The sequence below is a fragment of the Schistocerca americana genome, unplaced genomic scaffold (genome assembly GCF_021461395.2).
Source record: "Schistocerca americana isolate TAMUIC-IGC-003095 unplaced genomic scaffold, iqSchAmer2.1 HiC_scaffold_36, whole genome shotgun sequence".
In the NCBI taxonomy this organism is placed as follows: domain Eukaryota; kingdom Metazoa; phylum Arthropoda; class Insecta; order Orthoptera; family Acrididae; genus Schistocerca; species Schistocerca americana.
In genome coordinates, this window is record NW_025726082.1 from 1577860 (window position 1) to 1649948 (window position 72089).

Consider the following 72089-nt stretch of genomic DNA (forward strand, 5'->3'; position numbering starts at 1 on the left):
TCGACCATCCCTTGCCTTTTTATATTGTGAAACGCTTTCTCTACGTCGATAAATTCTTTGAGCGTGTCTTGATTTTTCTTCATTCTTATCGCCATTATTAAGAACAACGTTGGAACTACCTCTCTAGTCCCTTTCCCTTTCGTAAAGCCAAACTGGTGGTAATCTACCAGATCCTCAACTTCAGTTTCCGTTCTTCTGTACATTATTCTCGTCAGCAAATTGAATCGACAGCTGTTGAGCTTATTGTTTGAGATTTCTCGCAGTTTTCTGCCCTTGCCAACTTCGGAATTGTGTGGATGTAATTTTTTTGAATGCCCGATGTTCCGTTGCCAGATATTCAGTTGAAATGTTATCTATCCCTTCTGTCTTATTTGGTCTCAGGTCTTCTTGATCTCTTTGAGCTCTTCAAATTCTGACTCTAGTACTGGATCCGCTAAGGTTTCCATATCGATTACAATTTCTTCTTCTATCATTTCATCAGACATTTCCTTCCTATCATAAAGGACTTCATCTTACTCCGTTAACCTACACGCTCTCTCCTCTGCGTTTAACATAGAAATTCACATTTCGCTCTTAATGTTACCACTCTTTAATTTCATCGAAGGTTCTTGTCACATTTCTGTATGCCGAGTAAGTCATCCCGACGATAATTTATTTTTTGATTTCTACACCTCTATCCTGCAGCCATTTCACCTTGGCTGGCCCGCACTTCGTATTTATTTTATTGCTAAGGGATTTATATTATTGTATTCCTGTCATTCCCTGAATATTACTCACTTCCTATTTTCGTTGAGCAACTGCATTTCTTTTGTTGACCATTGTAACGGAACAATTATACTCAAACACATTAAAAATATTTCTCTTTAAAATCGCTTTCGATACAGCTATTGATTAATCTTGAGACAATGTGTGGAGGTTCGCAATAGATGCATCTTTGGATTCTTGTAAAGTGTATTAATTTTTACATGTGCTTTTATTTAAAATGATGAAAAGATGTAACATCTATTCTCTAATTGTAAGCGACGGCCTTACTCCAAAGATTTAGACACCAAGTTAATTAAAAGTAAAATTAATACCGCAAAATTGAAGGAATCGGATTGGACGATAGGCTTGGTGTGTACCGTTGTGACAAGCACAATTGGAGAGGTAAGGCAGACAGTTACGAAACCTTGAGTAGTGAAGGCGCTTTGTGGCTGCCGCGTATGTAAAATTGTTGTGGTGCTACATAGTGCGTCTAACCTTCATCTAAGTGGTGTGACTTTTCACTTACACTCTGTGAAGACGACTCTGAAATCATAAAGTCGTGGATAGAATAATTTCCGGACTTATGACGCTGTGAAAACCTGTGAGCCATGGCGGCTGCTGCAACAATGGCTCTGGGAAGTGTCATGTAGCTTGGCATGTTTTAATTTATCAGACACGTGAAGAGTTCATAGATCGCTACCGTTCTGATGACGCAACCACCATCACACATATTACGACGTAAGCTATCACAAGGCAAGATTTTCATTTTTTTCAAATGTCTCAGAGCACTATGGGACTTATCTTCTGAGGTCATCAGTCCCCCAGAACGTAGAACCACCTAAACCTAAGTAACCTGCCCGAGGCAGGAGTCGAACCTGCAACTGTAGCGGTCGCGCGGTTCCAGACTGTAGCACCTAGAACCGCTAGGCCACTCCGGTCGCCTCATTTTTTTCAGTAAAGTAAAATTCTCAATGTACAGGGTTATTACAAATGATTGAAGCGATTTCACAGCTCTACAACAACTTTATTATTTGAGATATTTTCACAATGCTTTGCACACACATACAAAAACTCAAAAAGTTTTTTTAGGCATTGACAAATGTTCGATATGTGCCCCTTTAGTGATTCGGCAGACATCAAGCCGATAATCAAGTTCCTCCCACACTCGGCGCAGCATGTCCCCATCAATGAGTTCGAAAGCATCGTTGATACGAGCTCACAGTTCTGGCACGTCTCTTGGTAGAGGAGGTTTAAACACTGAATCTTTCACATAACCCCACAGAAAGAAATCGCATGGGGTTAAGTCGGGAGAGCGTGGAGGCCATGACATGAATTGTTGATCATGATCACCACCACGACCAATCCATCGGTTTTCCAATCTCCTGTTTAAGAAATGCTTCTGCTTTAGCCTTTTCCGTAAGATTTTCCAAACCGTCGGCTGTGGTACGTTTAGCTCCCTGCTTGCTTTATTCGTCGACTTCCGCGGGCTACGCATGAAACTTGCCCGCACGCGTTCAACCGTTTCTTCGCTCACTGCAGGCCGACCCGTTGATTTCCCCTTACAGAGGCATCCAGAAGCTTTAAACTGCGCGTACCATCGCCGAATGGAGTTAGCAGTTGGTGGATCTTTGTTGAACTTCGTCCTGAAGTGTCGTTGCACTGTTATGACTGACTGATGTGAGTGCATTTCAAGCACGACATACGCTTTTTCGGCTAGTGTCGCCATTTTGTCTCACTGCGCTCTCGAGCGCTCTGGCGGCAGAAACCTGAAGTGCGGCTTCAGCCGAACAAAACTTTATGAGTTTTTCTACGTATCTGTAGTGTGTCGTGACCATATGTCAATGAATGGAGCTACAGTGAATTTATGAAATCGCTTCAATCATTTGTAATAACCCTGTAGTAACACTCAAGAAAGGGCAAAGTGAAATAACAGAAATTAATTGTACATTTCAGTTTACTAGCAAGAGTGATCATACTTTTAGTTGATCATTACATCACTATTCTACACCAAAAACTGTGTGACTTACAGCAAATAATTACTTGTATAAAAATTACGATCTTTAGAATCGTAATCATGTTTCCAGAACATTGTACTTCAGAATGCAAATGCAGAACATTTAAACATGAAAAATTTAAACTCTACGCTTTCTTCGCCTTCAGTTTTATATTTGTTGTCGAAAGTTTGCTAATTGAGAGTTGACAATTCAATTAAGAATTTCGGTAGTTCATTACGTAAAACAGTTCAAAGATGGCTGCCACAACGTGGTATTAGGATTAATACGTTTTATTTCCATCTTAGAGTTTTGAGGACAAATCACAGTAAATAGATTAGCTTTTAAATTCACAGTAAATTTCAAAGTTAATTATAACTAAAGTAGAGCCTTCAGAGTTTGGCGACCATGAGACTCTAGACATAATATTTCTTTACTAAGGTGAGACACAGTCATCTCTTTCTCTGCGGTTGCGGCATAAGTTGTTCAATAGATTGATGTATTTACAGAACCAAAACGATACTGAAGGTTGGCAGTGCTATGTTTAAGGTAGGGGCTTTATAATAGTAGGTGAATTTTACGATCAAGTCCCTACGTCCATCAGTTCCTTCGGAAATGGTAGTCAATCCTCTTAATTGTTGAATAACAATCCATTTAGTGAGCACACGGTTCGGTTCATAAAGAAAAGTTTTATTAATTTTGTTATTTGTACAAATAAATAGAAGTCAAATACTCTAGTGAGTGATAGGGCGAATCATTTGCGTACAGTGATCACTTTTGCGAAGGCCAAAAATTACAATCTGTGCTACAGTCAAGGTCACTGACCACGGCTGTGTAGACGACACCTAGTGTCCGACTGCGCGTACAGCAGCCGATGTCGCAGTAGAATAATTTCCGTAATCCAGTGTAAAAGTTTTAACCACACATGTTGAATTTAAACGATATTAATATATCCGACACACATTTATAAGATTAACTGTTACCAGAAACATGAGTTTTTTTGAAAGTGTCAAATGAGAAACGTGAAGCGATTTTAAGCAGTTAGTTGGCACGTAAAAGCACAAAGTGACTTTACGTAAAATCTCACGGGTTCCCTCACACATAGCTCTCTCATGGCAGGACTTACAAGAAACTCTGTGTCGTAAACTGTGACGTAATAAAGAAAAAGTCCAGTTGCGCGATTTGCCCGTGACAGGACTTCCCTAATTTTTAATTGCATGAACAGACTATGTTTCGAAAACTTCCAGTCACGTAGCCTGACGTAACGGAAAATTTCGATGCAAACCATCCGCACAAATAGGCGTGTATTTAAACAACATAAAATGTTTATGCTAGATTTCGATGAAGTATAAGGACGTGAAGCTACAAAACAGTGACGGAAAATTATTCCAAAACGTAGCGGAAAAATTTATTGGAGTGCATTCACGCAACAGCACGCAGGAAAGAGAGTAACGAAACAGGATGCTAAACCGTGACAAAGACGTACGAAGTCAGAACCATGCATTCCACGTCCAGTGGATATGCAAACGGAACCTGAAACTCGCGAACCAAAAAACAGTTTACTAGACCAGAGCGTAATAGAGGGGCAACAACCTTTCAAGACCAAAATAAGGGAAATGTTTAGGCACCTGAGGGGTAATATAGGTGTGTTAAACAGTAATTTGCGTGGTTTACATAATTATTTCACAACAAACTTAATAGAAAATAACAAGGAAATGAAGGCTAATCTGAAAGAATTGTAAACTGATTCTTCTAGTTAGTTTGAAGAAAATAATAAGAAACTGGAAGACAAACTGAAGACGAAATTACCTATTTTGCCACAACAAAGCAATCACTTTATAGAGCTTGATAAATCTATGAATTCTACGAAAATGTAATACACTGGCGGAAAACAATTAGTACACCCTCTTAAAGATTTCCAGTTCACTCAAGATTTATTGTTGCAACAGTGTATATGGAGTACATGAAATGATAGCGTATACAGACCGATACCACAATCTGTTCTTGAGTAGCAGGTGTGGGCCTGTGTGGTAACAACCACATTAGTGCGTGGTGTAGCCTTGACAGGCGGCAATACAGGCCCTGAATCTGGTATCGGGTCGATCGTACGGACGGCAAATGCTGTCCTGCGATACGTTATGCTACGCCTGCTCCACATCACATGCTGACGTAGTTCTGTAAGAGTCACTGTTTGACGAGTCGCAGAAATCGCTTCTCAATCTATCACATCCCACAAGTGCTTGACTGAAGACAACTCCGGAGATCGTGCTTGCCAGGGAAGTTGCGCCACATCTTGCACAGCACGTTCAGTTTCACGGGGATAGTCCTACTGCTAATAACCGGTTCGCAAACAGTTCGTGTTGACACGTCTGGCCTGACAAGCCATCGTAACTGTTCTCTGGTAGGTACACGATCTGCCACTGCTGCCCCTACAATACGACAATCCTGGCGGGCGTCTGTACTGCGTGGACATCCAGAACTTTGTCTACCGGTGTGAGAAAGTTCACGTGACCACTGATACCAGCATCGTTGCACTATTGACTATTGACTGGGTGACAGTTCTCCGAAAGGTTAATCCCGCCACGCGGAAGACTACAGTTTCACCCCCTTCAAACGTAGGAAGCACGAGTGCGATTCCGTAACATAGCTACCTGCTTGTTTTACACGTTTGCACTAAACTGAGTCTTCTGGCTGTGAGCATTCCCTATTATAGGGTAGACACCGATGGTGCTCTGGTAGATATGCCACTACGCTATCTGTTGGCGGACGACGTTGAAACCATTATCAGTACATCTACCATTCCCCGGTGATACATACCACCATCGGATCAAACTCGGAGTCTTATTTCCAGGTGTACTTTCCGGCAGCACATCAGGTGTTCAGATGCAGGTTACTGACATCGCAGCTAGATCTGATTCCGAAATATGGCGAATCAAAGAGAGGGTTGAGCCGATGATAGATGGAAAGATGCAGATATTAGTTCCGGTATTAAAAAAAGAAATTTCTGCAAAAATAAATGTGGGTATTTCATCAATAAGAAGCGCAGTTTCGACTGTTCAGATATACTACCAGAGATATTTGCAATGAAGTGGAATCGTTGCAACAACAGTTACAGAATAAGACGAGCAGAATTCCACTAGTAGTACAAAAACCTAAACTACAGAGCACAGAAGGGAAGTATGACACACTGAAGAAACAGGGGGTTGAACCCCTTAGGTTTTATAAAGAACTATGAACGAATACTACCAAATGATGTGACTAGTAGGTAATGCAAGGAAATGGAGCTTCTAGTCTACCGCTACCAATATGGCATTTACACAACTCAAGGAAAATGTTTTGGAAGAATTCTGGACTATTCAAAAACAAGACAAATCGCGCCCCCAATTTGTCGTCACACGAATGCCAAACAATCATGGTAACGTTTCCATGAAATAATGAGTTCGAAAACCCCCATTTCTGAAAGACAGAACGTCTAAGTCTGAGATAGTAATACGACTCAGAACGTTACGTCGGGAGTAAACGTAAAAAAATCGACGAATTTTTGGAAAACAAGATAATGAGGATCACTGGCATGAAACTCTGGGCAACGAAATTTCCGGCAAGTGAATGTGTCTGACGGGGGTGGCCGAAATGGATAACAAATTAATACAGTATGAGTACGCAGTAGAAGTAGCTTCGCTAATCATGGAAGAGGTAACTTCCGTAGTAACAGAATGCACAGCGATGAGGAAAACTAACTTGCATGCAGGCCGAGGGCGTGGTGGGTGGTGATTAAAGTAGTTCGCCCAAACATGACAGGAAACTTACAATAAGGTGACAAAAGTCACAAAAGTGGCCATTAAGGAGCCACCACCAGCTGGTACAGTGGGGCTTCCTGGGGTCTGCGCCACACTCGAACCCTACCATCAGCTCTTCTCAACTGAAATCGGGACTTCTTTGTCAAGACCAGGGTTTTCCTGTCATATAGCGTCCAGCAGTTATGGTCACGAGCCCAGGAGAGGCGCTGTAGACGATGTCGTGCTGTCAGCAAAGGCACTCGCGTCGGGCGTCTGTATCCTGAACCCATTATCGCCCAAATTCCGCTAACTGTCCTAACGGATACGTTCGTCGTGCGTCCCACCTGGATTTCTGCGGTAATTGCACTCAGTGTTACTTGTCTGTTAGCACTGACAGATCTATGCAAACGTCGCTGCTTTCTGTCGTCACGTGAAAGGTTCCCGGCCACTGCGTTGTCCGTGGTGAGCGATAATGCGTGAAATTTGGTATTCTCGGCACAATCTTGACATTGTGGATGTCAGAATATTGAATGACCCAACGATTTCCGAAACGGAACGTCCAATGCACCGAGCTCCTGGTACCGTACCGCGTTTAAAGTCTATGAACTCCTGTCGTGTGGTCATAATACATCGGAAACCTTTTCACATGAATCACCAACTCGATCAGATATATGACGTGTTTCAAAAATGGGCAAACGAAGAAGATAGTAAGATGAAGGAGGCTCTTCTGGCATTATAAGAAGGTAATGACGGAGAGGGGCATAGCGCAGAGACAGTGGCAAAAATGACGTACACAAAATAATCCCATTCGCAGATTCTGCATCTGCATGACTACTCTACAATTCAAACTTAAGTACCTGGCAAAGGAATCTTCAAATCATCTTCAGACTATTCCTCTACTGTGCTACTCACTCACAGTAAGTGGGAACAACGAACACCTAAATTATACTGAACGAGCTCTGATTCTTCTTGTTTTGTTATAATGATCATATGATGGCGACAATAAAATATTTTTACATTCAGGGCAGAAAGTTTGTGATGTAAATTATGTGAAAAGATCTCGCCGCAACGTAAAACAAATTTGCCCTAATGATGCCATCCCAACTCACTTATCATATTCGTTTCACTGTCTCCCCTATTTCGCGATAGTACAAAACGAATTCCCCTTCTCTGAACATTTTCGATGTCCTCCGTCAATCATATCCGGCAATTATCCCTTTCAGCACAGCAGTACTGTAGCAGACGACGAACAAGCGTAGTGTAGGCAGTATCATTACCTTTCCCGCCAATAAAACTTAGTCTTTGGTTTGCATTCCCCACAACTTTTTCTATATGTTCATTTCATCTTACGTTGTTCGTAATTAAAATCATATGTATATAGCCAAACTAGCAGCTTTTCAGTTTGTGTAATTTATAGTGTAATCGATCATTAACGGATACCGTTTTGTACTCATGTGAATGACATCACACATTTTCTTATTGAGAGACAATTTCCACTTTTCCCACCATTCAGATATCGTGTCTGAGTTGTTTTGCAATTAGTTTTGATCTTCTTATGACTTTAATAGACGGTAAACGCCAGCACCATCTGTAAACGATCTAAGAGGGCTGCTCAGATTATCTCATAAATCTTTTATCTAGATTAGGTACAGGAGAGGCCCTATAACGTTGCTTGGGGAATGCTGGATAACTCTTCTGCTTTACTCAATGACTTTTTATCCGTCACTACGTATTGAGACCTTTCCGAGAAGAGATCTCAGATCCAGTCACACAACTGAGACGGTATTCCATAGACACGCAATTTTATTAGACGGCTCCTGTGAAGCACAACGTCAAAACCCTTCTGGAACTCTAGAATTGTGTAATAAATTTGAGCTCCGCTGTCGATACCAATCATTACTTCGTGAGAATAAAGAGCTAGTTGTGTTTCACAAGAACGGTACTTTTTGAATCCGTGCTGGTCCGAATCCTGGTCCACTACAAAAATATTCATAATTTCATTTCAAGCCCTATCACGTGCACACCGGCCTGCTAGTGAAAATTAGCGTCCATTTTTAATGTCTGTTCATGTGTTGCAAACAATCGCAATAGGTGTCGGCATTTCTGGTCAAACACACACACACATCTTACTGTTGGTGAGTAAGCAATTGTTATTTAAGTTTTATTCATGGATGGTAAAGAAGGACGGTAGGGGTGCAGTTCGATTGTCGCTCAGAAACACAAGAATTTGTGTCCTTATTTTAGATTCAAACAACTAGGAGCTGGTAAGAAAAACCGATATGTAACATTTGATTTTACTTAGTTAACAATCCGATTACGTGTTGGGTTCGTATCTCCGTCACAGAACTTAACATCATGCGCTTCATCTTTAAATGCATGCACACTTTGTTATTTCTGAATGGAGGTACAACAGACATCTTTCGTGGTTAGTTAACAGGGACGAAAGGGTCTTGGCAGGAGTCCTGGTTTATTACAAAAACTGTCGTCTTTTATTTTCCAGTTTACATTTGGTTGCTGATATTGGCGAAAATTTCGGTAATTCATGACTCTTCATGGCTAGTCAGCAATATGATATGATTAGATTAGATTAGATTTGATTAGATTAATACTTGCTCCATAGATCATGAATACGACATTTCGCAATGATGTGGAATGTGTCATTTTAATGAAAGATTTCTTTACATACCATGATTCAATTTCTGTACAACAATTTTTTACTCTCTCTCTCATTCTTTTTTATTTTTATCTCTCTCGCTCTCTCTCTCTCTCTCTCTCTCTCTCTCTCTCTCTCTCTCTCACACACACACACACACACACACACACATTCTTTTCACACACATTCTTTTTTTATTTTTATTTGGTTGTTGTGCTTGACTATCGGCGAGGCACGAAAACGTCCGTGAATGAGTTTCTTAGTTTTGAGTACACTTACGAAAGAAATATAAAAGCAACTATGAGAGTTCTGATTTATGATACTTACTTTGCAGTCAGTTCTCAGTATTATTAGGAACTACGTTCCAGTCCCTAAACCTAGTTACAGTAATGCGAATCAGAAGCTGTACCTCCCGCTGTAGGATCGCATCGGTTCGTCTTCTTCCATCTGGTACTGTATCTGAGATTTGGCAACAAGGCCAGGTATGTTTGGCAACTCTGTGATCGACAAGTTACTTCCTGGCGTGCACGGAATTAAGCCTCAAGTTTCATTTGATTTTTCCTGTAATTTCCATTGAATAATCTGAGTTATTATCGCTTGAGGTGTAACAAAAAATTCTAAATTTACGGTTTTCAGCCCAGAAAAGTCGTTGCACGTGGAAATCGCAACTAATCTCTTCCTTTAAATAGCGGTTTACGAGTTCTAGCCACAACTATCCTTGTAAGAGCATGCTTAGACGCATCCCTCTTCGCTAGCTCTGTGGTAACGTGCTGACCTGTGATAAAGCGTCCATTACGGTTCGGAGACCCCAAACCCCATGAACCATGGACCTTGCCGTTGGTGGGGAGGCTTGCGTGCCTCAGCGATACAGATAGCCGTACCGTAGGTGCAACCACAACGGAGGGGTATCTGTTGAGACGTGTGGTTCCTGACGAGGGGCAGCAGCGTTTTCAGTAGTTACAGGGGCAACAGTCTGGATGATTGACTGATCTGGCCTTGTAACGAACCAGAGGTTGTAGAGAGCTTCAGGTAGAGCATTAGGGAACGATTGACAAGAATGGGGGAAAGAAATACAGTAGAAGAACAATGGGTAGCTTTGAGAGATGAAATAGTGAAGGTAGCAAAGGGTCAAGTAGGTAAAAAGAAGAGGGCTAATAGAAATCCTTGGGTAACAGAACAGATACTGAATTTAATTGGTGAAAGGATAAAATATAAAAATGCAGTAAATGAAGCAGGCAAAAAGGAATACAAACGTCTCAAAAATGAGATCGACAGGAAGTGCAAAATAGCTAATCAGGGATGGCTAGAGGACAAATGTAAGGATGTAGAGGCGCATATCAATAGGGGTAAGATAGATACTGCCTACAGGAAAATTAAAGACCCCTTTGGAGAAAAGAGCATCACTTGCATGAATATCAAGAGCTCAGATGGAAACCCAGTTCTAAGCAAAGAAGGGAAAGCAGAAAGGCGGAAGGAGTATGCAGAGGGTTTATTCAAGAGCGGTCTACTTGAGGACAACATTGTGGAAATGGAAGACGATGTAGATGAAGATGAAATAGGAGATGTGATATTGCGTGAAGAGATTGACATAGCACTGAAAGACCTAAGTCGAAACAAGGTCCCGCCAGTAGACAACATTCCATTAGAACTACTGACAGCCTTGGAAGAGCCAGGTCTCATAAAACTCTAACATCTAGTGAGCAAGATGTATGAGACGGGCGAAATATCCTCAGACTTCAAGAAGAATATAATAATTCCAATCCCAAAGAAAGCAGTTGTTGACAGATGTGACAATTTCCGATCTATCAGTTTAATAGGGCAGAGCTGCAAAACACTAACCCGAATTCTTTAAAATACTGACCCTACGACTTATCTTAGAAAATAGGTTAAGGAAAGGCAAACTTACGTTTCTAGCATTTGTAGACTTAGAGAAAGCTTTTGACAATGTTGACTGGAATACTCTCTTTCAAATTCTAAAGCTTGCAGGGGTAAAATACAGGGAGCGAAAGGCTATTTACAATTTGTACAGAAGCCATATGGCAGTTATAAGAGTCGAGGGACATGAAAGGGAAGCAGTAGTTGGGAAGGGAGCAAGGCAGGGTTGTAGCCTCTCCCCGATGTTGTTCAATCTGTATATTGAGCAAGCAGTAAAGGAAACAAAAGAAAAATTCGGAGTAGGAATTAAAATCCATGGAGAAGAAATAAAAACTTTGAGGTTCGCCGATAACATTGTAATTCTGTCAGAGATAGCAAAGGACCTGGAAGAGCAGCTGAACGAAATGGACAGTGTCTTTAAAGGAGGATATAAGATGAACATCAAGAAAAGCAAAACGATGATAATGGAATGTAGTCGAATTAAATCGGGTGATGCTGCGGGAATTACATTGGGAAATGAGACACTTAAAGTAGTAAAGGAGTTTTGCTATTTGGGGAGCAAAAGAACTAATGATGGTCGAAGTAGAGAGGATGTAAAATGTAGGCTGTCAATGGCAAGGAAACCGTTTCTGAAGAAGAGAAATTTGTTAATATCGGCAGGAGTCGTGTCTGAAGGTATTTGTATGGAGTATAGCCATGTATGGAGGTGAAACGTGGATGACAAATAGTTTAGACAAAAAGAGAATAGCAGCTTTCGAAATGTGGTGCTACAGAAGAATGCTGAAGATTAGATGGGTAGATCACATAACTAATGAGGAGATATTGAATAGAATTGGAGAGAATAGAAATTTGTGGCACAACTTGACTAGAAGAAGGGATCGGTTGGTAGGTCATATTCTGAGGCATCAAGGGATCACCAATTTAGTACTGGAGGGCAGCGTGGAGCGTAAAAATCGTAGAGGGAGACCAAGAGATGAATATACTAAACAGATTCAGAAGTATATAGGCTGCAGTAGGTACTGGGAGATGAAGAAGCTTGCACAGGATAGAGTAGGATGGGCAGCTGCATCAAACCAGTCTCTGGACTGAAGACCACAACAACAAGCAGATAGTGCAGTAGAGTAGCTCAAGTGGAGAGGAACGCTTCCTGTTTTAATTTCTGCATCCTACACTGTTGACATTTCTGTGTAGGTGGCAGTTGCGTGATTTTATTTCGATGATTACAAAATAGAGTTGAATATATGCACTGTGTAGCCGAGGCAGCTAGTTCATTGCGATTCGGTCAACCAAGTAAATGAATGTACTGAACATGCTGCAAACCACTACAGGGACCTGTGTGTCAGAATTCTCATCCAGTGTGGCGCAACGGCGTTCTGATAGAAAAATGAGTCACAGAGAAGAGAATTTAGTGGTATGTTGGATTGAAGATAGGTTCATATACTTATTGTGTGGGTCCGATTCCAACTTCTGCCAACGATTTTTGATAGGGAGATTCAGAATCTATTCTCTTTTGGCTACTCCAAGAGAAGAAGGGATAATGCCATTGTGGTCTGAAATTCACATTAAACATGGTATTCCTTCTCTGTCAAGTAGACGTTAGGTTGAACCACAATGAAGTCAGGAGTGGTGATATGTAGAAACTCTATCACCAGTAACCTCTCTTATACTAGTTATTTATTTCTAGTGACGAAACAAACGCTATGTTGGGTCACAGGACATTTATTCCATCTTTTATTGGAGCTTCTGTATGTCGTCAAAATTGGTTCTGAACTTGGAAGGCAACTCAGACCGTCCTTAACGCGGAATTTAATCCCTTTGTGACAATACAGGTCGACTACAATTTGTTGTTTGTTCAAAACTGGAGATTTCTCAACACATCCACATATTGCGCGTAAATGGGTTCGAATCCTGGACCGGCACTACAGTTTTCATTGTGTGCTACCAAGCTCTAGCATGAGAACACCTATCTGCTGGTGGATAAAATTTTTAATTTTTAATGTATTTTCATTCGTTGTCAAAACTACCGATATCTGAAGTTTTTGACTCCCAGTGAGACACAGAACTGCTGTTAAGTTCAAGGATGTTATTCCGAGTTCCTGGTGGAGAAAAATTCGATAACTGACGTCTCTTTGTGTGTAGTCAACAACGATATGTGTGGGGTTCGATTCCCATTCACCACTTAACTCTCCGTCATACTATTTCTAGTTCAAACATGCTCACATGTCGCTGCTGGGGTAACAAACCCATATTTAACGTTCGTTTTCTCTAGAACATAACAGCGATAGGTGCCGGGTTGGAGTCCTGGGAAGGAAGAAATTAATGTTTCGTCTCGTCATTTCAGTTAAAACATCTAGCTACTGCCGAGAAAATCCGATATGTCACAGTTAATTGTGCTTCGAAATCAATCCGATTAGCCTCTGGGTTCGAAACCCTGTCCAACACAAAGCTTTACCTCACGGCATTTCAAGTAAATTACTTGTGAAGAAGCAATATTTAACATCTCTGGTAGTTCGTTAACAGGAACAGTAAATGCTGGGTAGGAATTCCCGTCCATTAAAATTGTTTGCGTTATGCTGTGGGAATTAGATTAGGAAATGAGACACTTAAAGCAGTAAAGGAGTTGTGCTATTTGGGGAGCAAAAGAACTAATGATGGTCGAAGTAGAGAGGATATAAAATGTAGGCTGGCAATGGCAAGGAAAGCGTTTCTGAAGAAGATTAATTTGTTAATATCGGCAGGAGTCGTGTCTGAAGGTATTTGTATGGAGTAAAGCCATGTATGGAGGTGAAACGTGGACGATAAATAGTTTGGACAAGAAGAGAATAGAAGCTTTCGAAATGTGGTGCTACAGAAGAATGCTGAAGATTAGATGGGTAGATCACATAACAAATGAGGAGGTATTGAATAGAATTGGAGTGAATAGAAATTTGTGGCACAACTTGACTAGAAGAAGGGATCGGTTGGTAGGTCATATTCTGAGGCATCAAGGGATCACCAATTTAGTATTGGAGGGCAGCGCAAGGGGTAAAAATCGTAGAGGGAGGCCAAGTGATGAATACACTAAACCGATTCAGAAGGATTTAGGCTGCAGTAGGTACTGGGAGATGAAGAAGCTTGCACATGATAGAGTAGCATGGAGAGCTGCACCAAACTAGTCTCTGGACTGAAGACCGCAACAACAACATGTAATTTAAATTTGATATTTGCTAACTGATACTGTCTAAAATTGAGGTATATCCCTCTCTGTATGCCTAGTCAGGAATGACTATTAGTTTCCGGCAGTCACGAAATCTTTGGTTAATCTCAATGACCTGGGTTTGAATCCATATGCAGAACAAGACGGTTCGTCGTGACATTTGAAGTTCATACATATTCTCAACTAGCTGCTCGTGATTTAGTTAAATTTTTAATGTCATTTTGTGTTAAATAATAAGTACGGTAGTTTACTTTGAAGAGGAAACCATGAATATGACGAACTTACTACAGGCATTACCTATCTGACGTAGTAATTGGTAACATTTCAGGTTTATTGTAATAAATGTGAGCTTACAGGCCTTAAGGACAGTCTTATCTGTGATAAGCTGTTCCCTGATATTTGTGGTATCGTGGTATTACTTTACGTCTTGAGTTATTGCGATACAGAGCAGTGTTTTCTAGTGGTGACTTGTTGGAACCATTTCCAATAGTCAAACGACTGAACTGAGGAGCGATTAGAGGACCTGCTAGACATCTGTGTTATGCGGGTTACATGCGAATCAGGCGAAATACAATTCTGGTCTTTCGGATACTTTTTGAGCACTACTGTAGTTGTACACCATAATTCCTGTACTATGCAGACATTTGGGAATACACACGTCTGGTGTGAGGTGTGAGACGTTCCCAGGGGGAGGGAGGGGAGTGGGCACTGGGTGCCGAACAGCACAATAACCCTGGGCTCGGTGCTGGGTGGCGGTGAGGTGAGTGGACTGCTGTAGCCCGCTGTGAGGATGAGAACCACTGAGTGCTACGGCGGGGACGAAGCGTCTCCGTCAGTTCTGGGTCTTCAGTTCAATAAAATACAATACAATACAATGTACACGACAGATTATTTTATCTATAAATACGAATCTTCATGAACATCAAAAATTAATTAGCCAGGCAGATAAAAGTAAAACTTCCATGATAACACAAGGGAGCCATTATGTTGAATAATTGCAATAGTTTCTAACTGAAAATCATATCCTCAAATGTGAAACTGACTTTACTTTAGAAAATGTAGTTAATTTAAACAAGGTAGACAATGCTATTAAAATTTTCCTTAAAGAATTTCAGGAAAAGAGACTTATTCCAGAGATCCAAACAGCCCATAAGTTAAGGGAACAACTTAGCTACACAAGGATAATCTGCTGTCAGACCTTTAAGTAATCCAGAGAGGTTAGGAAATTACATCAAAAAGTCCCTTGCCAAATACCTTAATAAACATTATAGACTTCCTGCAATCTACTATGTTCAGTACAGAGAGAATCTTATTGAAAAACTTGTCAATCTATCCATCACGACAGGAACTTACGCCACTGGACGTTCAGAATATGTATCCCAACGTTCCTTTAGCCGAAGTACTGGACATCATTGCTTAAAATTTATGAAAAACACTAATTCGCTTGCAGATGAGATCAATGACCTCCTCACCCTACTTGATACTGTTTTGAAATATAACTATTTTAAGTTCCATAATTATGCTTAGATTCAGAATCAAGGAATGGCCATGTAATCAGTATTGGCATGCTATTTGGCCAATATTTTTATGACTACCTTTGAATATGACGTTATGACAAATTTTCCAAGTCATCCCAAAAAATACTGTAGAGTAGATGTGTGGGCGATATCCTGGTTTTATACAAAGGGAAAACGGATAATTGTTGCAATGTCGTGAATCAGTTAAACTGTTTACGTCGGAAAATCCATTTCACAGCCCGGTATAACGGGAATGAAATGCTTCCTTGCTTCTACATTTTGACCACTACAAACAATTTTAACCTTAATTCGATATACACAGGAAAGCAACTACTACCGATCCTGTTATTCACAAAACTTGTAATAATCAATCAACATACAAAATGGCTTCATTCAGGCCATTGCTTTATATGATGTAAAACTTTCCATTGAGGAAGAACGCCTTAGGAAGAAAATATGATTTCATTCAATGTAAAGTGTACAGCACTGGCTAAATGCTAATTTTGAGAATAACATTAATAAAGGTATTTTTAAAAAGGTAATGCCACCCACCTTTCGTGGCTCTAGGTGAGATTATGTAACGCTGATTAATGCAGACCATGAGATTGAGGATGAAGATATAGATTGTTGGTTTCCACACTTCAGAAGAATATCGTAGAAGATAGCTGCAACCATTGTGCTAAAAATATAAAATACACCTGTTTCATACCAGATAATATCAGTAGCAGATACAGACACAAAGAATATACCGCGAATCGAAAGTAATATCCAACACGTACACTGACCAAACAGGAAGGGATTTTGACATCAGATTTCGAGAATGTCTGAATTTAACCGATTCAAAATCGGCTTCGAGTGCACACTTCCATGGACAAAGGCCTTCTGTTACCAGTCTGTCGAATAATGTAATCATTTTATACAGTGAAAATAAAAGTAAACCCTAAGTATTTTGGAAGAAATTGAGACAGTACTTTCCAAGAATTATTTCCCACAACATACACTAAATGGTCAATTTGATACGAGACATCGCAATCCTGTTGAAAATTTTGAGTGCCTAAATATGCTTACTTAACTTTATTCATATTTTTTCTGTTACAGTACTGTGTTTTATGTTCCGTATTTTGGCCCTATTTTCAATGCCTTTTGTTTTCTCCCTCCCACGTACATTTCCCTCAATTGTCTTTCCCTTATCGGCATTATCGAATAACAGTTTTATCCTCTTCCACTTCTTGTGATATCCTTTGCATTTATTACCACCTTAATCTTGAGTTTTCGTCATTTTTTTAAGCCAGTGACTATTGACTAGTTGTTAAGTTTTGTATTGTACGTACGTTATACATGTCCAACATATTTTATATTTTGCTGCCTTTGTGTTAGTCAGCTATATAAGGAAGCCACTTAACTTTCTCTGTCCCATTACATCATAGCAGTTACTGCATCTGCCACGCTTATGTACTGTCGCCTATTACCTAGCCTGCAGGCGTTGACCTTTCCATTCAGCTTCTTGCCCCAAACCCACACATTGTTCCTCTCACTCTCCACTAAGTTTGTCCCAGCTAAGTGACTGCCTGGAATTTACATTCTGTAAATTTCTTTAATACAGCCCTTCTTCAAATTTTCAGTGTCTTCTGATTAGTCTGTTACTCTATATCTGCTTCCCACAGAGCTTCCACCCCGCCCACCCCCCCTTCAAACCACCTTTATTAGCTATTAATGCTTCATTGTTATACTCTAAGTTCCTAATTGTATTTTGCTTGTTATCCGGTGTGTTTTGCTGCATATTGGGTTATCGATTTAAACCCAGTTAGGGTTTTAAATTAAATGATTGAGAGTACTTTTATCTGTTATTTACTACACTTTTTTAACTTAGGGTATACACAATATTGTTTATTATAATTTTTTCAGTTTTTCTAGTCAGATGGATGCTTGAGGATTCAGTTTTAAGCTACGAAACCGGTAGTTTTAATATTGCATCACTTAACAATTGTTTTGAGTCTTCATTTATCAAGATAAATTTTATGCTTGTCAGTACTAATGCTGCAACATGCGCTATTGATGACATGCGCGAAGCGCTAAGCATTGCCATCAGCTGGACGGATGCTGGCTGTGCCGGCCGGAGTGGCCGAGCGGTTCTAAGCGCTTCAGTCTGGAGCCGCACGACCGTTCCGGTCGCAGGTTCGAATCCTGCCTTGGGCATGGATGGGTGTGATGTCCTTAGGTTAGTTAGGTTTAAGTAGTTCTGTCTAGAGGACTGATGACCTCAGATGTTAAGTCCCATAGTGCTCAGAGCCATCTTGATTCTGGCTGTCATCAGGAGTCTGTTGGCTGTTGGCCATCACCTGTTTCATGGAGACCAGCAATGGTTCTGATAACAACAGGAAGCCACGAGACCTTACGTAAAACTGTTTTTTGAAATATCTTCATGTTTTCGTGACCCTGATACTTTTAAAAGTCAAACTGTGGTCTGAAATACAAAAGAAATAACCTGTTCGAACTCTCGACTTATTTCAATGCAAGTTGGTCTTGTCTGAGTCTGTGTTTCCTTACACCGGATTCAGGTGGTCTCGTGGGCTGGTGCTTGAACGTAATATGAAGGTCTCATGATCGACTCTCACCACTGCGACAAATTTTAACACTCATAAAAAGGTGTGTCCAATACTTTCGGCAAGGCCATGTGAAATACACTGGGCTCGATCGTTGTTCGGAATTGATTGTATAACAATCTCTGCCACTACTAACCGGGCCGATGTTGGTTTAGGTTAAACCATCAAAGAGGCGGATGGCACGGAAAACGAATATTTTTGTTTCTGTGACAGTATTGAAACATAAGTTATTTAAAAAAAATCATCATCCTTTTGCGAACAGATGGCTTCGCCAAATCCATTTGGTGATACTCAGTTGAGTGTTTCTTCTCTTAGCATTCACACTCATTCAAAGTTATTCACAATTATGGAACAATACCGTGCATTCTACGTACGTTATTCATGTCCCACATATTTTATATTTTGCTGTCTTTGTGTTAGTCAGCTATAGAAGGATGCCACCCAACTTCCTCTGTCCCATTACAGCTTCAGGAAATGCAGATACAGAGCTCCATGATCAGCCACGCTCGAGACGTCCTGTCCAGACATGCTGAACCATGCGGCTGCCATTATTCGTGCAGACCTGCGCATCACAACTCGATGGGACACTCAGATGTTTAGGACGGGTGGTAGGGACAGTGCATCGAGTGACATTATACTGAGTGCACTATCCGAAAATTACCTCGAGCAATTAAACAGAGAACCGCCTCGTGGAGATAACATCTTGGACGTACTGATAACTAACAGACCCGAACTTTTCGACTCTGTAAGTGCAGAACAGGGAATCAGTGCTCATGAGGCCGTTGCAGCATCCCTGAATATGGAAGTTAATAGGAATATAAAAAAGGGGAGGATGGTTTATCTGTTTAGAAAGAGTAATAGAAGGCAGATTTCAGACTACCTAACAGATCAAAACGAAAATTTCTGTTCCGACACTGACAATGTTGAGTGTTTATGGAAAAAGTTCAAGGCAATCGTAAAATGCGTTTTAGACAGGTACGTGCCGAGTAAACTGTGAGGGACGGGAAAAACCCACCGTGACTCAAAAACAAAGGTAGGAAACTACTGCAAAAGCAAAGAGAGCTTCACTGCAAGTTTAAACGCAGCCAAAACCTCTCAGACAAACAGAAGCTAAACGATGTCAAAGTTAGCATAAGAAGGGCTATGCGTGAAGCGTTCAGTGAATTCGAAAGTAAAAATCTATGTAACGACTTGACAGAAAATCCTAGGAAGTTCTGGTCTTGCGTTAAATCAGTAAGGTGCTCGAAACAGCATATCCAGACACTCCGGGATGATGATGGCATTGAAACAGAGGATGACACGCGTAAAGCTGAAATAATAAACACCTTTTTCCAAAGCTGTTTCACAGAGGAAGACCGCACTGCAGTTGCTTCTCTAAATCCTCGCACAAACGAAAAACTGGCTGACATCGAAATAAGTGTCCAAGGAATAGAAAAGCAACTGGAATCACTCAACAGAGGTAAGTCCACTGGACCTGACGGGATACCAATTCGATTCTACATAGAGTACGCGAAAGAACTTGCCCCCCTTCTAACAGCCGTGTACCGCAAGTCTCTAGAGGAACGGAAGGTTCCAAATGATTGGAAAAGAGCACAGGTAGTCCCAGTCTTCAAGAATGGTCGTCGAGCAGATGCGCAAAATTATAGACCTATATCTCTGACGTCGATCTGTTGTAGAATTTTATAACATGTTTTTTGCTCAAGTATCATGTCGTTTCTGGAAAACCAGAATCAACTCTGTAGGAATCAACGTGGATTCCGGAAACTTCGATCGTGTGAGACCCAACTCGCTTTATTTGTTCACGAGACCCAGAAAATATTAGATACAGGCTCCCAGGTAGATGCTATTTTCCTTGACTTCCGGAAGGCGTTCGATACAGTTCCACACTGTCGCTTGATAAACAAAGTAAGAGCCTACGGAATATCAGACCAGCTGTGTGGCTGGATTGAAGAATTTTTAGCAAACAGAATATAGCATGTTGTTCTCAATGGAGAGACGTCTACAGACGTTAAAGTAACCTCTGGGGTGCTAGAGGGGAGTGTTATGGGACCATTGCTTTTCAAAATATATATAAATGACGTAGTAAATAGTGTTGGAAATTCCATGCGGCTTTTCGCGGGTGATGCTGTAGTATACAGAGAAGTTGCAGCATTAGAAAATTGTAGCGAAATGCAGGAAGATCTGCAGCGGATAGGCACTTGGTGCAGGGAGTGGCAACTGACCCTTACCATAGACAAATGTAATGTATTGCGAATACATAGAAAGAAGGATCCTTTATTGTATGATTACATGATAGCGAAACAAACACTGGTAGCAGTTACTTCTGTAAAACATCTTGGAGTTTGCGTGTGGAACGATTTGAAGTGCAATGAGCATGTAGAATTCATTGATGGTTTTAGGTGGGTACCAAGTTGAGATTCAGTGGGAGAGTCCTTAGAAACTGTAGTCCATCAACAAAGGAGGTGGCTTACAAAACACTCGTTCGACCCATACTTGAGTATTGCTCATCATTGTGGGATCCGTACCAGATCGGGTTCACGGAGGAGATAGAGAAGATCCAAAGAAGAGCGGCGCGTTTCGTCACAGGGTTATTTGGCAACCGTGATAGCGTTACGGAGATGTTTAATAAACTCAAGTGGCAGACTCTGCAAGAGAGGCGCTCTGCATCGCGGTGTAGCTTGCTCGCCAGGTTTCGAGAGGGTGCGTTTCTGGATGAGGTATCGAATATATTGCTTCCCCCTACTTATACCTCCCGAGGAGATCACGAATGTAAAATTAGAGAGATTCGAGCGCGCACAGAGGCTTTCAGGCAGTCGTTCTTCCCTCGAACCATACGCAACTGGAACAGAAAAGGGAGGTAATGACAGTGGCACGTAAAGTACCCTCCGACACACACCGTTGGATGGCTTGCGGAGTATAAATGTAGATGTAGATGTAGATAATAGGCTCTACAGTTTGCAGATGACGAGAGTGTTAGTCATACGGTGAGAACATGGCTACGCCTACAGAACAAGAGCTTTTGCAAGCAGGGAATACCTGCTCTTCCAAAACGTTGGCGTATGGCCGTAGATCGTTATGGAGACTACGTAGAAAAATAGGACATGTACAAGACACGTTGATGTATATTGTCACCAAATTCTGACTTTTAACAACAAATATGTTCTGAGAAAAAGAATGTGAGGCATTACTTATTCAACGATCCTCGTATTAGTACAATGCAATGAATGAGCTTCCGTAGGTTTGTGAGTCAGGATTGCGTTTTGGATTTTAAAGTTCAGTATTCTTTGGCTACAGCGCCCATGTACTCAGTCTAAGATGCGGACCGTAATTATTTTTGACGGTTTTCCGTTGGTACCCTTCGTAGTATTCATGGCCCTCATATAGGCTATCACGTCGCTTAATAAACATTTTTAGGTTGACTAAATGTGTTGCGTTATACAATATTGGTATAATTTTCAGATTGGTTGTGCTAGCTTCAGATGTTGCGTTGAACACAGCTGTATTTCGATATTAATAATTTTCTAAAAAAAGTTTTTATCATAAATATTTTATATTTCAGTTTCTTATAGTAAATTTTAACAAATTTTCTTTGTGTTTTGTAATTATGTTTGTCGCTTTCTTATCGATACTGTTAAAAACATCACTTGTAATTTTATTAAGATATAACGCAAGTAGCGTAAATGTATGGTGTGTAGGGTTTCTTAGCAGTGTTCTGTTGTGAAAAAATCATCAAAAATATTTTATAAACATTCAGAATTTCTGATATATGTACATTTGAAATCACGGATGTTTAACTACATATATGACTTTTACCGATAGAATCTGTTTATTGCAACAGCACTTGTTGTGCATGTAGTCACTTCGTCACACGTGTTAGCTGTCGACAGTCTTGCTTCCTGATAGGCATGACGTGTTGCAATGTGGGAATGATGTTTTAGTGAATTGTGATGTGCACAGTAATTTTAATTTTGATGTGTCAGCGCCTCGCTCTTTTCATGTTTTATGTACTTGGAAATGCAATGGAAAATTTTTGTGTCTAGCTAGCACAAGATTTTGTAATAACCTTTATGTAGGTATGGTGTCATTTGGTTGTTAAATGGGTTAATATTGCATTATTTGCATAACAGATTGTAATACTTTTGTTACAGACCTGAAGATGGTAACGTAGTTTTGTGCAAAAGCCGGTTATCTACAATAAAATTCTTTATAGTGATCTCCTAAATAATCAATACAGATCGCCCCTTCAAGTTAAACATGAATAAAGTAACTAAATAATTGCAGTACAAAGGAATGCTCCGTATGACACTGGAAGATTGCTGGAAGGCTGCAAATTTCAAAAGAGCAGTCTGTTATAACTGTAGACGCCAAAGGATGTGTTGAGCATCAATAGGTCGCGAGATTCCGGGTGCAGCGACAGCTGTAAGTATGGCTCCGACAAATTGACCTTAATATAAAAGAAACCTATTGTAACTTGTAAAACGCATCTTCTGGGTGTTGTTGTTGTTGTTGTGGTCTTCAGTCCTGAGACTGGTTTGATGCAGCTCTCCATGCTACTCTATCCTGTGCAGGCTTTTTCATCTCCCAGTACCTACTGCAACCTACATCCTTCTGAATCTGCTTAGTGTATTCATCTCTTGGTCTCCCTCTACGATTTTTACCCTCCACGCTGCCCTCCAATACTAAATTGGTGATCCCTTGATGCCTCAGAACATGTCCTACCAACCGATCCCTTCTTCTGGTCAAGTTGTGCCACAAACTTCTCTTCTCCCCAATCCTATTCAATACTTCCTCATTAGTTATGTGATCTACCCATCTAATCTTCAGCATTCTTCTGTAGCACCACATTTCGAAAGCTTCTATTCTCTTCTTGTCCAAACTATTTATCGTCCATGTTTCACTTCCATATATGGCTACACTCCATACGAATACTTTCAGAAATGACTTCCTGACACTTAAATCAATACTGGATGTTAACAAATTTCTCTTCTTCAGAAACGCTTTCCTTGCCATTGCCAGCCTACATTTTATATCCTCTCTACTTCGACCATCATCAGTTATTTTGCTCCCCAAATAGCAAAACTCCTTTACTACTTTAAGTGTCTCATTTCCTAATCTAATTCCCTCAGCATCACCCGGCTTAATTAGACTACATTCCATTATCCTTGTTTTGCTCTTGTTGATGTTCATCTTATATCCTCCTTTCAAGACACTGTCCATTCCATTCAACTGCTCTTCCATGTCCTTTGCTGTCTCTGACAGAATTACAATGTAATCGGCGAACCTTCAAGTTTTTATTTCTTCTCCATGAATTTTAATACCTACTCCAAATTTTTCTTTTGTTTCCTTTACTGCTTGCTCAATATACAGATTGAACAACATCGGGGAGAGGCTACAACCCTGCCTTACTCCCTTCCCAACCACTGCTTCCCTTTCATGTCCCTCGACTCTTATAACTGCCATATGGTTTCTGTACCAATTGTAAATAGCCTTTCGCTCCCTGTATTTTACCCCTGCCACCTTTAGAATTTGAAAGAGAGTATTCCAGTCAACATTGTCAAAAGCTTTCTCTAAGTCTACAAATGCTAGAATCGTAGGTTTGCCTTTCCTTAATCTTTCTTCTAAGATAAGTCGTAAGGTCAGTATTGCCTCACGTGTTCCAGTGTTTCTACGGAATCCAAACTGATCTTCCCCGAGGTTAGCTTCTACTAGTTTTTCCATTCGTCTGTAAAGAATTCGTGTTAGTATTTTGCAGCTGTGACTTATTAAACTGATAGTTCGGTAATTTTCACATCTGTCAACACCTGCTTTCTTTGGGATTGGAATTACACTCCTGGAAATGGAAAAAAGACCACATTGACACCGGTGTGTCAGACCCACCATACTTGCTCCGGACACTGCGAGAGGGCTGTACAAGCAATGATCACACGCACGGCACAGCGGACACACCAGGAACCGCGGTGTTGGCCGTCGAATGGCGCTAGCTGCGCAGCATTTGTGCACCGCCGCCGTCAGTGTCAGCCAGTTTGCCGTGGCATACGGAGCTCCATCGCAGTCTTTAACACTGGTAGCATGCCGCGACAGCGTGGACGTGAACCGTATGTACAGTTGACGGACTTTGAGCGAGGGCGTATGGTGGGCATGCGGGAGGCCGGGTGGACGTACCGCCGAATTGCTCAACACGTGGGGCGTGAGGTCTCCACAGTACATCGATGTTGTCGCCAGTGGTCGGCGGAAGGAGCACGTGCCCGTCGACCTGGGACCGGACCGCAGCGACGCACGGATGCACGCCAAGACCGTAGGATCCTACGCAGTGCCGTAGGGGACCGCACCGCCACTTCCCAGGAAATTAGGGACACTGTTGCTCCTGGGGTATCGGCGAGGACCATTCGCAACCGTCTCCATGAAGCTGGGCTACGGTCCCGCACACCGTTAGGCCGTCTTCCGCTCACGCCCCAACATCGTGCAGCCCGCCTCCAGTGGTGTCGCGACAGGCGTGAATGGAGGGACGAATGGAGACGTGTCGTCTTCAGCGATGAGAGTCGCTTCTGCCTTGGTGCCAATGATGGTCGTATGCGTGTTTGGCGCCGTGCAGGTGAGCGCCACAATCAGGACTGCATACGACCGAGGCACACAGGGCCAACACCCGGCATCATGGTGTGGGGAGCGATCTCCTACACTGGCCGTACACCACTGGTGATCGTCGATGGGACACTGAATAGTGCACGGTACATCCAAACCGTCATCGAACCCATCGTTCTACCATTCCTAGACCGGCAAGGGAACTTGCTGTTCCAACAGGACGATGCACGTCCGCATGTATCCCGTGCCACCCAACGTGCTCTAGAAGGTGTAAGTCAACTACCCTGGCCAGCAAGATCTCCGGATCTGTCCCCCATTGAGCATGTTTGGGACTGGATGAAGCGTCGTCTCACGCGGTCTGCACGTCCAGCACGAACGCTGGTCCAACTGAGGCGCCAGGTGGAAATGGCATGGCAAGCCGTTCCCAAGGACTACATCCAGCATCTCTACGATCGTCTCCATGGGAGAATAGCAGCCTGCATTGCTGCGAAAGGTGGATATACACTGTGCTAGTGCCGACATTGTGCATGCTCTGTTGCCTGTGTCTATGTGCCTGTGGTTCTGTCAGTGGGATCATGTGATGTATCTGACCCCAGGAATGTGTCAATAAAGTTTCCCCTTCCTGGGACAATGAATTCACGGTGTTCTTATTTCAATTTCCAGGAGTGTATTATATTCTTCTTGAAGTCTGAGGGTATTTCACCTGTCTCATACATCTTGCTCACCAGATGATAGGGTTTTGTCAGGACTGGCTCTCCCAAGGCCGTCAGTAGTTCCAATGGAATATTGTCTACTCCAGGGGCCTTGTTTCGACTCAGGTCTTTCAGTGCTCTTTCAAACTCTTCACGCAGTATCATATCTCCCATTTCATCTTCATCTACATCCTCTTCCATTTCCGTAATATTGTCCTCAAGTACATCGCCCTTGTATAGACCCTCTATATACTCCTTCCACCTTTCTGCTTTCCCTTCTTTGCTTAGAACTGGGTTTCCATCTGAGCTCTTGATATTCATACAAGTCGTTCTCTTATCTCCAAAGGTCTCTTTAATTTTCCTGTAGGCAGTATCTATCTTACCCCTAGTGAGATAGGCCTCTACATCCTTACATTTGTCCTCTAGCCATCCATGCTTAGCCATTTTGCACTTCCTGTCGATCTCATTTTTGAGACGTTTGTATTCCTTTTTGCCTGCTTCATTTACTGCATTTTTATATTTTCTCCTTTCATCAATTAAATTCAATATTTCTTCTGTTACCCAAGGATTTCTACTAGCCCTCGTCTTTTTACCTACTTGATCCTCTGCTACCTTCACTACTTCATCCCTCAAAGCTACCCATTCTTCTTCTACTGTATTTCTTTCCCCCATTCCTGTCAATTGCTCCCTTATGCTCTCCCTGAATCTCTGTACGACCTCTGGTTCTTTTAGTTTATCCAGGTCCCATCTCCTTAAATTCCCACCTTTTTGCAGTTTCTTCAGTTTTAATCTACAGGCCATAACCAATAGATTGTGGTCAGAGTCCACATCTGCCCCCGGAAATGTCTTACAATTTAAAACCTGGTTCCTAAATCTCTGTCTTACTATTATATAATCTATCTGATACCTTTTAGTATCTCCAGGGTTCTTCCATGTATACAACCTTCTTTCATGATTCTTAAACCAAGTGTTAGTTATGATTATGTTGTGCTCTCTGCAAAATTCTACCAGGCGGCTTCCTCTTTCATTTCTTAGCCCCAATCGATATTCACCTACTATGTTTCCTTCTCTCCCTTTTCCTACACTCGAATTCCAGTCACCCATGACTATTAAATTTTCGTCTCCCTTCACAATCTGAATAATTTCTTTTATTTCATCATACATTTCTTCAATTTCTTCGTCATCTGCAGAGCTAGTTGGCATATAAACTTGTACTACTGTAGTAGGTGTGGGCTTCGTATCTATCTTGGCCACAATAATGCGTTCACTATGCTGTTTGTAGTAGCTTACCCGCATTCCTATTTTCCTATTCATTATTAAACCTACTCCTGCATTACCCCTATTTGATTTAGTGTTTATAACCCTGTAGTCACCTGACCAGAAGTCTTGTTCCTCCTGCCACCGAACTTCACTAATTCCCACTATATCTAACTTCAACCTATCCATTTCCCTTTTTAAATTTTCTAACCTACCTGCCCGATTAAGGGATCTGACATTCCACGCTCCGATCCGCAGAACGCCAGTTTTCTTTCTCCTGATAACGACGTCCTCTTGAGTAGTCCCCACCCGGAGATCCGAATGGGGGACTATTTTACCTCCGGAATATTTTACCCAAGAGGACGCCATCATCATGTAATCATACAGTAAAGCTGCATGCCCTCGGGAAAAATTACGGCTGTAGTTTCCCCTTGCTTTCAGCCGTTCGCAGTACCAGCACAGAAAGGCCGTTTTGGTTATTGTTACAAGGCCAGATCAGTCAATCATCCAGACTGTTGCCCTTGCAACTACTGAAAAGGCTGCTGCCCCTCTTCAGGAACCACACGTTTGTCTGGCCTCTCAACAGATACCCCTCCGTTGTGGTTGCACCTACGGTACGGCTATCTGTATCGCTGAGGCACGCAAGCCTCCCCACCAACGGCAAGGTCCATGGTTCATGGGGGTGGGGAATGGGAAAGTGTCGACGATGACCTGGGCGCTAACAGCGTTAAATGCACCACTTAGCGGGAGGGAGCCGTCCGGGGATTTTTTACGACAACAAGGAGTGAAGATCATTGGATCAATGATACAGGGGTAATTATCTCGAGGGCCTACAGTCTGTTCAGGTTCGCCTTAACTACGTCCCATAGGACGCGTAGAACCGGCGGGCGCGCGAGAAGCGAGGCAAAGGACCCGGTTTTAAGTGAACTTTTGTAGCTACATTCGCTGCCCCTACTAAACCAGGGAGGACCAGATCTAAATATGAGGCAGTTATGTCACCAGTGGAATCACCATGGATAACAAATACATATTGTTTCAAATGGAAAAGCCAAACTTTCTGAATGCAGCGAACCCAAACTTATTTTCCCCATTACCAGAAGTAACAATCAATACTGAATGATTCCTTGAAGTACTTTTATGGGACACTTGCATAGCATAAACACGTTTCATGTGGCTGTCATAGCCACCACATGCCGTTACTTTCCGACAAGAATGCTGTAGCGGAAGACACCCTCACACAACACAGGTAGTACTATCCATATAAGAAGCAGATGCGCCAATATCCACCTGAAATAGATTTACAAACCATTCACTCGCAAGAAGATCATCAGGTTGACAGGTTGATCTGTAGCAGGATCAGCGAACTCTTGAATAGAATGCACTGCTCCAGGTACAAAAGTTGTGACGAGATCCCACGAGAGACGATTTGGGAGAAACAGCTTCCACAGTGTACCCATAGTTACAGGCATCGGACGACCACGCACACCAGTAATAGAACCCTAATGCCGCATGCGAAGCAAGTAGCTAATCGATGTGGTCAGAGCGAGCGATGGTGTCGGTGGAAGCACTTCGGACAGGAAAGTAGATGACATGGATTGGACTTCTGTCCGGATGGAGAACATAGATAGGCTTCTGATATTTAGTTACTGGAGAGAGATCGTTTGGAGACATCTGAAGTGTCATTGCCCCGTTCGCGTGCCTCTAAGCCACTGCGCTGGTATGGCATGATGTGTTTATTAGAGCAGTCAATATGAGCGAGTGACTTCCTCGTGTGGTTACGTCAAGTGTTAACCGCTGCATGTGACGGCAGACATTGAGAATTGAGCCGCCCACTGCATTTCGGTTTCCTGCGAGAATTCGAAAGGCTGAGCACTTTTAAAGACTACATCGAACGACAGATCCGCATGCTATAAGCCTGTGAGCGGACACACTTGTTATGCGAATGTTGGAGGAGCAAGTCCTAAATCAAGGGGTTGGCATATGGCCAGCGACGTGATTCTACGGAGAACATAACAGCACAACGTCACTAAGAGCCTGAAGGACAGTGACCCAATCTTTGTAGATAAGCGGCGGATGTTTACCAAGCCAGTAAAATTTCAAGTGAGCTAATGCCACAGAGGTTTGGCAGACATAATGATCCGACAGCAGATCACGAAGTTCATGCAAAAGGCTAACTATCAGGGGATTTCTTGGAGGACAACTTATGAAGTAAAGTCAGCACTCTATGTGTAGTGCAGTGAACATTCCATCAAGCGAATACACAGGATACAATGAGTCCTCTGGGCGGCAGGGGCATGGTTATAGCCCATCAGAGGTCACAGAGCCCCGCCAGGTGACGTGACTTGAGATCCAGGAGGTGGCCTGTTCCCAGAGCAGAGGGCTGGAGATACCGTCGACCTACAATAGCTGTGACACCTCCATGTCGATGTTGGAGACTGTTATTACACGTAGGCTGGGGTTAATCCAGCAAGATAATTGTTCTCTGAGCTCAAAATACTTGGGTTGAGTGTTGTTGTTCTTTATAGTGACAACATTCCAAGGACCTAATAGTAGGAGAGTTATGCCTTATACCAACAGGTAGTTAAATGTCACGTTTGTGAGGAGCTGTTGGATAGAAAAACGGAAACTCCACGTAGATACCACTGTCATTTAATGGGGATGTCCTGTGGTGCTGCTCACAATGCATGTAACTTGAAGTTCAAGGTGCGATGTCGCATGCCCGTCTTCTTCCATAATTGAGGTGGGTACAATGTTCACTTCCTTGTTGAGTACTTGGGTGATTTCGAGGTCAAGGATAATATGGTCAGTGTCCTATTTCGCAATTAAAAGGACTACATTTCGTTCTTCAAAGGAATCAAGTGCATAATAACATTCCATTTCCTCAATTCATACACATATCTCTTCAGAAACTTGCTAAGATCATGTGCCAGGAGGGTGTGAACATCACCAGAGACGCATATCCTGGTGATTTAACGTTTTAGTTTGTGGCGAAAAAGGGCTTTATCCATGAATACCTGGATTACATCGAGAGACACCCCAAAACCACATTGTCTGATATGGCTGCGTGCACCAGCAAACTTACAGGCACTGCCATAATCGATATGTTAATGTTTGGCAGGATTTCAACATCTGTGATTTAGAGGACATCCTAAATTGTACATGGAGACAAATGTGAGCTTATTCACAGCCGTTTCTGAGAAATTCTGAAGTGTATGCCTGGACACATATTCTCTGGATCCAGCCTTATATTGCTCTGCACTAGAGAGTTCCTGTGACACAATGTTAAAAAAGACACACGTCAAAATTGAACAGTTCACTGACGGACCATTACATTTCGGACATGCAGCCGCGCAAATAATATTTCCTCCACTGATATTTCGGCCGCGTATCGTCCGGCCATCCTTAGAATGAGTCACAAGACTGACTACAACGTGCGAAGCGCGGCCTTAAATACTCCACCGCGGCGGTACTGCGCATGCGGGTCACAGATGCTGGTAGGCACTACAGAAATACGCTTACACATGCGCCGCCTGTGGCGAAGGTGTACAGACATTCGATTCGCTTATTGATGTATGTTTGGCGGTCGTGACACCATGACGACTTCTCTGCAGTATAATTACCCCGTTAGCCCGATTCCATGCTTTGTCCAAATGAAAACCATTATCTCTATTTATTAAATTATTAGGTAATCTAATCTCTATAGCTTCCTTGAAGACAGATTCCAAAAAAGAAGAGGTGGATGTTGAAACCTTCACATTACTGTAATTCATTGAATGCCCTGTATCAATACAATGTTCCACCACAGGTGACTTGTCTGGCTGTGATAACCGTGTGTATCTTCGATGCTCCACACAACTCTCATGAACGGTGGGCGTTGTTTGACCTACGTATGACTTCTCACAATTTCCGCAAGGAATCTGATACGCACCCGCTTTACGAAACAGTAAATCGTCCTTTACAGAGCCGAGTAAAGCTGCAATCTTCATGGGGTCCGCAGCTCGTGGCCTTGCAGTCGCGTTCTCGCTTCCCGAGCACGGAGTCACGGGTTTGATTCCCGGCGGGTTCAGGGATTTTCACCTGCCTCGCGATGACTGGGTGTTTGTGTTGTCTTCATCATTTCATCATCATTCATGGAAGTGGCGAGACTGCGTTGAGCAGAGTTTGGAAATTTGTACGGGTGCTGATAACCGCACAGTTGAGCGTCCCACAAACCATACATCATCATCATCAATCTTCATGGAGGGGCTGGAAGATCATCTTCACACAGTGTTCCTCAAGAATACGGCCTACCTTCGAGGAAAGAGCACCCACATAGGACAAAAACGCACTTGTTCTGAAGGAATTACTGTCTTCATCCGCATCATATATCTGCATTCTAGGTTTTTGCATTGAATGCTCTACGAATCTGTTGCGGAGAAAATCCATTCGCTTTAAAATTGCTCTTGAGGTATGTGAGCTCTTCTTGCAAATTATCGGATATACAGTGCGCCGAATGTATAAGTGTATTTCTTTGCCGTCGACCAACATCCCTGACCAGCACGCTCAGTACCGCCGCGGTGGAGCATAAAAGGCCGCGCTTGGCGTCTTGTCGCCAGTCTTGTGACTCACTCTGGGAATGGCCAGACGGTACACGGCAAAAATATTAGTGGAGCAAATTTTATTGCCGAAATTTGATGGACTATTCGTTACGCCACGAGAAGTTGAAAATGCACAGTTTACTGATGTCATTGCATACACAGATGTGCTAAGGGGGATAGGACATGAATGAATAATGAAGACTAAAGGCCATCTGGGGATTTAAGTTTACATCCTTTACTTGGATGTAAACAATCTCTGCAGGCAACCCTTTAACAAACTTACCCTTTTGGAGAGCTTAGATGGCTGTCAAAAGAAATATTTGATAGAATGGAAAAAAGATCCATTGTATGGCTGTGGATGTTGGTGAGAGGTATGTCCTGGAGGAAGACGTGGAATACGTCACTGGTTTTCATCTTGTACACAGTGACTTGGTGCTGTACCTTGAGTGCATGCTCATGCAAAATGCCACCCCCTACCCTCACCCACACCCCGCAGCTTATGACAAAACTGGGGAATAAGCAGAGGTACATTCTTCACTACAAAAACCTCCAGCAGTGTCTCATGGCATGTCCTTCAACCAGTGTCCTGGCTGGAGTACACTTATATGAATTCCAGGAAAAGGGCTCTTGGGACACTTGTTTCTGAAAACGATTTTTATAAATTACTGAGTAATTCCGTTTTTGACAGAACCATGGAAAATATTAGAAACCATCGTGCAAATCGTTTAGTTTACCACTGAAGTGAATATTTTGGGGCAAGAGGTTAGAGCTCTAGGTAAAGTTATAAGTGGGTTGTAATCTTCAATAAAATACTAGGAACTGATGAAAGACAGGCAAATGGCTTGCAGATTTTGGTGTTTTCTGGGCTCACATCTAAAATGTAAGCACACCGTGTGGATGCAGGAGCCAACCAAAAGGGGGTTAAGGATGTGAATCATGCACCGTTTCAGGCTGTCACAATTGAGTGCCTGTATGGTGGTGATGTATCTCCGTCTGTGTTATACCAAGTAGTCGTCCACTTGCATGGCTATGAGGTAATTACTGAACTGCATCTGGCAGTTGGTATGTCGAGACTGATGAGAAGTATTTCATTTGTAGGGATTTCCCAAACACAATGTGTGCTTGCTAGTTGTATGTATCATTATGTATAGCAAGTACCAGTTTTTTGGAAATTATGTGTCCTTATATGTGTTCTGTATATGAGTGTGAATGTGTGGTCCCTTCTTTCTTGACATGCAGCGGCTTGATCCCATACTGTATAAATATAGAACATAATAACACATAGTAGTTGTATTAGTACAATTCACTTCAGTATATTAGTAACTAGTTACTGTTAATTATTTAAATATATAAAGAATAAATTGTATTAATGTGCTGCATCTTAGCATATACAAGTAATCAGATGAAGCTAGTCATGTAACTATTGTAAATAAAATAATGAGTTGTCTATAAAACGTGTTTCCTTTTCTCTTAGTATAAATGTGATATATCTCTTCATCTAAGCAATCTTTTAAAAACTATTAGTAAATGTGTTATGTCACTGCCATTATTTATAAAAGACCACCATCCTGAATTATTGTTGCTATGCTAAGGTAGGGTTGAAAGAAATAAGGAAAGTTTTATTTATTCTACAACAATTTTTATTTGACATATATACAGTAATACAGTTTTACAGTATTTTTCAATCAACTGTCTTTAGTGCTCCTTGAATTCAGTCTTAATTGTATAGAGACTTATAGATGCAACTAGATACATAGGTATTCCTTCGGCAATTTCGGTCTCCATTGTTTCTAAGCTTATAAGGATTTCAGGTGCATATTCTTGTGTTGAATGAATACGAGCATTTATGCACTGATATAATTTATTTAAATCCACTCTGTGCTCACCAGCAACATCACAGTATGTAGTTCTAATGTCTTGACGCCAGCTGATAAATCTTTCTAGTGCTATCAATAAAGCTGTTTAAATTCACCAAACTTGAATATTTGATCTACCTGACAGCACCCCCCAGATTTTAATTCAAGCGCTACCTGTCCATATACGTATTAACAGTTGGTGCCGCACACTGTAACATACAGGTGTTAACCGGAATATATAATGGGATGTATTCAGTCGTCATATATGTCTACATGTACTCTATCATGCTGTACAGACAGTCCGATTTCTGTAATACATGCAGCAATCTGCTATCAAGATGTTGAAGATTTTCTGTTTCAATCATCACATCCAACTCATCATGGGGTGCTAAGCCTACATTCACATGCTTAGAACCACTTACAGTCAAATTGCACATATTGGCAAAAAATTGTATTCTGCTAGTATTTAACTGCGACTCAAGTTCTGGCTGCATTAGTACTATGGCGCAGTCGAATGATATGAGGTCGAATGAGTCTGTAAAACGTCCTGCAGAGACGAACTGCTGCTATTGAAGCCCTAGTACACTGCAAAACAACTGTGTGTCCTCATCCAGTAATTGTGCCAGTATTGGATCAGGAGTCCATTGGGCTGTGGCCAGTTGCTGCTGCGACTGTGGTACTGCATAGTTGAGCAACAGCAGGTCCGATACGTCAGGAAGCCATCCTGCGGAAAGGGCCTGCTGCTGCTAAGGCAATCGTACATTATGGAACACTTTTGCATCCTCGTTTGTGACAATAATAACACACACAGAAGCACATATTAATAATAACAATAATAAAAATAATAATTGGGGATGGATGGACAAAATACTTCCAGATATTCTTCTTCTTTCTACCTGATCACTGTTGGTGGCAGCATTTCATGCTGATCATGCCACTACAAAGTGGAGACTGCAAATGATAATACTGATGCTATAGAACTATAAAAATTAAAATAGCCTTAGAAGTGGGTAGGGGACCGAACTTACACGCCATTGACTGAAACCTCAGTTCTTCAGTGCTCTTCCGCCCATGTGATTGGCTAAGAACATGATGACATACATATCGAGGTGGTGGGGAGATGGGAGTGGAGGAGGGAATTCCGTGGATACTGATATGACATTCATAATTGCATCAGCTGTAATATGACACCAGATGTAGAAGTCTTGATGGATGCTGAGTTAGCTATTTTTAATAGAACTCCCGTTGCTCTCCTACTTATTCTTAGCTCCTGCAGTTTAGTGCCAGTCATCACGTACTTCAGTGACCTAGTTCTGTTTCCTCCTTGGGATTAAGGAGATATTATGAGTGCTTTGATAAGTTGTATATTTTGTCATGAGAAAGAGGTATTATGATCTGAAAATTTTCAGGCAGTACGCCATTACACACAGACTGTAGATCACGACAAAGATATAACTTCACCATGGTTTTCATCAAAATACGTAAATAAATCTTATTGTCTATTTTTTAAGTAATGAGGTAACTAACAGCTAACTTTGTTCCGCTGTGTCTTGGTAACTCCTTTGTAAGATATGAGCAATGCAACGCCATCACAGAAGTTCATGATCGCCTAAACATAACTTCATAGCTGTCTCGTACTAAATATTGTTTTGTTATCTGAGGTACGGACGGCTTTTGTATGTAGTGGAAAGATAATAGAAAATAAAACTGTCACTGATCCTTTTCGAAAATTATGTTTAAAGAGTCTTTTCAGTTCATAAAATGCTTCTGCATTCTTTAAGTTTTTTTTTTTTTTTTTTTTTTTTTTTTTTTGCACAGTCAATGTGGCTTTATCACAAGGGCTTGCATTACAGGTATAAGAAGTGATTTGATGCTCAACTACAAAAATTCATAAATTTTTTTACACTTTCAGACAGGTATCTCTTAGGCGAATAGTTACGCAATGAATAATGAGAAACCTTTGGTTAAGACATGGTTATGTGATGTTCAGTTAGGTATGTGAGTGACCAATGAATTGCACGAGGCTGCTTCTTGTTATTTACTCCGTTTTTTACTGGATAACTCTCGTTTCACATCAGATGCTGCTGTACAGTGCAGAGTTAGCCTCGAGAGATTGCATGAAAGTGTCTCTCTAAAGACAGGTACCTATGTTGTAGTAACATCAGCAGTCAGTAGAGCTTTATAATAAAACTAGATGTTGTGTGGGGAAGATTTGCTGGATAGTGAACTTGCGTCGTCATCTACATTTTCTCCTTCTGCACATACAATTTTGAGTGTTCTCTGTTGGGTCATATTATCAATTGTGATGCGATCCCCCAAATAGGAATTTAGTGAATTTTTGACTCCATTATATAGAACTCTGAGGAAAGTAGTTCCTATGTGCAGCTGTTGTCGGCTGAAAGCGACGCAGTCTTTTGCATCTGTAACCAAAGGGAGGTGACAACAGTTCGTCTAGGTACAAACAATCAAGAATAAAGCATTTTAGGGAAAACATAAATTACATTTTTCTTAACTAACAATACTCTGAAAGCAAAGGGACACAAGTGCATTCAGGCTTTTACAAGTTGTGATAGAAAACTGGTCATTTACACTAACCTGTTGTTCCAACACGTGGATAGAAAATGTTACGGAGTATTTTTATGTCAAATATCTACAAAAAATTGAAATTACATTTAGCAATCTCAAGATAATTCGGAACGCTTCTGAACTTTAACTTCAGTTTCCTTCAAACTACAAGAAGTGCAGTTATATCCTTTTGCTTCTGACCCACTCAATTCCCTTCCCTTAATATAGCAATTAGGAAAGTTATCTTTTTGTTCAGAGCATTGTAGAAAAATGTAGATAATTTGTATAGCAATGTATAATAGAGACAGGCGAAGCTGTTCTTTTCCGAGACTGGATCATAACTTGTCACTCACGGGAATGATCTAGTTCTTTTTCATGACTCACCACTCAAACATTCACCCACAAAAATAAGTAAACTGAAGGTACACTACCTTATTAACATATGAAGAGGAGCAATAATTTTGTGTTGCGTCCCTCGTAATTTTCAGATTTTCCAACACAAAAGTTTTAAATTTCGTCTACTAAAAAAGTTATAAATATACAACAAAATCCTAAATACTTTTCATCAAGTGGAAAAATTTTACGAATGAAGACTGATTCTTCTTACATTTTGATACTTTTCCTGGAAAAAACATGATATAAGAATTATAACAACCGTAATTGAAGTGTATCTGTAGTCATCATTTACAGTCAGTATTACTATAAACGTATGTTCCGTTAAAAGAAAAATTAATCAGTATTGGTATTTATGAATAAAATTTGACCCATTTTAGTCAATGTGAATCTCTTTCTCTTCTCAGACCATATCGGTCCTGCTTTTGAAAATAATCGTTTCCAGGCCACTGATGTTGCTGTGATGCATAATAATTTTAGAATTAACGGGTACAGCGCTGGCCACAATTTATTTGTTTCCGACCAGTTTGAGGGATCACTGTTTCTAGGCAAATATCCCTCCACTAAATATTTGTTTAATTCTACAACTGCTGCATTTTCTGGGTTGTGGCTTGCTGGAAGTGGACTAATAGTGTCATTGAACTCCTACTAGTTTGAAGAGGTTTCAGGTGTGACGGCTTTAACCGGTTCAGACAGGAGCTCTGTTTTTCTTATTGAACAACTAAAGCTTTCGTTTCTGTAACAGCCCACATGTAGCAGTCCTGAAATGTTTTGTCATTTGAAAATTCTTGCATTTGAATCAGGGGTCCAGCAATGTTGCCTGACTAACCATTTCGTTGCTGGAGATAACATGAAACCACTCTGATAGTCCTTTAAGCAAATTATCAACCAATGACTTTGTTTCTTGAGGATATGCTTTACTTTTGTCTTTAAAAGGTTTTAGTTGCCATTCCATTAATCTTCGCAAGATTTTCATTACTGAAACTGAGACTGTTTTCTGCGAGGGCACCTCTTCGATTAAGTCATCCGATTTTCGACCTAAAATAACGAGGAAATAAATTATGGGATCTTTATTTAAAGTAAATCTTTTCAACATTTCGGAAGAAGTTCCATCTGAGTGGGACATAACGTTTGAAGTAGTTCCATTTGAGTGGGACATAACGTTTGAATTTTAGTCGGTATTTTCTCAAATTTCCTTGCATTTCAGCAAGTTTGCTTATAGCAAAGGGTTTCTCATTAGGAAAAGCAAAAACTCATTTGAACTCATCTACTGGTTTCTGTATGAACTTCTGAATTGCGCCTTGTGCTGTGGGGTTTAAAGAATGTGCAAAACAAGGGTTATGTGGAAGTTTTAAAAGCATGGCAGTTAATTTCGTATTTGACGCATTTTCTGTTCTTATGGAAGTGATTTTACAGTTGATATTTTATTTGGAATAACAGACTTTACGCAGTTTGAAATGTTTTTAGCAATCTGTCTGTCTTCGAATTGTGAGCACTCTAAAGGGTATGACTTTAGTCCACTCTTCTCAGACTAATCTTACTTACACTCGCCTAGTATCAGACATACGGCAGACTGCTTTTCCGGTAGCCGAAAAATTTTTAAGTCTTGCTGGAAATCGTTTTTAGAGGATGTACATCTAATAGCATAGATTTACTTAATGTGAACGGCTTTATAATATCAAAAAAATTACTTATTTGTTGTAAATGAAAAGCAGTTGAAGGTGAGGGTGCCACAAAGGAGATAGATCAGTACTTGCTACAGAACCAGACGGCATTGATGGGCTGCATAGCGCCGGAGACTCAATTTGCCTTTTTGGGAGAATACCGTCACCGAGGTGGAAGCAGACGTCGGTGAGGGCATTTCACGAGAAATGAGTTCTCGAATTTCTCCATCGATTAATGGCGATCTTGGTCGGCTTCCTGACCCAAATTGTTCCAGATGTTCTGCAGGATGCTTTGGTTTTAGATGTCCCATCAGGTTTGATGATGAGCCAGAAGCCATGTCAATTATCTACTGACGGTAGCGGCATTTTCCTTCTTCTTACATTTTGGTAAAATGGCACTGAACATCGCTCGTAATTCTTCTAGGCGAAGACAATGTGGGTAACATATTGTTGTGCACCACTGAAAGAACACTGATAAAATTAAAACATTTGCTATTAACAAAGCAATTTCACATTGTAAAACCTTAAAGTGAGAACAAATACGCACGCACCACATTCTATACTCAGACGTTACAGAGTAGTATGTGGGAAGTAGTGGTTCGCGAAACCTACAGCCACAACCGTGAAATTTGTATCAGAACGAAAAGGTCTGATTCAGTCATAGTGATTATGAAACTTACAAAGACAAACCCGACAATATATGTGGAACTCAATGCTGAAAGATGGTAATTTTGAATGATGTGTATTCGAATTTGGGCTACGTGGCGTGTGAATAAGGGATGACAGGATAATGGTGGGGATAAAGGCTGGAAAAAAGCGGTGCAAATGAACCCTAAGGTCTGTGCCTTAGAAGCTACGAACTTGTCTCCTCATGCAGACAGTATTTCTACCATCGTGTTGGTATTGTTACTGTTGAACATAGTTGGCAATCACTTTCAACTTATTTCGACGAACTCCACCATATATTTCAGAATGTCGACATCCCTATCTCTCTTCTGACGAACGTGGACACTTGGCTCTAGCCGAGCGTGCTGTCCAGTTTCCTAAATATAGAATCCACTGTCCTAAGACATAACAGGAGTAACAAATGAGGAGGTGTAGTAGTGGTATGCAAACACTTTGACTTTTTACAGACCATGCTACTCACATCCAAAACCAATGAAGACAGACAAGATAAATATTTGTTCATAAATATCCAATTCCATGAAGAAATTGCCTAATGTGGGTCTTCTAATGGCCTCTGGAAGTAGGTGGGATAGCCTGTTTCAAAACTGACCATTCAAAATTTGATTCGACTTAGGAACATACAAATATTGGTAGGAAAATAATAAATATTCTGCTCCTTCACTGTGAAATTCAAGTGTGTAGTTTCTCCTTAAAATCCAACAGTATTTCAACTTTCACCTACTCATAACGCAGCCTATAGTCAGGCCCCCATACATATATTTGCCACGAAATCAACAAGCACAGAAATTCGTATCTGGAATATCAGCTCACAACATCATTACCAAACTAACCTTGTTACATTATAAATATGCTCCTCAAAAGACTGTAAACCTGTATGGAAAACCTGCACCTTGGCTAACGGAGAGCTAAAACAGTCCATGAATGTCCGAGACACTGACTATCGGACTCACAAGCTACCTCCTACCATTGAAAATAAAACTGATTACATGCAGAAAGCAAACAGAATCAATCAAACTGAGAGAAACGATAACTAAGACATACCAATACGTTAATTTAAAACATAAAGACCAGATGCTCTATGGAAAAGGTTGTGTGATCTAGGGAAGAGTAGACAGAGTAGAAATTGTAGCTGATCCCGTTGTCCCAACCAAGGAAGTAAATCATCACTTGACTTAAGCGATAATCTTCATTAAACCGAAACGAAACATAGAATTACTGATTATTTTGCACAGCTTATTGTTGATCCACTACACTGCTCATAATAAATATTGCTCCCTAACCATGAAGTTCTTTTCTGGACAACACAGTAGAAATACTTGTTATCATCAGAATACAAGCACTAGAGATGAGATTGCTAAGAAGAGTAGCTGAGTGAATGTAGACATCAGAAAACAACTGAGAGTGAAAAACTTAAATGAGCAGGTTAGAGAATGCAGAAACAACTGGAAGGATTGTGGCAAAAAATGGAAGACGACAGATTACCAAAACTACCCATTAGGCAGAAGATATTGAGGAAGCCCAAGGAAAATCAACAGTTTCAGCCAAGAGGGGGTAACAGACAAATGCCTTCTACATGCAGTGAGAAGAAGAAGAGATATAATATTAAAGTAACTGTGATTTTAATAAGTTTTGTAATTACATACAAAACTCTGGTCTGCTGTAAGAGGACTCATGAGGCCATTAACTTGTTCAGGTTAAATGAATAAATAAAAAATTAAGCGTAACATATAAGTTGTCCCTGGACGAATGGTCAGCACTCAGGGATATGACAGGAAGGATCACTTGAAGTAAAAAAGTTCATGTGGACATATGCACTCTTTTGAATGGTTTCCGAGATACATTGTTACTTATTTTCTTTATTATTCAGTACATTGTCATTTTTTACGACGTACCTTGGTAGTGTAGGCGAATTCGAGATGAATAATGTGATGTAGGACACTTGGTCTATCAGGTTGAGAAACTATCTCAAACTGACTTACCTACACCTCAATGCATGCGCGTTGTGCAAGAATTTCAAACCTGTCTAGCTCTCTTCATGAAACCTAAAAGCCCTTGAGAAAAAATGAATAGGAACCTTTTAAAGGAAATTTAATGTAGTTTAATTTTGTTCTATGACAAGTTTTCTCTCGAGGCTGCAAATTTGGTGTTATTCAAGAAAAACATACATAAGTAACTTTAAATAATGTTTCATCTCAGAAACCATTTGGAATAGGACATATGTCCATATTTACTTTTTTGCTTCAAATGATCGTTTCTGCCATATCTCTGAATACTGACCATTCCTTCTGAGACAAAATGTGTACATGGACTATCATGTATGTTACAATAACTGTTGCATTTACTATTCTATCCATCCAGAGTAATTAAAAGGTGCATAAACGCTTCCATCACACCAACAAAATCAACTATAAATGCAAGACACCTAACAAGAACACTCGCCCAACAATAAAACAGAAGAACACCAACACAAGACGATGACGATTAGAACACATCAAACAAGGATACAAAGTATTAAGTGCTGAACTCGGATAGAGACATGCTCAGTCATGAAAGAGAGGGCAGAGAACAGAGTGACGCACAATGTAGTGTTGTGTTTGGTGCTGTTCTCCTGTGCGTCGAGAGGTGTGATTTTAATTGTGTGCCGCGCGGGTTAAGCCGAGCGGTCAACTGCGCTGCAGTCATGGACTGTGTGGCTGGTCACGGCGGAGGTTCGAGTCCTCCCTCGGGCATGGGTGTGTGTGTTTGTCCTTAGGATAATTTAGGTTAAGTAGTGTGTACGCTTAGGGACTGATGACCTTAGTAGTTAAGTCCCACAATATTTCACACACATTAATTGTGTGCTGGACTTCTACATAGTTTTCCTGTCAGTGATTGTTGTGTGCTACGCCGTATGTCTATACTTTTGTGCTCCAGTCATCCTTCGCCTTGTGTTGTTTTAATTGTCCCAGTGTGTGTGTTTTTTTTGTGTGTGTGCGCTACTTTTTACGATTTTTATCTCCATTTTACAAATGATACAAATGGCTCTCATCACTATGGGACTTAACTTCTGACGTCATCAGTCCCCTAGAACTTAGAACTACTTAAACCTAACTAACCTAAGGACATCACACACATCCATGTCCGTGGCAGGATTCGAACCTGCGACCGTAGCGGTCACGCGGTTCCAGACTGTAGCGCCTAGTACCCCTTGGCCACCCCGGGTGGCTCCATTTTACAGTCGCCCCTTTTTGTCTCTTGTCTTCCATAATGTTTCCCCCTTTTTTATATCTATGTACACCATGTTTTGTTCCTTATGTTATTTTTAAATGCATTCTATTGTATGTTTTATGTCTTTCGGCTGAAGAGCAGCGTATATGCTGCTGCCAGCCCGCTCAGATGGGCCACTGCAATACAATAAAGAAAAAAAAGAAAACAAGAAGAACGTTTTCGCCTGTCTGCGAAGGCTCACCTGAAGATCACTGGCAGGTGCCCAGTTGAAATATCGTGCGAGGTATTGAACGACGACCGGCTGCAAGCCCGAAATTTGTTTGATAAGATCGTGTGATGAGGATGCCCAGGCTGTAGGGCAGTGGTGGCTGATGATTCTCGAATTTCCGAAATGGCTCTTCAGCAGCTCCTTAACTGGATTTTCAAAGTGTGGAGTTGCGCAATGTTGCATAAAAATGATCCCATCCACACATCCACGCTGTTGGAGAGCTGGAATGACGTGGTTGCGCAAAAGACACTCATAGCTCTTGACAGTGACGGTACAGGTAACAGGACCGGAAGCACCGGCCTTTTCGAAAAAATACGGCCCTATTATAAATGATGCTGTAAACTCGCGCCACACAGTGACCTTTTCAGGATGAAGTGGTACTGGTTGATTTGTGTGTGGATTTTCCGTTGCCCATATTCGACAATTCTGTGTAACTGAAAGATGGCAATGGGCTGTGCACGGATGACTACACATAAGATAAGCAATAGTTTAAGGAACTTCATTCGATAGCTAAGGATATGAAGTGGACTCAGAAAGAAACCCGGTTGTTGTACGGGTAATGAAACTAAAGTTGTAGACTTCTTAATCAAGCGAGCGCCGATTAGAATGCAGCGGGATAGCAGACAGCCGGCCGGCCAGAGCGGGGTTAGTGTGTCGAAGGGTTACGATAAGAGCCTAGTCGGGAGCGGTTGGCCCGCACGGTGACTTGCAAGAACGTGAAAGCGGAAGGACATGGGAAACCAGGGGTAGCTTAGAAATACGACACAGTATCCACAGGCGGAGGCCCTTTAGGTATGGAGAAGGTGGACTGGCCCGACCGGAGGCTGCTGAATGGTTCAAATGTTTCTGAGCAGTATGGGACTCAACTGCTGAGGTCATTAGTCCCCTAGAACTTAGAACTAGTTAAACCTAACTAACCTAAGGACATCACAAACATCCATGCCCGAGGCAAGATTCGAACCTGCGACCTTAGCGGTCTTGCGGTTCCAGACTGCAGCGCCTTTAACCGCACGGCCACTTTGTCCGGCAAGAGGCTGCTGAAGCGTAAAAAATTAGTTCGTTTGAAAAAAACTTAAATTAGAGCAGAAGGCAGAGTAAAATTGGCAGAAGAGTGTAAATCAAAAGTGTATATGTGTAGAAAGCAGCAGGGAAAGTATAAGGTAAAATGTGTCTGTTTTAAGGGAAAAGATGGTGGTGGCTGTCACAAGTGGTTTAGTGGGGGTGAAGGGCGCACAGCACGCCATTCCTGAGGACTTGATGTTCGACCAGGGACCAGTACGGATAGCCAGCATTTGCGCCCCCGCTAGATTACAAAGTAAGCTTTGCTTTTTGGCTAAATCTGAATAAGACCGTGACAAAGTAACGCTCATGTAGGTGGTGAAGTTATTTTGCCTGTGAATGAATGTTTATCTTAAAATGCGACAACTACTGAGGCACAGACGCAAATAGGTACTTGAGCAAAGCTTAATGCGTACAGCATGACAGTCACTGAAAACAGTAAGTCAGCTGCTGTGCTCACTCCTGCTGCTGCAGCTGTGTTTTTGTTTTTCGCCAATGATCATTATGACCAGTTGGTTATGATCATGCTTATTTTTATTTGGGGTATCAAGTGTAAGTAAAGACTGAGTTCCGTGGCATCCGGTAATACAAGATCCTGGCCTTGTGCATTAAGAGATCCACATGTCAGCTGAGTGAATTATATTAATATGATTACAACTGGGATTAGCCTAATTGAGACAACAACCAAATGCAGTCAGTAACCGACAGTGGTCTTGAACCCACTTAGTGGGCCATACCCGTCTGATCACTATTTGGCTGGATTCTGACGTGTAAACTACGATTTTACAATTAATTTTGTAATAAATTGTATCAAAAGAATTTAAGGCCAACGTGTCTCTAGAACATAACTGCTTTTATCAGAGCTGCGTAGCATTATTTAGTAGCATCGACATTCCTCTCCATACCTTAGTTCTACGTACATGATAAGTCCAGAGTCAGAGGGTGCCGAATAACGTATGAGGGGATGAACCGCAGGCAAGGGCAGGTAGGATTACAGGTCGAGAAAGTGAGGAGGCTGACTACTCTGCCACCGTGCAGGTAGGTCACAAAGAGGACTTGCCATGCACCTCTATAAATCTGCCGCTTACCATACCAGACAGTCCAAGGGGTCCAGTACGTTATAAGTTTGGGTTTGTCATTCCGCAGACGGGATGTTACAAACTGGTACATCAAACGAGGGAATGTCACATATTGACATGTCCATTTCCATTTCCATGCGAGCAAGAAATTCTAAAGCGAAGGTCTCTCTTGCTGGCATGTCAACAGGGAGCAACTCGTGTACATGGGTAATAATGTTTCATAGGATTATACGCACAGTGCTGAAGGGGGTGTCCAGTGTTCGACAATTCTCCGTGCACTACATGCTTGCATATCACTACTCGTGTCCTCCTGCATTGCTGTCGCCACTGCTTCCACTGACGTCGAATCAATTCGTTTCCTCCCTCCACCAGGTTTCAGACCAAAAGAACCCATCTGTTAGAATTTCTGAATCATTTTCTCCAGACCAACGGCAGTCATCAGACCAACGCCTTTTTTTCAAACCCTTCAGTGTCCGGAACTTCTCCAGAGCGACGTGTACACAGTCATCATTCTTGTAATACAGCTTTACAAGCAGAGCGCGATCCTGCATCGAGACAGTCATGGCAAACGTCGCAGACGCGACAGGAGGAAAAGTCGTGTACCCGGCGTGTTTATACCAACTTCAATGGGGCGTGTACATGACAAGTGTTTTCATTTACATATTCTGACACATACAGAGCCATCTAATGATCAATTTTCACACTATTTTTTTCTCCTGCCATACTTTTCCCGCTTCTCCGATAATATTCCGTTGCAATTTGACGTCATTCTCACCAGTGGTGTTACTTCTACAGCATTTTGAAAACTTAATTTTAATTATAACCACCCTGTGTGTCTACCACGTTCTACAATCTGTGTAGAGACAAGCTAAGCTGAGTTAGCGTGACAGAAGTGTGTTTTGATCCGTGGGAGGAAACTGGAACATGTTGTCGTTGCTCTGCCAATCGTGTAGGATGTATAAGGTCAGTGCCAAACGAAGCCCACTCTTGCAACACGAAGTAGTACAAAAGACAGTACAAAGAGTTATGGGGGTGTCTCTTATTGGGAAAATTAGGAAGACTCAACGTCACACTGGTACGGCAATCCAAAGGAAATCCGCATCCTTCTGGGTCCATTCACATCTATCACTCCAACATTCTATCATCGTTATTCTATACCATCCAACAGAGAAAAATTACGAACTATAAAAGCTCCGCTAACTTAATCTGATAGAGAAATCGATACGTTTTTTACCGAACCTCTCTCTTCCGATGCATTGTAAACAAATGCCGCCGCTCTGGCCGAGCGATTCTAGGCGCTTTAGTCTGGAACCGCGCGGCCTCTACGGCCGCAGGTTCGAATCCTGCCTCGGGCATGGATGTGTGTGATGTCATTAGGTTAGATAGGTTTAAGTCGTTCTAAGTTCTAGGGGACTGATGACCTCAGATGTTAAGTCCCACAGTGCTCAGAGCCATTTGAACCATTTTGAAAACAAATACTGTATGAGTGCCGGCATCGAGAACATGCAGCGGTCCTATTAAATACACGGGATTGATCATTGCACAGACCTGTGTAAAGTTTCAACAACCGTACTGAAGGAGAATGACCCCATCCCACAGACTATACTATGAGTCGGAAGAGAGGTTCCCTGTGTTGTTGTTTGAAACATTGTTTTTTCTGCAGCAATACGTTTTTTACACTACAATACGTTTTGATTTTTCCGCCACGACTCCGAGGTCTTTGTCAGTTTCTAAACTGACATTAACACGTTCCGATCCAGTGCCTCTCACAGAAAATTAGACATCGCATGGTGCAAATCACGTTGTTGCTACTGCTACCACAACGCACACACACTCTGGATGATTTTAAATAAAAAACAGTCACAAAGTAAGGAAAGTGGAAGCGTTTTGCGGCGTTGAGGAGCGTTTCCAAACTGATATCTGAAGATGACTGACGGCCTCTATATTTAAAGTCATCTGTCACAGTGACAGGATAGTTAGTGGCTCTGTGCTGTGTTTCGAGTGATTCCTCATATTGCAGTCACGTGCGCTGTCGCTATTTTGGTGCTAGCCATACCCAGAAAGTGTTGCCCCTCAAAAAATGGTTCAAATGGCTCTGAGCACAATGGGACTTAACATCTGAGGTCATCAGTCCCCTAGAACTCAGAACTACTGAAACCTTACTAACCCAAGGACATCACACACATCCATGCCCGAGGCAGGATTCGAACCTGCGACCGTAGCGGACGCGTGGTTCCAGACTGAAGCACCTAGAACCGCTCGGCCACTCCGGCCGGCTGTTGCCCCTCCACAAAGAGTCTTTCTACATTTCAAACAAGCGATATCAGTCAGTCATTATGTGGTAATCAATAGTGTACTGGTGAACAGATAGGATGGAAAAGACACCGTTGATGTACTGTAATAATAAGCATCACAGTTGATTGTGCCAACAATTTTAGACATTTTACCGTAAATTCAACATCGTCCAATGACGAGGCACCATGCTTCCCAGATTCTGTATCATTGCTAAACCGCTCCTCCTCTACTTTGCGAGTACCACTGCGAATGTAGATAGGTGACTGTGCAGTACATCTATTCATTGTTAATTCTCGAACTAATACATCAAAGTATACCAGACAGCGATCTACATAGTACTAGCACTTAGCGCTTCGAGCATAGTACGTAATTTATGATCTTTCTCTATGCAGATGGGAGTCACAGGGCATTCTCGCATTCTTAGGATAAAGTCAGAGACTGAAACATCTCCTCGCATTGTCTGTGACCAGCCCGCTCTGCACTATAGTCTGATTTAGTCTGGCTTGGCTCTGAGCACTATGGGACTTAACATCTACGGTCATCAGTCCCCTAGAACTTAGAACTACTTAAACCTAACTAACCTAAGGACAGCACACAACACCCAGCCATCACGAGGCAGAGAAAATCCCTGACCCCGCCGGGAATCGAACCCGGGAACCCGGGCGTGGGAAGCGCGAACGCTACCGCACGACCACGAGATGCGGGCGCATTTAGTCTGGAGCTGAACAGAAGTATACTTGTACATTCAGCGTCTCGTGAAATAATGAAGCCTACCGAATCTGTAACTGCTATTCTGCACCCATCCAAGTGCACAACATTTCTCCAGATGTGCGTATGTCGAAAGGTTAGTACCCCTTATTAGTGTATAGTAGTACATATGAAAGCGTTGTGATGTAATAGCAGACAGTTAAGAAGAACAAGTAACGGGTGGTTTTTATGCATAATGGTGCTTCAGACAGATGGCGTTCGAAGCATTTTACGTAAATCAACTACGCTATCAATTCTAAAGTATTGTTCTAGCGCCTGGTAACAGAGAACATAAACACATGCAGTCCTAGGGCTCCACGATTCTGCACTTAAAACTGGCTATGATGTTAGATTCCTGCAGTTTCCGACCTATTAGTCATGTGGAATGCAATACTGATAATATTTCAATGTTAGAATATATTTCCACCGGTGACATACATCCTTCGTCAAGGTTTATCTGCGATAAACTGTGGTTACAAATTGTAAATTCCATAAAACATCGATTATGTGTGATACATGCAGAATATAGCTTTCCAGAGGTGTGTAGCGTCCACTGTTCACATCCGATCACGGTTCAGAATTTGTGCTACGCTTGCATCAGTCCTACAGATTATGATCGTTAGTGATGGAGAATACCTCTTACAAGAAAGCAGATAAACGCATTGCAGTGGTGTTTGGCATGTGAAATTAGACCTCACGGCACCACTAACTCTGTAAACAGACAATCTGTCAAGCAGATGTATACATGAGGATTGCAGTACCTCACAAACACCTGTCGCTAACTTACAATCATCTTAGTTATGAAACTGAAGTCTCGATTTTATATCCAAGATGTGACAGGAGGATGGAGTACGTCACATAAACCTTTGTTCGTTTAGAGGAATGTGTCGAAACGAGATGGTCATGTTTCATCACACATGAGATGGAGGTCGTCTGATGACCGGGAGGTTTGCTGTTAACAATCGCAAGCAGACAGTGCTCTAAGTCACAAACAGAACCTGCGGTTGTATACTAGTCGAAAGCAGACTGTGTCACACAACTGATGCATCCTGACAGAACAATGGGAAATAATGGTCAAATGACCTACAACAACATCTCCCTCTCTGTCTATAATGCACTCTCAGTCTACCATTAAATCGTACCTCGTTACATCTCCATCTCAACCGATCACTCCATCCATTTTCTGTCATCCTTTAACGCAGATGCAAGTAAGTTTGGAGGCAGATGGTTCTCTGTTTTCCCAGGAAAGCATCAAAGACAGCAGTCAGCTCGTGTGTATCACTATTACCTCGATAAACATACAATAGAATGTGCCACGACGGAAAAAGGTGACTGTTTCTCTGGTTACCGATGCTTCCTGAGAACGTTTTCTCGTTTTCCTCTTGCTGCCGCATGCTCGTTTCCATGTACAAGACTTTTTCTGCGCCAACCAGAAGACACGCAAGCACTTTCTCAATTTACCTGCTTTCTGGTATATTTTCCCTCAATTTATACGTATTTTCCGTAATTTTTCGTAATTCTATCGGTTTTATGTCACTTCTACCCATGGGACCAAGACATCACTTCTCGTTCCGTGTTCAAAAATTACTTGTAAATGTAGTGCAGATGCCAACACCTAGTGCAAATGAACTATTTTTCTGGTCTTGCGGAATAGTATGGCACTGTACTCGAATGCACCCAGTCACCTCCACCTATATATTCTACAGCTGCAGCGCGTTTACTCTGTTTTCTGTGTGCCTGTGTCTGTGTGTGTGTCGCCGATGGCCACCATGAAGAAGTCTTCCCGCTGGTGGACCAAACTTCGAAAACAGAACGCAATCTCAGACGTAACGCGTGGTTGGTCCACCTTCGAGCCTTATCATATATGTGACGCATGATGGATCCACCTCTGAACATCGCTCTGGCATTATGTATAGCGGACCCACCTTCAAACCCCATCCCGGACGTGGCATATTGTGGATACGCATCCCACAATCTCTCTGGATATAATGCACAGCGAATCCACACTTGAACACTAACTCAGGTCTTTTATGGGTCTTGAGAAGTCTCGTCTGCAGATAAAAATAGCGGACAGTGCTCCCACATTGGCAGCATCAGAAATTTGGCGGGTAAATTCAGTAAGAGTGAATCAGAATGCTCCATTCATTCAAAAGACATCATTAACGGTGATTTCACAGTCTTGCACGGATATGGTGAAGGCTTTCAGCGGGGAGAGTGTTTACCGTATCTGAGACATATGTAGAAAGCAGGACGTTACGGTTTCCAGGAAGGGTAACACGTGATGGACGGGGTACCTCTTTAGGACCTTGAGGAAAGATGCAGTCAGTGTTATTCTGGGCTATTTTCGTAAACACGTCCTGTTAAGACAAGAATTTCCACGCAGACGAGCTTAGACATCACGAAAGATCCTACAACAACAAAAGCGACCATTAACTGTTTCTGTGACACATTACGAATTACAGGAAGATTGATTTGTAATGGATAGGCTGTCGTGATAGGATCGCTAGGAAAAATGCACCTGTGTTGTTCTGCGATATTTTCGTAAATAGCTTCTTAAAGCATTGCAAAAGATTTATATATCGTGTCCAGAGGGAGGCTCAGTTGTTATTTACATAGACATGTGATGTCAGTATAACACTGACATCCTTTAAGCAAGAGTGAGCCGCTTTGCAAACATCTCGCTGGACCAGCGGGTACAAAGGCTATGTGTCAGCCACAGTGGCTAAGTAAATACGTGTTTCGACAGAAATTTCTCAGGTGTCAAGAATGAAAGAGATGCCACCACCTCATCATTGTGGGACCCAAATGGACACTTGCATGTGGCTCAGCAGCTGACGGCCTCATCGTCACTTTGTGGGGCAGGCCGACCTGGCATGTGAGCACGGCCATGGTTTGAGATTTGGGAACAATTCGCTGATATGTTGAGGTTATATTTCTTAATGATGCTTCGAAAGCTTTTAATTTTGTACACTAAATTATTTTCGGCTGTTTAATCGTTGCAAGTGTATTTGCATAGCGTTTTACATTCATTATTTGTTGACAATTTTATGTGTGGTGAATGTGTCTGTGCATCAGTGTACTGCATTATTATATGAACCTGTCTGTAGTCTATACAATAAATTATTTCGACAATTTATAAATATTGAGTCTGTTCGCATAGTGTTTCACGTGCATTATTTTGACATTTTGCGAGTTGGAAAATTGGAAATTTGTGGTAAGGTCTTATGGGACCAAACTGCTGGAGTCAACAGTCCCTAAGCTTACGCACTACATGATCTCACTTTAACTTACGCTAAGGACAACACACACACACACACACACACACACACACACACACACACACACACACACACCCATTCCTGAGGGAGGACTCGACCTCCGTCGGAGGGAGCAGCGCAGACCATGTCAAGATGTCTCAGACTGCGCGACTTAACGAGTTGTTTGTCTGTCTGTAGATCAGTGTACCACATCATTTCGGTAATTTACGAGTATTTTGCAGTTCAGTAGGTTGTAGAATGCATTATTTCAAATGTTTACAAATAGTGAGCGTGTTTGCAGAGCATTAAACATGCATTATTTTGACAATGTGTGAGTTGTTTTTGTGTTTGCACATCAGTGTACTGCATTATCTGGTAATTTACGAGCAGTTTGCGAGTCTGTAGGCTATGTATTGTGAACCCATGCAAATCACTGCGAGTGTTTTGTATCAGGATAATAATTAAACTACAGGAAATTCATTCCTAAATAAATTGTTCCAGCTTCCCACGGAAAATAAATGAAGTACACTTTTTTCTCTCCAGCAGCTGGACACAGAGTGAGTCTTTTACCACCATTTTCCCCAGAGCTCCATCTTGGATTAAGACACAGGAGGGATGAAAGTGCCCTCTGGCGGTGGTACAGTGTACTAGGTCAGTTTGACTCCAGACCTCATGTTGAACAGACTGGATGGAGCTACTGACCGTTAAAACTCCATTTGTTTAAATAAACACTGCATGCAAAGCAAAGACTTGCGTCCATCCTATCCAGCAGCCCATCGCAGGCTGTGTCCTTTTTCCACCAATTCCATGGAAGACGTGGTGGCTGGATGACTTAGGTTAGTTTAGGTAGCCCAAGTGACCTGTTTTCCCGCCATTTTCTTAGGTTAGTGGATGTAGCCCAAGTGACCTATTTTCCTGCCACAATTTGAGCTTCTTGCTATTATCTTGGGGAGGAGAGGAGACAGGAGCAGGGGGTTATGTTAGTGGAGGTAACCCAATTGACCTATTTTCCCGCCAAAATTTGAATTTCCCACCATGACGCCATTGCGACATTGTCACATCCATCGCTGCCATCGTCGATAAATTTGGCAACAGTGCAGAGTGGGGTGACACCAGCCTTGAACTACTACTAACATTAACTTTTAACACAGTTGTTGCTGTTGTTTTTACTGGACGACGTAAAAGATACGCCTGGTGCAGAGTCATCTTCAGCTACGTGATGTAGTTTCGAAGTTACTTTATAAATGTAAATTGTGTGTGGCAAATGAAATATGTTTCTTAGAAACACAGCAAATACAGATCTACATCAGCGACACAAACTACAATTTGACCGCTATATCAAACTTCACTCGCAAATTAACTTTTACCTCTAGTCCACTAACAAACATAGCAACAAACACTACTGCAGTACTATGAAACTGCCATAACAGAGCCGCAAATCCACTACACACACCGCAAGGTTCGGTTCTTAGACACATGCAATGGATACCATTTTGCCACGCGAGTATTGATGCGATCGAGCTGTTGACGCGTGATCCAAAGTGTGGCAGTAAAATACCAGTATACTGCGGAAATGGTAATGTACTGGACTCTGTTCGTTCAGTGCAGACAACTGCCCAAGCATTTCTTCCACACAATGATGAACACTGAAAGATGTGTAGCTCATATACAGTAGTAGAAGTGGAAAGAAGTACTGTGGAACCCAAAAAAAGTTCAGCACCACAGTTAAAGATGTATGGAAAATTATTTGTGAAGAAATGCAGATGCCAAAACTAAATCAGGTATCCATTCTCTTTAGATCGGTTCGATTGTTGAAATCAAGAGCTCGCAACTAGATAATGACATATGAGTAAAGTTTCTCATAGTAGCTCCCAGAGTCATAAATGTTGTACCATGCATTAGTCTGTTTCCACTTCGCAGTTATCAGGTAAACATTTCTTTCATCCAGCAACGTACCTCTCTTTTTGGCTTATTTCTGTTTTTGATTACATTATACAACAGAACGATGGCAGCTGATGCACGTGTACTATCTAATTTCTATGCTATACAGGTGTGGCGAGCTGACATATCAGCAGGCGATCACGGGGCAACACAGTGGGCGCATCACGCAGCAGAGACGAATGTGTATTGGTCTGCTGTGCTCTGTGAGCGAACTTCATTACACAGGGAAACTGTGTGCCGTTGACATGCAGAGTATGTCCCTACATGTAGGCTCTCCTTTTCACAATGCATGGATGGATTTCTGATTTGATTAGGAAACGTGGAGACCTTTTAACTAAGGAAGAAAAAACACAAAATAGGTAAATAAATAAGTTAATGTTTTCTAAATTTTAAATGTTGGCTAAATTATCCACCGTTACAAAATCAACACTCGATCCCTTACAGCAATGGTAGCTTCTTCGTTTCATTTCTTATTTTCGAGACAGAAATGGCGTTTGCGTCTTTGGTTCAGCAGTGTGTGTTCATCATTCGGTTAACATAAAATAAGAGAACACCGGTAAGACTCGCTTACTGGCAACAGGAAGAAGAGATTTGCAACGCCGTCGTGGAGATGGGGTGGCAATACAGGAGATAAACTGCGACGTGAGATATGTATGTAACAACAGCTGAGTTCTGCATTGTCAGCGGTATCGTTCGCGCTTCTGCTGTGCACAGTGAAAGTTAAGGTCAGTGAGTGATATACATATAAACGCTTTATTTGTTGAAAAAAAAATTGGCATAAATCTTTGGTTCCCATCTAGTGTGTCCATAGCACACAAAGGAAATGGCGCCATGCTAGGATATGAAGAAAGCGTTATTTCTGATATGCCATGACCACGACTTATACCCCAAAACGAGCAGTTTTGAAAGCACTTTCATGAATGGTAGCGAAAAGTATATGCGCTGCTGGGCCGTCACATGCTGACATTTATTTTTATTTCTTTATTATAAAGTGTCCCAGCTCCACTGACCATAAAATGAGTATTATTATGACTTTGAATTTATCTTCGGTCTTTGGTGATCGGGCTCCTAAGCGATCTCCACTTATTACTGCCTTATGGGATTTGTTACTGATTTCTGCAGACTGGGTTCCTTTTTGTTAATAATGGGTCTTTCCTTAAATCTGTTTTTTAACTGTGGACTTCTTTTAATACAGTTGTATTTGTGTAGTTCGGAAGCTGTGGCGACTGCTTCGATTTGATCAGCACGTGCTTCTCTTAGCATAGTTTCATATATTGGTCATCTGTAACTACAGCAGGTGCTCTGTCATGTGTCTTCCTACTAACGGTGTTTTAATGATTTGCTTGGTTCGGCGGAAGGCTATTTGATCCAATCCTTTTAACAAATGTGATCGGGTAACAGAGTGTTGGTTCTGACAGAAACATTAGGGTGGGAGACGCAGGCTGAAGACTTCAGTCCATTGTTAGGATACTAAGAAAATACAATCAGTCCACGAAGGAGTCTGTTCTCAAAACACTTGTGCGACCCACCATTAGACCACAGAGACTTCTCATTATCTTTTTCCTCTGCAATTATAAAACAGATCGTTTAGCCTGAAATGTCTCCTGGACTGGCTTACTGCTTGGTTGTGTATACGCGCATTTTATTATACTTTCTGTGTCTGCGTGTTAAATATGGTTGCACTGGAAAAATATATTTTATTTTGGTGTCAAGTAATTCACTGAGGTGTAAAGGACAAATACATTGCGAATTTGGGGCATTACTGCTGGAAATATGTTCTGAGTAGTGACTCTGTGACTCAATATAATTTTATTTTCAATTGAGAACAGATTTTTTACCGAGTTTGCTTCCATATGCAATTCTTCTTTTCTTTTTACATGTTTCACTGACTGCACTCTATAAAATCCAGTTACTTATATAGCTTCTCAGCCACTCGGAGCACAGTATTTTCTGAGTTATCAATGGATGGAGTATGGCATGATCCTGAGAACAGTAAAAAAGACTTAAGTCTTTACGATATTATGCCACAGCTAGTTATTATTTCCGTGGTGATAGCAGAAGAGGCTTTCTTTATTCATATAGCTTGTTGTATTGTTATTACTGAGGACATTATAGCATCAAGTATGCTTCGAAGGAATTCGCTCTCTGTCCCAGATGAGGTCATATCTGTTCGAGAGTAGTAGCCATTCTTGTGATTTTATTTGAGTGCTTGTGTCCACTACACAGATTGCTTCTAGGGAGCACATCCAGTGTGCGGTCACCTGTATGAACATATTGGTAATAACATGTATTACAAGCCACTAGTTAGAGGAAATAGTAATGGCTGTAACACTGTGATGGAAACCATTTAGTTTCAAGTTTCTATTATTTGATATCGTAACAGTTGCAGGGTCAAAACATACCTAATACTATTCAGAGATGTAGAAGGCACTGTGGGCACTGAAAATTGCTACTGGTGTGTCCTCAAAGTAAATTTGTCATAACGTCGACGATTGGTTTGAGAAACACTGTGATTTGTGACCACAGTCCTGTTGGTTTATGTCTTTTCCTTCCTCTAAGTTGAAGAAAAACTTATCCAGCCGATTTCTTATCACCAGGATATTGACCATTGGGCTTTAGTAACTGCTGCTGAGCACTCACCTGTTCAACCTACAAGACACAGCAATCTCGTTTCACACATCAATCCCACCACGTTCCTTGTATTTCCTTAGCGGTGATGTGCGTTTCCCTTGAACCTGTGAGCTGTGTGACAGCTGACACCTTTGGCTTGAGAATACAATATATTATCTGACATGTAGTGTTGGTCTTTATTACTACATGCACTGGTCTGCTACAAAAGAATATAGTTGCCAACTCACACTAGTATATCATACACATGGAGTTCAGAATAAACATCATGCAAGGATTTCTTTCATTACTGAGAATAAGAATCAGGAATATTGAGACTAGATATATGGAAAGCAATGGGCAAAGGGAGGTTGGGGAGGGGGTAAGAACATTTTTCATGTCTCTCCAAGAGGATGTGGACTGCTAATTCAGCGCAGTGTGTAGCACTGTTTTAAAAACGGCCGTGGGTTTTCTTTAGCACCTCTCAACTTTTTAGTTTTTGGTGACGTACGACATTTTTGAGCAACTAATTCCTTATTGCACTGTTTATTAACATGCGTGCGAAAACGTTAAAGTTGAGTGTGACAAGTTTTCTAATATCTCCTTCTCACATGAGAGCAGTACTTTCAATTTGAGAAACTGTCCCACACCTTGTTTATAGACTTCAGGAATGATCCAACAAAATGTAAAAGTTTATTATTTGGGTCAGTTTCGTCTCTGAAAGAACATTAAATCATTAAACAACGAGTAGTGTCTGTGCAACACTTTGGGTGTTTCTGAAACGCGCTATTATGTTTCCAGACATGCACATCAATGTCTTTAATCGAGCAACAAATCGAACATCTAGCCTGTGGTTGTTTTCGGTATTCAAGTTTGTTTCTGTTGTGGCATCACCAGCATTTATCTCGCAGGCGGCTTGAGTGGAATTTTATCATGATATTCGAGGACACACCTTTCCGCTACAGGTACGACTTCACATCCCCTAACGTTGTTTGCAAAATTTGTTCTCATATTTGTGCAGTTCTTCATGGGTGACGAACTGTAAGTAACTGGTTCGAATTCTGTTGGTGTAAGAAATGTATGTTACCCATACTGGGCCGGCGTGATGAGGGTAGTTTGTGACGTACAGTTTCAGATTACCAGGCTGTTCGCTAATATCTTAGGTTAATTTTGAAACCTGTCTACAGTGTCATCTGAGTGAGGATAAACGTTGATTGTGACACATACTCTCAAAGGGATAACAAGCTCTATGACCCTTTAGCTGCCATTCAAGAGGAGCAGGCCATATGTTGGCCCAAGATACGACCGTCTTATTTCCTTGTAATCCGCTAATCATCCACAACAATACAAATGTAATCTTGCGCTGCACATGCACACATGCCTAGCACCATATAACAATGTTAAACAATAGAAATGTTACGCTGAGGGAAAAGTGATTCGGTTTTAGTGATTCTGTGTTTCGTGCTGAGACCTGACTAGGTGTATTGCGCAACACCAAAATGTGGCAGTCTCACCAAATCTGCTGTTTATCGAAATCATCTCAGGCAACCTTCCTGAATAATCAGAATTCTCAGTAACCACTCAGTTGGTGTTGATTCCTTCAGAGAGAGAGAACTTTTATTTTCTATTACATCTTCAAATCATCAAGACAATCAAGCTCTTTTAGGAACAACACGGTTCTAATAATTCTAATAATCATACCCCCATCTAAATTTAGACTAAATGCGAATTTCCTAATACGGTTCAGCTGAATACGGAATTAATTGATGGCGAGACGGAGTTCAAAGCCATACTTTAGCCTACCTGTTCTATTTCTCCCTCTATAATGACTTCAGTGTCGAATGCCACTCTAACCGCAACGCAAATTAATTCTTATACGGAAGGTCCCGAAAGAATTCAGGCAACTCAGTAACTAAAATCAGTTAATCAGGCTATTCCTTTATTTTACCTTCTCCTTCCTTTATTAATTCAAGGCTGGACACGACAGTGTCAGCTGAATCATATCGTCTTCCTCCGTGTTACTGCAGACAACTAACGTACGTGAGGTGCAGCACCTATTCGCAGCTGTATGTTCTATATTTCGAAGGCGGCTCTCAGTTAGGAGCAGATGTTGGGTTTAGTACTTCTCTGACGGTGACAAGTCGTCAAAAAATTATAGCAGCGGACCTGAGCACATGTAACGCTTTCGTAATCTCACTGACATAATGCCAGGACACGTGGACCGCACACTTGTACACGGCTGATACTTAAGACTCTCTCTGTAGCCTCACTGCAACAGGAAACACGTCTGTAATTGTGAGGTGCAGTGCCTGCAATTAACTAAGTAGACACAAATAAAAGGAGACTGCTCATATTATTATTTGTGGTGGTATGATAGTATGCCACTACTTTTCGAAACTAAACCATATCCTTACGCAGTTTCACCACCGACCATAGCAGGTACTGTGCGGCAGCCGTGTTCCCGCTCGACGGTAGACGGTGTAGTGCTCGAGATCTGTCACGACAGGAATGAGACTTCTGCAGCTAATTTGCATATTTGTCAGATATGCTCATTTTGGTAGCCTTATTCAAAGTAAAACCCATTTGAGTCCAGTAAAACTCATTTTATCACTGGTTAACAGGCTGCAAGAACACACATGTAGCAAAGTCCTCATCTCAGCCATTGTGTAGCTAAATTATTATGTAAACTGTAACAGCGAAAGCACGCAGATCGAGATCGAAAAACTGCGGTACACCAACACGGCATGACAAAGAGTTCCTTAGTAATGCGAGCAGTCTCAGTTCTTTTGTGTAGAGATCGTTTACACTCGGATACATTGCCTGGCTGGACACAAAGGGCGTTTATTTGCATGTCTGGTAACATCTTGTGACCCAGTGAATGTCATCATAGCAGTCCACACAGCTGTATGTGACTGGTGAAGTCTGAAACGTTTCTAGGCACCCATATGGCTTTTATTATAAAAATATGGCATTACATTGTGGACGATATATACTAATACAGAAAATAGTACTCAGTTTCGTTATTAAGCCCATGTAGAATGAATAAGTGAATCGGAGCTTCATCGATTAGTCTTCTTCCAGTGGCAATTCTCCTTTTTCTTCGGCCAATAATCTGGAATGAAAAAGAAATACAGAGGTAGATAGTTTTATGATTTTTTTTTTACATGTTACTATATGGCAAGTTGGCTAGCCTCCAACTACCCCCACTGATATTAATGTCACATCTGTTATTCGACATTTTCAGTCAATAATATGCGAGAAATCACAAAACCAACACCAAATGCTGACATCAGTTTCATCAGGTATCCAAAACGTTAGCCAGCACTGAATTTATACTATGTAGTGACTCCAAATTACTAGCAATGATAATTTCAAGCTTTATTCCCTTATTTAAAATTTTAGTTTTTGATATATAGAAAATATCTGTGTAATGTCAGTTTCCCAATGTGTTTCCAAAATGTAATAATAACAAATATGCATATCAATAACTTCTGGAGTTTTGGCAACTTTTCATAAGTAATCAGTATTGTTGAATAGCTATTAGGAATCATGGAAATAACTGACTATTGTTCCTGTATAGCTTCTGTTGACTACTTTGCTGACGATCATAAAGATTCTTCACACTTTCTGAATTTGATTTTCAAGACCAGTCATTCCACTCTGTTAACTGACCTACTCTGAAAGCAAATATACAAATAAAAACAAAGTCATTAACATAGATTTTAATGAAGTTCAAAACCTGGAAGTGCAGTTACTGGTAACAGTGAAAACATATATACAGTTGTTAAACAGGAGTGATACAAGAACTATAGGTACATTTACACAACACCAGATATAATATGGTATATTGTAAAATTAAGTAACAGAATTTGGAACCAAAATAAATTATGGGAATACGGAAATGTGGTTTTGCATCATATTTACAAAAAGAAGACCATTAGTTCAAAAAATAGTCTACTGCCTTATCGTAAATGCAGTGCTGATAGGCATAAATTGAAAAATTTAATCAGTACACAAATGAGGGTAGATGTCTAGAACATAAATTTAGACTGAATCGTAATATTTGTGGAGTCTATTACCTCGCTTGCAACATAACAGTCATCAGTAAACCAACTGATTATGTAATAGCGTTACTGGTTTCAGTTAGGTGCTCTCATAAAACAGTATCAGGCACTTTCCTAGAAATAATTTTAGTTCGTAAAGGTGTCTTCTACACAATCTTCTGTCATTATAAGTACACAAATGAAGTTCCCTATCTTTCAACTCAGTACCAAAAGCAGTTATTGTAGAACACATTTCAGAACATCGATCGATATAAGAAAAGTTTTCGCCAAACAGCAATCAATAAACAAACACTTTTCAACACATGTGTAATGAAATTGAACAATGGCTCTCACCCATTTTTAGTATATAGCCCGATACATCATTTCAACAAACAGACTGATTCACATATATCACATGTATGACGGAGAATGTCAGAACCTCTTTGCTTGTTAGTAGAAGATAATTTGAGTTGAGTTAACATATGTATCAACAAATAACGCACTTTAGTGTTGTACCTGCACTCAAATGATAAGAATGCATGAAAATGTTGTATGAGTTGTTTATTGTCATTGTATTTCGTTCTTTTGGAAATTTTGTCTGTCGTAATACATTTGTAACTCATACTGTTGAATACTGAAGCATTTAAAAACTGTGACGTTCCGGTAATTTAAAAAATTTCCTTTTTTTCCATAGCAAAACGGTTGACATTATTACCAATGAAATCGGATTAGTCATTTCAATAGATAGCAGGGATATAAAATTACTGGTATATAAAGATTCAGATCAGAACTTAAATACTGCTAATTTAATACAAAATGGTTAATATATCTGCAATTTAGCAACGAAAATATTTTAAATACGAGTCACTCAGTGTCTTATGCTTATTCTCGCTAGGCTCTCTTTACTTAGGATGTCTCAGAAGGGATGATCAATATCCAGGGATATGAGTGGAAAGATCATTCGAAGCAACAAAGTATAGTGAACTATAAGTGTGCTCCGTGGAGCTCTGTGTCTCCACAGGGCGTCTGTGCCAAGATAATATCAACTTAACTAGGTTGGGTGGGGGGGTTGTTTTGGGGAAGGAGACCAGACAGCGAGGTCATCGGTCTCATCAGATTAGGGAAGGACAGGGAAGGAAGTCAGCCGTCCCCTTTGAAAGGAACCATCCCGGCATTTGCCTGGAGCGATTTAGGGAAATCACGGAAAACCTAAATCAGGATGGCCGGACGCGGGATTGAACCGTCGTCCTCCCGAATGCGAGTCCAGTGTCTAACCACTGCGCTACCTCGCTCGGTACATAACTAAGTGTTGTCATACATACTGTAGAAAACAACTGTCATAAATATCGTATCGATGTTGATTTTATGAAAGTTACTTTTCATCTAAGTGCCTAATATCTGAAAATATGGTGACAAGCAGCACAATAAATCTACAATAATGCTACAAACAAAAACCACAAACAAAAGAATTTAAAGGATACAACAAGGTATGTGGTGACTCAAAACACATCTCTACACATGCATGTAGTGGCCGCGCGCTTACACTTTCTCCCTCCTCTGCCCCCCCTCCCCCCTCTTCTGTTTCATCTGTTTCATTTACACATGCCACGAACATTCCACTGTGATTTATCTACCTCTCTTTCATCCAAAAACAAGTCGAATCGCCTCAAAGAATATCGTGACTTTACTGACTATGCTTCAATGCACAGGGCTATATACTCATAAACCTGCACCGAACAGCACCAAGTACAGTTCCAACTCAAGTTTCAGCTTAGAGCACACAATTCAATTCGCCATGGCGAATTCATGGATCACTCTCGGGCAGCATTATATTCACTCCATGTTTCTTATTCACTGTCCTTGTAAAATTCATTTTTCTCGGCCGATATTATTTCAGGTTTGTCATAAAATAAAATGAAACTGTTGTTTCTAAAAGACAGCAACGATGTTCAAAGATGGAGCATCTGGAACATATCCCATGAAGATTTCCGACTAAGACTAAGAAATTTACGAAAGTGATGTAACGACTTCAAGCTCCATGTCTTCAAGCAGTAAGGTACATAACAAATCACTAAAGATGAAAACAAGAAAGTGTGCAGAATTTTACACCAATCTCGAATTTGTTGATTCTAACGGCTCACCACTCTGCATGCTACGTAGCAAGCTACTTCCAAATATTTCCATCGTAGTTGTTAACATTCAGCGGAATTTAGAAACTGTACAGCCCGACTGCATTGTCAAGAATGAAGAATTTTTTTTACGTTAAGAAGGAACAATTATTGAGACGTCAAGAAAGTATGAAGTGCGTGATTCAAATTATGAGTGAAGAAGTCACGGAGGAATCGTATTTGGTCAGCTATTGTACTGCCCAAGTGGGCGAAGTGCACAATATCGCTGAGAATTTAATGAAACTTATGTGGCAGACAAAACTCAGAATATACTCGTTTAAAAATCTGCAAAGTAGTTTTCTACAGTGGCATTTCCTAACGACACTGTTTTCGTCGAATTAACGATGTCGCAAGTTACGTCAAAGAATAAGTAATTGCTCGAATGCCACACTACAAATCCGTCTTGCAAATGGACATATCGCCTGATGATGTTGAACTGGTCATCTTGCTGACAACTGTACTATATCCATACAAACATTCTGTCTAAGACAACTTATATATCAGTGCACTGCTGCAAATGACCCTGCAAGTTATGATATTTTTAGCACCGTTAACAGTTGTTTGAAATAAATAATATCGACTGGAAGAAGTATATCGATATTTCTATATATGGTGCCAAGGAAATATCCGATAAAACAACAGAGCGGTATCACTAGGAAAAAGTTAACTGTAGTTCAGGCATTGCGTCATGCAGAGACCAGAACCTCTGTGTACTGCATGCATCTTTTGAGACGTATTTTCCTGAAGACCTGAAATGAATTTATGGGTTGATAATGCCTTTATACCAAAATTGCAGAAGCTAGAAGATGTGCCAAATGAATTTCATGAATACTTTTTTCGAAATGACGTCAGAGCCAAGCATAGAATCACTGTTCAAAACAACGTCACTGATGCTTTTTGCTGCAGGGTTTCTGAAGGATATCGACAATTTTCCACACCGTCTCTGTTCTTTTCCTGTTCCCAAGTAGTAAGGCACTGGACTTCGATCTTTGTACCACAATTTGTTTGAAGTGATTACTGCCACTAATGGATGTTCGCGCTGTAGAAATGTGGGTAGTCCAATCTTTGAATTATGGGTAGTTTGCAGTATCACCATCAGATGGCAACACTGTTAAGTAATGTAGAAGAGCCGTAAACTAACAATTTTCAACATCTTAGATCTTGAGAAATTCTAAAATGTATGCAAAGAACGTAGGCAGCGCAAACAGTGCGTTGTTTACACCGATTATCCAGCACATGGCAAGCACATAAAACGACAATGTAAGCCTAAAATCAAGTAATGTGACATCATTATATACATATTGCAAAAATGCAAGTCCATCTGCAGTTTCAAAGAAAGTGCAAGTTAGCTTCCACATATACACATATTCGCCAAATTTGTGTTCGAAAATCTCAAGTATGTACTGCAATGCTAGATTTCCATGCCTAATAACAGTTGACATTTTAGCAAGTATGCCTAACGATTAGATGTCGTAAAACTAACCTGACCAGGCTTATAATTGCAGAAAAATATGAAATATCTAAATTATTATGCTAAGCAGGCAAGTGTGGGGCTGACTTTCTGAAACTCCTGAAAAGTATGCAACGTTATCGGTAGATGTGTTGCTTCCTATTACAAAGGTGAGAAAGATTATTATGCCTTATGCGCAGAGAAATTTAAAACCTACAACCAAAGATGCTCATCGAATGTTATCGATCGATAATTGTCATGTAACCATCTTGGGATATGTGTGTGTGCAGTGTGCGTGTGTGTGTGTGTGTGTGTGTGTGTGTGTGTGTGTGTGTGTGTGTGTGTACATACAGGGTGTTTCTGTAAGAGCATGCAAAAATTTAACAAGGCATAGAGGAGGAGGCTCCACTGAACAATCTGATACGTGAGCGGTCTACAGCCCTGCAGTCATGGATTGTGCGGCTGGTCCCGGCGGAGGTTCGAGTCCTCCCGCGGGCATGGGTGTGTGTGTTTGTCCATAGGATAATTTAGGTTAAGTAGTGTGTAAGCTTAGGGACTGAAGACCTTAGCAGTTAGGTCCGATAAGATTTCACACATTTGAACAATTTGAGGTAGGGAACCCGGCCGTAGCCAGCTTAAGGACATAATAGGAATAAAATCACATTACTGTGTACTTTCTTATTTGCATTACTTACAGTTAGTTGCAAATACCATCACTGAAACAATTAATGTACCATGTGTACTGTATTTTACAAAATGTCAGGTGATTTCGCATGCCATGGAATAGGATCTCCCCTTCCAATCCAGCGACCACGATATACATCATTGAGAAGGTTGCAGACATCCACACTCAAACAAGCACCCATCGTGACAGATGACGCCTGTTAGGAAATCACTGCCTGTAGAGCCTTTCAGCAGCGAGAGAATTGCAACACACTTACCCATAAACAAGGAGCATGTCAGTGACCTCTGTGAAACTGTACCAGCACTGCGCCATCATATCGTACTGTATGTCTCTGAACAGCACTGAGTAATGAATGGATCTGTCGTTGATTCATAGCACATTCTGTCACGGGAAAATGTAAATACGATACAAGATAGCCACCTTATGGACAAGTAAAATAAAACAAAACCTGTATCGTGACTTGCTAGTAATCAGGCTCGTCCTCTTTGTTTCCTTGCAGGAAATAAAGAATGTACATGTAAATATAGAGCACATTATGTGTTAACTTGTATGCATGTTAGTTGCAAATAAGCTGGAAAACAGTAATATCAGACAAAGCGGTAGACAAGTTTACTGGCATACCTCTTTAAACCGGCTTCCCTGACCTAAGGTCCCCTACCTCACATCGTTCAATTTTGAACACTCTTATGGAAACACCCTGTATAAGAGTCTTCAAGAATGTAACAATTTGAGGTAGAGAACCTGAGGTCAATGAAGGCAGTATACAGCTAGTCCCATCTGAACTTTCCACTGCCAATACTATCTCTGGAACCACAATAGATATTAGCAAACGGCTTTCACAGGAAGTAAATATGAGACATTCTAAACCGTGTGCAAATATCGGTTTCAATACAAAGTTGTGCCTTTTTTTAATGAACACCCCACATTAGTCCACACGCAACCAATAACATCAGAAATCACAATTATAATGGCATTATTTGCATCGCAATACATCAATTACATCGCAACAGACTGGAACTCAAAGTCAATTCGTGAAATCAAATACACCCGCTGCTATTGCACTTCCCTCACGTTGTTTTTAATTATGATGTGGTTGATGTATATATTCTTACTTTCACTGTTATGACGAGGGCCGAAAGTAATAATAGTCATTCTTGCCACAAACTTTGATATAGCATCACTGTGTCCTTCGTGCGTGTGTATTTATCTACGTACAGACTACCGAACAGTACTGACTGGTGTATGCTGCCCCATTACACTGTCCAGAACAACCCTTCGCCTCCGCAGTTGTGTAATTGTGATAGTTGTGAAATGGAGAGACAGATGGGAATCTTCAGATTAGTAAGATGTGTATCCAGCACAGATACACCATTATCACATGGCACTACATCAAGGCCTCATGGCAATGGCTTTCACAATCCCCTGCAATATTGTCAGTGGGTTCTGTGGTGAGGCCATTATTTTATGCGTAAGATACAGTTTACCGATGACCACATGTTTACAAACCATGGAAATGTCAACTTACACAATATGCGCTACTGATCATCAGAAAACTCACACCAGATTCACCAGGCTGAACATCAATGTCAACCGAGTGCCAATGCAAGGTGTGGTATTGTGGGATGCCACATCTTTGGCTCATATTTCACTGGCACTCTTCATGGGCAACAGTATTAGCAGTTCTTGAGATTTAACTTAGCTGGAGTGATGGAAGACCTACCCCTTCATTTGCATCAAATAATGTTGTATCAACAATCGTCACATTGATGGATTGAATGGGATGGTTTCATTCAGGTATTTCCAACATGGTTGCTGGACCTCACACCTATGGACTTTTTTCTCTGGGGATTTGGGAAAGATGTGGTGTATCTTCAGCTCCCAAAAACAATGGCCACCATGAAAGCCTGTATCCACAAACACTGACACCTGTGAGTGGATCCTCGATGAAGCATGCACAGTGGTGTTGCGAAGCAAATGGCGATTTCTTCGAACATGAGTTGTAGCATTTGGACTGTCACAAATGTGATTGCACTTCAGCATACATTTTGTGTATTACAGAGAAGAGCTATGTCTGCTTTGTTGGTACTATTGTACATTTATGTATGCATTGCACCATCAGCTGTTTACAGTGGTTTAAGATTTTCAATTACATGTCCTGTATGTGGCATGCAGCATTATGTAATTCACGTATAACTTGTTCAAGTAGCATGTTTCCCTCTGTGCGATACTTTCACAGCCATTAATTTTATTTACTGTGGCCAGTGGTTGTGGGTATTTCGTTACCATTATGTAGATTTTAGTGCTGTTCAAAAGTTCAGTAAAGCATGTATGAGTAAACCGTGTCCTTATTTTTATTGTGAGTGATTGGACATCCATATGTTTCCTAGGTCACGTACTAACAATGTACATAGCAATAAGGAAGTACAGTGTTTGTTGATCATAGTATGACAATCATATTGTGATAACCAGCAACATTCAGGTCACTCTTGAATTGTGGGAAGTGTAATAGAGACGTGTTTTGTTCATTTCGTGTGTCAACTTCGCATTCCAATTCTTCGGATCCAACTGCTTTTTTGTGACGCAACCAACGCCATTATTATTGTGATTTCTCATGTTATTGATTTCATATGGAATAAAATGTGATGTCTGTTTAAAAAAAAAAAAAAAAAAAAAACATAAATTTGTGGTGAAATGGTCGTGTGTGTGTGTGTGTGTGTGCGTGTGTGTGTGTGTGTGTGTGTGTGTGTGTGTGTGTGTGTGTGTGTGTCTGTGTGTGTGTGTTCCAGAACAGATCCCTCAATACAGTTTAGCTGGAATCATGCAGAGATCAGTGTGGCCTAAATATAGTACACATGAGGCTAGATCAGTATCATTCTACATCTACTTTTACATCTACACGGATACTCTGCAAATCGCATTTAAGTGTCTGGCAGAGGGTTCACGAACCACCTTCACAATTCTCTATTGTTCCAATCTCGTAAAGCGCGCGGAAAGAACAAATACATATGTCTTTCTGTACTAGTTGTGATTTCCCTTATTTTATCGTGGTGATCGTTTCTCCCTATGTAGGTCGGAGTCAACAAAAAAATTTCGCATTCGAAGGAGAAAGTTGGTGATTGGAATGTCGTGAGAAGATTCCGTCGCAACGAAAAACGCTTCTCTTTCAATGATGTCCAACCCAAATACTGTAGGCCGGCCGAAGTGGCCGCGCGGTTCTGGCGCTGCAGTCTGGAACCGCGAGACCGCTACGGTCGCAGCTTCGAATCCTGCCTCGGGCATGGATGTGTGTGATGTCCTTAGGTTAGTTAGGTTTAACTAGTTCTAAGTTCTAGGGGACTAATGACCTCAGCAGTTGAGTCCCATAGTGCTCAGAGCCATTTGAACCATTTGAGCCAAATACTGTATCATTTCTGTGATACTGTCTGCCATATTTCGCGATAATACAAAACGTGCTGCTCTTCTTTGAACTTTTTCGATGTACTCCGTCAGTCCTATATGGTAAGGATCCCACACCGCGTAGCAGTATTCTGAAAGACAGACAAGCGTAGTGTAGGCAGTCTCTTCGGTAGATCTGTTACATTTTCCAAGCGTACTGTCAATAAAACGGATTCTTTGGTTAGCCTTCCCCACAACATTTTCTATGTGTTCCTTCCAATTTAAGTTGTTTGTAATTGTAATACCTAGGTATTTAGTTGAATTTACGGTTTTTAGATTAGACTGATTTATCGGGTAACCGAAGTTCAACGAATTCCTATTAGCACTCATGTGGATGACCTCACACTTTTCAATATTTAGGGTCAACTGCCACTTTTCGCACCATTCAGATATCTTTTCTAAATAGTTTAGCAATTTGTATTGATCATCTGATGACTTTATTAGTCGATAAACGACAGTGTCATCTGCAAACAACCTAAGACAGCTGCTCAAATTGTCTCCCAATTCGTTTGTATAGATAAGGAACAGCAAAGGGCTTGTTAAAACTACCTTGGGGAACGCAAGATATCATTTCTGTTTTACTCAATGACTTTAAGCCAATTACTACGAACTATGACCTCTCTGACAGGAAATCATAAATCCAGTCACATAACTGAGACGATATTCCATAACGCAATTTCACAACGAGCCGCTTGTGTGGTATAGTGTCAAAAGCCTTCCGGAAATCCAGAAATACGGAATCGATCTGAAATCGTATGTCAATAGCACTCAACACTTCATGTGAATAAAGAGTTAGTTGTGTTTCACAGGAACGATGTTTTCTAAACCTATGTTGACTGTGTGCCAATGGACAGTTTTCTTCGAGGTAATTCATAATGTTCGAACACAATATATGTTCCAAAATCCAGCTGCATGGGTCTGTAATTTAGCGGATTACTCCTGCTAACTTCCTAGAATGTTGGTGTGACCTGTGTAACTTTCCAGTCTTTGGGTTCGGATCTTTCGTCGAGTGAACGGTTGTATATGATTATTAAGTATTGAGTTAAAGCATCGGCATACTCCGAAAGGAACCTGATTGGTATACAGTCTGGACCAGAAGACTTGCTTTTATTAAGTGATTTAAGTTGCTTCACTACACCGAGGATATTTATTTCTACGGTACTCATGTTGGCAGCTGTTCTCGATTCGAATTCTGGAATATTAATTTCGCCTTCTTTTGTGAAAGTATTTCGGAAGGCTGTGCCGGCCGAAGTGGCCGTGCGGTTCTGGGCGTTCCAGTCTGGAACCGCGAGACCGCTACGGTCGCAGGCTCGAATCCTGCCTCGGGCATGGATGTGTGTGATGTCCTTAGGTTAGTTAGGTTTAACTAGTTCTAAGATTTTTAGTTTTTTAGTTTTAGTTTTTTAGTTTTAGTTTAAGTTTTTTAGTAACTCTGCCTTGGAAGCACTGTCTTCGATAGTATCTCCATTGCTATCGCGCAGAGAAGGCATTGATTGTTTCTTGCCGCTAACATACTTCACATACGACCAGTATCTCTTTGGATTTTCTGCCAGGTTTCGAGACAAAGTTTCGATGAGGAAACTGTTGCAAGCATCTTGCATTGAAGGCGGCGCTGAATTTCGAGCTTCTGTAAAAGTTCGCCAATCTTGGGGATTTTGCGTCAGTTTGAATCTGCCATGTTTGTTTCGTTGATTCTGCAACAGTGTTCTAACCCGTTTTGTGTACCAAGGAGGATCAGCTCGGTTGTTTGTTAATTTATTTGGTATAAATATCTCAATTGCTGCCGATACTCTTTCTTTGAATTAAAGCCACATCTGGTCTACACCTACATCGTTAATTTGCAATGAGTGGAGATTATCTCTCAGGAAGGCGTCTTAAGTGAATTTTTATCTGCTTTTTTGAATAAGTATATTTTTTGCTTATTTTGGAGGATTTGGGGATTACAATATTCAATCTCGCTGCGACAACCCCGTGTTCACTAATCCCTATATCGATTTTGATGCTTGTCATCGTCATACTGCCGTATCACCCCGCGTGATGGTATGGGGTGCCATTGGTTACACGTCTCGGTCACCTCTTGTTCGCACTGAAGGCACTTACAGTGGATATGTTACGACCTGTGGCTCTACCCTTCATTCGATCCCTGCGAAACCCTACATTTCAGCAGGATAATGCAGGACCGCACGTTGCAGGTCCTGTACAGGCGTTTCTGGATACAGGAAATGTTCGACTGATGCCCTGGCCAGCACATTCCCCAGATCTCTCTCCAATTGAAAACGTCTGGTCAATGGTGGCCGAGCAACTGGCTGGTCTCAATATGCCAGTCACTACTCTTGATGAACTGTGGTATCGTGTTGAAGCTGCATGGGCAGCTGTACCTGTACACGCCATCCAAGCTGTTTTTGACTCAATGCCCAGGCGGATCAAGGCCGTTATTACGGCCAGATGTGGTTGTTCTGGGAACTGATTTGTCAGGATCTATGCACCCAAATTGGGCGAAAATCTAATCACATGTCAGTTCTAGTATAATATATTTGTCCAATGAATACCCGTTTATCATCTGCATTTCTTCTTGGTGTAGCAATTTTAATGGCCAGTAGTATATATATATATATATATATATATATATATATATATATATATATATATGCGAACTTTATGATGTATTGGATATCGAAACCTATGGCTTGAGAGCACTTTGTCAGTAGTACCGACTTATTGTTGATCACTAACATCGTTGCAGTTCCACCTAACTGCTACAGTCACATTGTTTGCAGCAGATGAAAACTGGGCGACAGATGGTGAATGATGATGCTCTCAGAATGAAATTTGCCCTCTGCAGAGGGGCGTGCACTGATATGAAACATCCTGGCAGATAAAAACAGCTTTAACCTGCCAGGAAGTTTGATGATGCTCTCATTTGTATGATAATTTACACTCTGTCAATAATAGCTGTTTACACTCATTATAATCGAGCACCCAATCTGTTGATGTGTCTCCTACACTTGAATGCTGTGATTCCATTGTCCTGTTAGAAGATGAACTGTAATAAGCTACTGTGCCTCTGGCAGAAGTTCCAGATTAAAACTGGTGGTGGAGGTGGGGAATGGAGGGAGAAAAGGTTTTCTCGACAATGCCATGAGCCGCATGCTCTGTCTATCACGATTTGGAACACACAAATTTACCGTTAAAGTATCCTGTAACATTATTACTCGCCGCCATTTTTTCTGGAATATGCTAGGACATCATATTAATTTATGAAAAGTGGATGTGGGATCATATAAAATTCTACCTCACTAAACTAAACCATAAATCTACATTAATGGAACCAGCCAGCCTCGGTAGTTCTATAAAGTTTATCCTAGGTGCAGTGTATTGTTTGATTCGACATGACATCTTGCATATACAGCAACACTTGGGGTCATGTTGTATAGTATAAGACAGTTATGCTAGACCGTTTAGCATGGATGACCTCCAGATGTAGAGTAAAACTTATATAATGTATTATATATGCCAAATCACAAACGCAGTGTAACGTTATTGGTAGCTACCTTACATATATTATGAAGTATCAAGACATGTGAATACAGGAAACATTTTACGTCTTCCTTGGCTAAAGAATGTGGTATTACCAGCCTGGATGCTACCACAGAAAATGTTCAAATATGTGTGAACTCCTAAGGCACCAAACTGCTGAGGTCATCGGTCCCTAGACTTTCACTAATTAAAACTAACTTACGCTAAGAACAACACACATACCCATGCCCGAGGGAGGACTCGGTCCTCCAGCAGAAAGGGCCGCGCAATCCATAACATGGCGCCTCAAACTGCACGGCCACTACGCGCGGCAACTACAGAATGCATTATGTATTTGATCACTCTGCAAAACTGATCAGGTACATAACGAGTTATATCTTTCTTTCTGACTACACTGTTGTGGAATATAGTTACATCACGTCGATAGTTATTGATAATTCCTCGTCGCTATTCCTGATGTAATCACCTTATTTTGTCTCTGTTTTCTGTGTATTACAGCGATGATACTTCCGTCTCTGCAAACTGGCAGTCATGCTGTCCTGAGGTACCGTACATCGAAATACTTTGTTTAAGCTTTGCATATTGGAGGTCCGAACATGAACGATGTGGTTCAAATGGCTCTGAGCACTATGGGACTTAACAAAAAAATGGCTCTGAGCACTATGGGACTCAACTGCTGTGGTCATAAGTCCCCTAGAACTTAGAACTACTTAAACCTAACTAACCTAAGGACAGCACACAACACCCAGCCATCACGAGGCAGAGAAAATCCCTGACCCCGCCGGGATTCGAACCCGGGAACCCGGGCGTGGGAAGCGAGAACGCTACCGCACGACCACGAGATGCGGGCTGGGACTTAACATCTGAGGTCATCAGTTCCCTAGAACTTAGAACTACTTAAACCTAACTAACCTAAGGACATCACATACATCCATGCTCGAGGCAGGATTCGAACCTGCGACCGTAGCGGTCGCACGGTTCCAGACTGTAGCGCCTAGAACCGCTGTGCCACATCGGCCGGCGAACGATGTGGTTGAGGGCCTTGTGTTACTTGTATATTTCAGCTCAGGCAGCGTCATAGACTGTTAGCATCCTTAACGTCATTCCCGCTTATGACCTCCTAAATTTTGAGCATGCCATCTTCCACATCTACCGACATATATCTGAGTTTTTAAGAGAATAACATCTATTGGTGTTGCGATATTTGTTTAGGAGTTATAGCAATGGAGGTTGGTTGTTCAATGTCTTGCGTTAGGCATTGAGTGTACTCCATGCCAAATTATGCTTTCAAGGTGCGTGAAATCGAACTTTCGTGGAGGTCTTGCTTATATTATGATAAGCATGCATTTTAACGAGTAACACAAATAGTTTAAATGTAGCAGTTTTTAATTTTTGGTGCTTCATTGTTCTTGCAGAGTGTGAGAGACGTCTCGCCATAAGTGGAGAGTACTTTTATTTATTTTCGAGATATATAGACCTATATCTCTAACATCGATCAGTTGTCGAATTTTGGAACACGTATTATGTTCGAGTATAATGAATTTTCTGGAGACTATAAATCTGCTCTGTAAGAATCAGCATGGGTTTCGTAAAAGACGATCGTCTGAAACCCAGCTCGCGCTATTCGTCTATGAGACTCAGAGGGCCATAGGCACGGGTTTCCAGGTAGATGCCATGTTTCTTGAC